General features: G+C 43.3%; 1 protein-coding gene and 1 non-coding gene across 2 annotated transcripts; both read right to left on the bottom strand.

Annotated features, from left to right (window-relative positions):
- Nucleotides 1-8,638: 8,638 nt before the first annotated feature.
- RRAGD (Ras related GTP binding D) lies at nucleotides 8,639-43,448 on the bottom strand. The gene is made up of 7 exons (XM_068985411.1): nucleotides 43,310-43,448; nucleotides 29,675-29,970; nucleotides 22,706-22,905; nucleotides 21,694-21,808; nucleotides 20,860-21,002; nucleotides 16,959-17,107; nucleotides 8,639-8,790 (listed from the first exon to the last, which is right to left on the bottom strand). Exons 1-7 carry the CDS (start codon nucleotides 43,446-43,448, stop codon nucleotides 8,639-8,641), a joined length of 1,194 nt encoding a protein of 397 aa, XP_068841512.1.
- On the bottom strand, nucleotides 35,440-35,511 carry TRNAS-GGA (transfer RNA serine (anticodon GGA)). The gene has a single exon. It is a non-coding gene; the product is annotated as a tRNA-Ser (tRNA).
- Nucleotides 43,449-62,488: the final 19,040 nt, after the last annotated feature.

Here is a 62,488-nt window from a genome sequence, read left to right as displayed (position 1 = left end):
TTCCCCAAAATATCATTCTTCAGAAGAGAGTTGCCTGATATTTTGTCTTTGTCCTTTTTGAAAAAAATACTCCAGGAAGACACTATCTCTTGAAAGGACCTCAAGCAATGAGACAAATTTCTTATACATTTTTATAAAATTTCTTATAAAGGCCACCTAGCAGAATCAGGGGAAAATGGTGAAGACATATTTATTAATTATTCCTGAGGCTATGACCTCAGAGAACAAGCACTGGAAATCATTAGTAGTAAGCTTCTTACAAAGGTATTAGAAATACAAGAGTATCTATTTGTGGAGATTGTGAATATGCAAGGGAACAAAACACCTGTCCTTTGTTTAACAAATGGCTCCTGAGATGCAGTAAAATCTCCACTGACAGCAAAAGGGAAGTTTTTCTGATCCACACAGCGGAAGGCCTGGATCAAATGAAAGAAAAATTAAAGAACTTCCTCAGAATTTCCCTACATTTGTTAAGATCTTAAAAGAGAGAAGGAAAATATTTTAGGTAAGAAAGAAAATCCTCAGGTATCTTTGATCTTCTCAGTGGGTCTCTTCTAGCAGTGCTTACAAATGGCAGGCCATGACCAGAGAGTGGATGGTGAGATCTTTTTTTGTATAAAGGAAAGAGAAAAACACTATAATGCCTTGGACAGTACTTAATGAGAGATTTTTAAAAAGTGATATTTGCAAGTATGAGGGCATGATAGTTTGCAATGTGAAATTGTATTTATTGTAAAAATGAATTTCATAAAGGGTTAACTCCTACAGTTCTGTCCTATGGCAGTTTTAAGCATCTCATTCAAACATTGCTTTGGGTATGAATTCACAAGGTCATTCTGCTTTTTAAAATAGTTTCTTTTCAAGATTGAACACTGAGGACCAAACTCCATCTCAGCTTTAACTATAAATCATTTATTGAAACTAAAAAGCATAATATTCTATAAAGACTGCTGAGGGTGCAGGTTCAATCCCTGGTTGGGGAGCTAAGATCTCACAAGCCACACAGTGCGGCCAAATAAATAAATAAAAAGCTCTCTGTTAGCCTTATTTCCTACATCAGCGTTGCCTCACATCTTCCACTGTAACTCGTATCAACATATTAGGAGGATATAAACATCACCTTGGCCAGCACTCACAGTTCCTGGTACAACAGATTGAAAAGCTCTGTATTATAAACGTTTTATTAAAATAAAAGTTTTGTTTTAATAAATAAAAAAATTTATTAAAGTAAAAAATTTAAGTTTATCTGTAAGATAAACTTTATTAAATCTAATTCGGAAATCATATTGACTTTCCATGTGGATTAAGTTAGAAAAGTGTGAACATTAAAGTAACACAACACAGTTTTAAGATAATGTACCTCTTTTCTCAGTTACAAGGGAAGGTACTACTTTAGTAAACATTTTTACTTTCACATTCTATTTCTTATATTTACTGGGTTGGCTAAAGTTTGTTCAGGAACCTGAATGAAGTTTTTGGCCAACATAATAGTTACAGTAGATTAATGATGTATTATGTTAATAATATATTAAGTATCGCTATTGGTCTGCTCTTAGAAGAACAACTCAACTTCTCAGATGCTGTTAATGGCCCTCTATGGTCTTTGCTGGAGAATGTAAGATTCAATACAACTGTGGTTGCAAATACTGACATCTGCAGGGCCTAAAAGTGGCTTATTTTCTATTATTTTCAGATATCAAAATCCTTGCATCATGAGTGTCTGTCTTTGAGCTATTTTACTAAGCACAAGGTCTGGCATATAATAAATATCCTATCAATTATCATTGAATGAAAGAAAATTATATCTCAGAAAATGACTGATAAAGGAATGAGCCACCAGAGCAGCTCTGTTGAGGGAGAAGGAACCAAGGCTGGAGAAGGGGTCTGGACTGGGCAGACAGGGTCTTGCAAATGTCATTGAGGAGTTTGACTGCTATTTGTAGTAGAAATCTACAAAGGGTGTTAATAAGCAAGCAGTGATGTGGTCAGAAGTGTGGTTAGGTGGTCAGTCCAGGTCTGGTGTGGAGAATGGAATGGATGGATGGCTGAGGCAGAGGGACAGTGGGAGAGGGCGCTGAGATTTAAATATGAGGAGAAGGTGGTCTCGACCAGGGTAGTGGAGGGAGATGGAGAGGAGAGATTTGGGAGACCTTTGTAAGGCTGAGCTGAAGGGACTGGGGGATTGCCTGGAGGTGAGTCAGAGGCAAGAGTCAAGAATGAGGTTCCAGCAGTGTGCTTGGTGGTCCCTCAGATCTCTCTTCAATAATATTTGGACAGAACAGACCCAGGGATGCCCTTCGCTCCAGCCTCCAACCTCTTTTCCAGTCACAACCTTTGGAATCAGCCAGTTACCCTGGGCCTCCAGGGCCTGCCAACACCATTTTCTGAGCTTAGTTCTTTATTACCAACTAGCTGTGAGCTCCCAGATTCATCAGAGCTGTTATACCAAGATGGAGAACATGGTCAACGTGCCTTTGCGGGCCTCCCACACCTCCTTCTCTCTGGGCTTCTATTTTGAATGGTGACGATGCGGCTCTGGTGGGCGAGGGTCGTTTTTCCACAAACTGTTCAAGAAGAGGCACCAAGTACCTCTTAAAAGGCAAAACAGGTACAATGGCTGGACCCTCTTCCGGGAGGTGCAAAAGCCTCCCCAGGATGAGGGCGGGTAAAACCCAGGAGCCTAGATAGCTGCCATTCTCATGGAAAAGAAACTACCTCAAGTGCTTTTGGGTCTGCATGCCCTGGGTTCTGCCCCTATTTCCAGATAAGCGGGTGAAACGCATCAAGAAGATGGCAACCATGTTACTGATCTCCCCAGACTGGCTGGTCCCCAGGCTGGGCTGATGAGCATCTCGTGGAAAGACTCACCCTCCAAGCAGAACTAGGAGCCTCGAGTCCATCTGCCTTTGAGGAGGCCCTCTGGTGTTAGGGGTTCTTCCTGCAGCTATTTGGCAGCTTTGTAACCACCCTGGAGCAATCTCCCAAGCCTCAGACCAAATGGAAACAACAAAGCTTTTTGTGAAAAAAATAAAAAAAAGAGAGAGAGAGACCCAAGTATCTGGCAGGGAAGGGAGGAGGATGGTCACATCATCACAGGGAGACAAGATTTAGTAAAGAAACAAGCCAGTTCATTTTGGACATGTTAGATTAGAGGTTCCTCTTATAGAAGAGTCCAACAAAGGTTAGTGGCAATTTTAAATATAGGTCTGAAGGATTAGGGTTGAAATGTATCTTTTAGAATTTTCATCCAGATCAGTGTTTTGTTATAACATATACTACAAAATCAAGGTAAAGATTGAATACAACTAAGATCAAAGGCTTATTCTCTCTTGATTTTCTTAAAGCTTGATATACTATTGCTTCTTAAAAAATCAAAAGGCTTGTGGATTCCCTGGTGGTCCAGTAGTTAGACTTAGTGCTTTTATTAACGTGGACCAGGTTCAATCCCTGCTCAGGGATCCCACAAGCCTTGCACACAGCTCCCCTCACTGCAAAAAAAGAAAAAAAAATCGAATGGCTATAAAAAGTATTTACATTTTCTGATATTTAAATTCTGTTAATATTACTTTGGGCATTAGAATTATTTAATGGATTAGGAAGAAAAAAAGCATCTTTGTTGAGCTTCTCCTTCAAGTGAAGCACACTAGAAGACTGTACCTATTATTCCTGTGTATATAAACCCCTCAGCATGTCAGTCTTCATAAGCCCATGCAGCAGAAACCCTGAACTTCAAGTCCCTCTCTCTATCCATAAAAGCAGGGAATTTTTTTTTTTTGGCCTCTTGGCATGTAAGTGTAAGTAAGTGTTAGTCGCTCAGTCATGCCCGACTCTTTGCAACCCCATGGACTGCAGCCCACCAGGCTCCTCGGTCCATGAGATCTTCCAGGAAAGGATACTGGAGTGGCTAGCCATTTCCTTCTCCAGATCTTCCCAACCCAGGGAATGAACCCGGGTCTCCTGCACTGCAGGCAGATTCTTTACCAACTGAGCTACAAGGGAAGCCTTTAATTCACTGACAAGGGATGGAAACTGTCCACTGCACCGGAAGCACAGAGTCCTAACCACTGGACCATCAGGGAATTCCCAAAATGAGGGCATTTTAAGGGACATTTGGTGAGGTACTTAGAGCAGTAGTTGACAGAGTGGATTCCTAGGTCAGACTCCAGGCCTCGAGCCTTCCTAGCAGTATCTTAACCAAGTCATTTAATCTCTTTGGCCCCAGTTGCCTCAACTGTAAAATAGAATAACAGTACCCACTTCTTGGGTTTATGAGGGTAATTATGTACAAGCACTTAAGGGCAGAGCACGGCATATTGTGTGCACTCATTATCTATTTGTATTTCATAATGTTGTTAAAGACAACATTTTCTTTCCCCTATACTCAATATCAGTTCAGTTCAATTGCTCAGTTGTGTCCAACTCTTTGTGACCCCATGAATCGCAGCACACCAGGCCTCCCTGTCCATCACCAACTCCCGGAGTTCACTCAGATTCACGTCCATCGAGTCAGTGATGCCATCCAGCCATCTCATCCTCTGTCATCCCCTTCTCCTCCTGCCCCCAATCCCTCCCAGCATCAGTCTTTTCCAATGAGTCAACTCGTCACATGAGGTGGCCAAAGTACTGGAGTTTCAGCTTTAGCATCATTCCTTCCAAAGAAATCCCAGGACTGATTAAAAATCTTGGAAGTAGTTATTTCAGATTAGATTTTCCAATCAGAAACAGGATTTCATATATAACATCTTATGCTAGCCTATTTGGGGAACTCTGAGTGGACTTGTAAAGTCATTATACAGTGGAATCTTACTAAGAATCAAAAGGTACACTGTTAGGTAAATAATTTTTAGATGGCTGGGGATTAGGGCCAGAGCAGCAAGGATCAAAATCTTTAAGTTTACGAATTAAGTTCTATAGCCAAAACAAGCACATCCCCATCAAAAGTATGGAGAGATAAAAGTGAAGTCACTCAGTCATGTCCAGCTCTTTGCGACCCCATGGACTGGAGCCTACCAGGCTCCTCCGTCCATGGAATTTTCCAGGCAAGAGTACTGGAGTGGGTTGCCATTTCCTTCTCCAGGGGATCTTCCCGACCCAGGGATCAAACCTATACCTAAGTCTCCCGCATTGCAGGCAAACACTTTACCATCTGAGCCACCTGGGCAGCCCCATGGAGAGATGAGTTAAAAAAAAAAAAGTAAATCCAACTTAAAAAGAGAAATTCATCCTCATTTCCCTAACATGAGAGCTGGTTAATTAGGACAAACACATTGATCTAAAGAAACCAACAGGTCTGATGAGGCAGTGATACACATGCACAGTATACACAACCTCACAAACGTGAAAGACATGCTCCCTTTTCAGGAAAGAAGCCATTCTGATCCCAGAAAGATAGTTATGAATATGCCTGAAATAAAATGAGATCCTTACCAAGTCATGAGCACGTGACATGTGCTTTTAAACTGGCAGCTAATATTCTTGAAAGCAATGGTTTAACAATGGTTATAAATAACATGCTGCTCAAGTAAAACATAATACTGAGTATTATTGTTATTTAGTCACTAAGTCATGTCTGACTCTTCTAATGCTATGGACTGTAGCTAGCCAGGCTCCTCTGTCCATGGGATTTCCCAGGAAAGAATACTGGAGTGGATTGCCATTTCCTTCTCCAGGGGATCTTCCCGACCCAAGGATCAAACCCGAGTCTCCTGTGTTGGCAGGCAGATTCTTTACCACTGAGCCACCAGGGAAGCCCAATGAATATTATACTTGATTACAAATTACATCCAGTCTGCATGAATTGAATGCATACCATACTTTAATAATCAAGACAATTCAGCTGTTTTTCTTGAATATATTTTAAACAGAGTTCGCATATAACCCGTACATAACAATATTGCTGTTTTTTTATTCATTTTATATTTAAGGGTCCAAAATATATTATATTCACAAAATAGTACTGTCTGTGACTGTCAACCAGTTTTTAACGTCTATTCCATCAGAAATACGCCACTCTGAAAAAAAAAAAGAAATATGCCACTCTGGCCATATATGCTAATCTATATTACTGAAACTAAACAAAGATGGTAATTCAGAGTCTCACCCCCACATATAAGTTCTAATTGCCCGGAAAACCTCTAGGTCAAGTTCTCAACCTTTGAAAATGAGCAGAAATATTCCAGAGCAGTCACCATAGCCATGTATTTGAGCTTCATATTTACACATTATTTTGTATACTTATATGTATTTATAGCAGTGGATTTGAGACATGAAAGTGATCACACACAAGAAAGCTAAGTCCCATATCAAAAACAAGTGAAAAAGGAATTGAAGAGATTTTGTGATTCCAATAGCACAGACTTCAGAAATTGAATGCTTAGACGTAACTCCTACATTTTCTTTAACTAAGAGGTCATCGTCATGCTGACAGCTTTGAGGCAGTAGTCTATATATCAGTGTCATTAATCAAAGAGTGCACTTACCATGAACTTGGGTCTGATGCCATAGCATTAACTTTGCCTTTCCTCAAAGAATCATTTGCTCTTGAAGTAGTAGGCATTTAAGGCACATTTTAACAAAATCCATCATATACCCAGCTTAAAAATGGAAGCTCCACCTAGCTACAATAATATATATATACCTAAGTAATGTGTGATTTACCAGTTAGGCAAATGTCTCTCTATCTTGAGGATAAAGTTGTTTTAGAAAAGTGATTCTGTATTTGCGTATTCAGAAAGAAACACTGTGTAAAAAATATTAAAGAATTAGATTTGTAAGAATAGCCTCCAGGTACCATGCTGACAAAGGTCCAACAGGTTATAGGTTTGGAAAGTAGGAAAAAGACTTCCCTGGAGCCCTGGGATCCTACACAGTGCTTCTGAGCAGGAATCATAAGGAAGGGAGTTAGGGCACCTTCATGATTTTTACAAATTTCCTTCCAAAATGCACAGATCCTTGGGAGGGCGCAAACTTTAAATCAGCTACCACCTTAAATTGCAGTTTCCAGCTTCAAAGGAATAGGACTTGGGAAGAATGGACAAGGAGAGGATAGAAAGAAGCCACGGACAGTCTCACAGAAAAGTTGCTTTAGGAACTATCCATTTTTGCTAGGCTCAGCATTGCTATCCCTACGAGGCTCTGCTAAAAATATATGCATATGAATATTTTCTAATACCCGCCAACATGCTTTAGGGCACTGAGCCTTGGGATAGACCTAGAATTATCTAGTTGGAATGGTTTGGGATGGGGGTAGATTTGAATCTCTTCACTTGCTGTTGGTCTAAAGTAAACTTAAGAGGAAGAATTTCATAGAAACAGACACACAGCTAACTATAATGCCTCCTCTGGTCACCCTCGCCTACTGCCCTTTAGCAGTTTTCAGGACGGCTTTTTTAGCCATGCAGAGCATGCTGCTGGCGAGCTGAGCCCTAGTTCAGTCGTAAGGGGGGACAAGCAGAGTCCATGAGGCACACTGTCACAGCTGAGCAGATTCAGAGGTGACAATGTGCCCACCAAGATTCAGTTCTGTGGCAGAGAACTGAAATATTGCCTGTGGTTGTGGAGCAACGTGAAAAAAAAAAAAAAAAGAAACTGGTCCTAAATAAACATTTGGATTCTTGCATGGCAAGAGGCCCATTCCAGAGGTGAAAAATTGTATAGGATACATTTTTAAATCTGCAGTTGCCAGTCACCTCCATTTGGGAAACCATGTAGCTTCTGATATTACTTTAGCCTGGGTGGCAGGTACAGAAAAGCCTTCAGAAACCCTGCAATTCAGCGACATTCCAATTTCTCTCCAGTGATCGGCACCATTTTGGAAATATGGTCCCAAAGGACAACAATAACACAGCAGAAAGAAATAACCTCTCTATATAAAATGATTTTAGAGATGTCTGTTGAGGTAAAGAGTTTTATAAAAACTGTCAGGTAGGGAAGTACTCTCACAGCTATAGAAATGTTTAGGTAAGTTTGGTGCTAATATTATTCTATAAAACTTCTATTTATATCCGTTATAAACAGGGGACAGGTCTTATTGCTCCTGGAGCTTGCTGCTCCAAGCTGTTCCTCCATGGAAAAATGATTTTTCTCAACAATTGGTAGCAAAGATTCCCATGCTTAAAAAAGTCATTGCTAATCCATCACTTTTTGATTAATTTCCATTTGCCCCATAGATACGGACTCAGTATGCATGTCCTAGACACCAAGGACAGAACAAAGCTTAGAAAAGTTGTTTTATCAAAGTTTAGTTTCATGAGAAAAAGAAAACATGAAAAAGTGCAAAATATATACAGTTCCTGGCAGTACGCACACAGGATTTTTTTCTGACTACAGACCATAAAAGTTTACATTTGTGTAATGAAGTTACAGTAGATTTCACTTCATTGTTAATATACAAGTTTTTGCTTCAAAGTGCTTACTTTATTTAAAAAAGAGAAGATTAAAAGAAAGGGTGGCAGGATTTTTTTTTTTTTTTTACAACAAACATGTCATATGTCCCAATCTCCTCCTTCCTCTTCCTTGAGTTTTTTACAACAAACGTATGTCTTGCGTCCCAATCTCCTTCCTCCTCTTCCCTTAGTGCAACACATAGCAGCAGCTTCATTGAAACGTCTGATTTCAAAAGATGTTCCTGAAACCTCACCTACAGCAGCACCCTAGGCGTCCCGTTGGGGGTGGCTCCTTTTTTCTTCTGCAGCCGATTCTGAACCTTTCGAGATTTCACCACTTTCATTCTCACCTCAAAAACTTCATGGATGGCCTTCCGGAAGCAATGAAAATTATAGTCAATCAGCCCTGGAGAAGAAGAAAAAAATATTTCTCAGTGCCACCTAGAAGCCTTTTCCAGTCAGCCATAGTGAGGAAATGCCAGTAGGGGGCGGTAGAGGAGAAAACATAAGGTCCATAGACTTCCCTAGAAGGTTTGCAGCTGAGCTTCAGGAATTGCAGGCAAAGTCTTGTGAATATATATTTTTACAAAGGAAAGGTTCCAGAGTATATACCACATTTTCAAAAGTGTCTATGACCCCAAAGTTTTGAAGAAACAACTCAACTGCCGCTTTAAAAAATCTTTCAGAATTAAAAATTGTAAGAACAATAAAGATATACCTTCAGTGAAATATTTATTAGTATCTTTTCCCCAAAAAGCATTATTAAATTGACTCTGAATGGAGGCAGACCTTGACTTGGAGATTAGCTGACATCTCCAGGTTGTCACAATACCCATCAATCAATATTTACTGAAAAGATATTCAGGAAATATTTAAGCTACTGTCATAATCCCTAGGGAAAACAAAGTCCCTGATTTCAGAGGGGTTATCATCGCCTCAGGTCAACACTGAGCTAAGAAATTCAACAACCAATGACAATCTCAGTGTTTCAATACTAAGTAAATTTTAAACGGCGAATAGTAAGGGAGAATTTTCTTGCGTCTTCAGAAATTAATGATACAAAAATAGAATAAGATATAATCCAAGTCCTGAGCACATTTCAGGTCATCAGGACTAATATGTAAAAGTATTGAGAGCAGTATTATGTATATACCAGTTAGGATAAGGCAGTGGGTTCCCTTTACTACCTTTGAAAGTGGAAGTGATAGTCGCTCAGTTGTGTCTAACTCTTTGCGACCCATGGACTATAGGCTGCTAGGCTCCTCTGTCCATGGGATTCTCCAGGCAAGAATACTGGAATAGGTTGCCATTCCCCTTTTCCAGGGGTTTTCCTGACCCAGGGATCAGGAAGTTTAAAGTTTACTACCTTTAAACTTATTAAAATAACTAGTCCCCAGAATATTTCCATCCACTCAGGTGATGTTTCCAGAGCTCCGACCTCCCCCCCCCGACACACAAAAATAAATAAATACATAAAAATGGGATTGGGATTCCAGCCAAGGCAAGGAATGCTTCAAAACAGTCATATAAGCTAACCGCAAGTGCACTGTAAGAAACACCATCTCAACTTCCAGGAGCAGGAAACCCTCTGAGTGGCGCCCTCTGCTGCTTCTGCAGTGACAGTGACCACCGTGGAACAAAACGAAGAGACCATTTCCTCCAGAACAGACCGAGAAAGAGCCAGAAAGAACGAAGTAAGCCCAGGTATGGGCATTTCTTTTCTGCTGGAGGCTTTCTTTGGCACACAGACAGATACTAGGGCTATAAGAATAAAAGCCTCTGAGGGTACCCCTCGTGATGGGGTATGAGAGCTGGTGGACAAAGTTGCCGTCTTGCATATCCAAAGGGGGTGATTCTAAGCTTTTTGCACACATAGCTTCTCCGAGATTCCCTCAGCAGAAGTGAGCATAAGGGAACTCCCTGGTGCACCAGTGGTTATGATCCTGCATGCCTCACAGTGTACGAAAGAAATAAAAGAAAAAAAATTTAAATAATAAAAAGCATTTTAAAAGTATTTTTAAAAAGAAGTGAGGATAAAGCTGCCATTGATGATAGTGGTCAGGGCAGCGGCCGAGAGGAGTTACCTCACGTCCAAGGTAAGGAGTGGCGGCTGTGCTTTTCTGGAACAGCCATGAAGAGATACTCCACGTCCAAGGTAAGAGAAACCCAAGCAAGACGGCAGGCGCTGAGAGAGGGCATCAGAGGGCAGACAGACTGAAACCACAGTCACAGACAACTAGGCAATCTGATCACACGGACCACAGCCTTGTCTACCCTGAATGAAACTAAGCCATGCCATGTAGGGCCACCCAAGACGGACGGTCATGGTGGAGAGGTCTAACAGAATGTGGTCCACTGGAGAAGGGAATGGCAAAGCACTTCAGTATTCTTTCCTTGAGAACCCCATGAACAGTACGAAAAAGCAAAAAGATAGGATACTGAAAGAGGAACTCCCCAGGTCAATAGGTGCCCAATATGCTACTGGAGATCAGTGGAGAAATAACTCCAGAAAGAATGAAGGGACGGAGCAAAAGCAATACCCAGCTGTGGATGGGACTGGCGATAGAAGCAAGGTCTGATGCTATAAAGAGCAATATTGCAAACGAACCGTGGAAAAGGCAATGGCAACCCACTCCAGTACTCTTGCCTGGAAAATACCATGGATGGAGGAGCCTGGTAGGCTGCAGTCCACGGGGTCGCTAAGAGTCGGGCACGACTCAGCAACTTCACTTTGACTTTTCACTTTCATGCATTGGAGAAGGAAATGGCAACACACTCCAGTATTCTTGCCTGGAGAATCCCAGGGACAGAAGAGCCTAGTGGGCTGCCATCTATGGGGTCGCACAGAGTCGGACATGACTGAAGCGATGCAGCAGCAGCATAGGAACCTGGAATGTTAGGTCCATGAATCAAGGCAAATTGGAAGTGGTCAAACAGGAGATGGCAAGAGTGAACATCGACATTCTAGGAATCAGCGAACTAAAATGGACTGGACTGGGTGAATTTAACTCAGATGACCATTATATCTACTACTGTGGGGAGGAATCCCTTAGAAGAAATGGAGTAGCAATCACAGTCAACAAGAGTCCGAAATGCAGTACTTGGATGCAATCTCAAAAATGACAGAATGATCTTTGTTCGTTTCCAAGGCAAACCATTCAATATCACGGTAATTCAAGTCTATGCCCTGATCAGTAACGCTGAAGAAGCTGAACGGTTCTATGAAGACCTACAAGATCTGCTAGAACTAACACCCCAAAAAGATGCCCTTTTCACTATAGGGGACTGGAATGCAAAAGTAGGAAGTCAAGAAACACCTGAGTAATAGACAAATTTGGTCGTGAATGAAGCAGGGCAAAGGCTAATAGAGTTCTGCCAAGAGAACGAACTGGTCATAGCAAACACCCTCTTCCAACAACACAAGAGAAGACTCTACACATGGACATCACCAGATGGTCAACACCGAAATCACACTGATTATATCCTTTGCAGGCAAAGATGGAGAAGCTCTATACAGTCAGCAAAAACAAGACCGGGAGCGGACTGTGGCTCAGATCATTACTCCTTATTGCCAAATTCAGACCTAAATTGAAGAAAGTGGGGAAAACCACTAGACCATTCAGGTATGACCTAAATCAAATCCCTTATGACTATACAGTGGAAGTGAGAAACAGATTTAAGGGACTAGATCTGATAGACAAAGTGCCTGATGAACTATGGATGGAGGTTTGTGACATTGTACAGGAGACAGGGAGCAAGACCATCTCCAAGAAAAAGAAATGCAAAGCAGCAAAATGGCTGTCTGGGGAGGCCTTACAAATAGCTGTGAAAAGAGAAGCGCAAAGCAAAGGAGAAAAGGAAAGATATACCCATGTGAATGCAGAGTTCCAAAGAATAGCAAGGAGAGATAAGAAAGCCTTCCTCAGTGATCAATGCAAAGAAATAGAGGAAAACAATAGAATGGGAAAGACTAGAGATCTCTTCAAGAAAATTAGAGATACCAAGGGAACATTTCATGCAAAGATGGGCTCAATAAAGGACAGAAATGGTATGGACCTAACAGAAGCAGAAGATATTAAGAGGTGGCAAGAATACACAGAAGAACTGTACAAAAAAGATCTTCACGACCCATATAATCACGATGGTGGGATCACTAATCTAGAGCCAGACATCCTGGAATGTGAAGTCAAGTGGGCTTTAGAAAGCATCACTACGAACAAAGCTAGTGGAGGTGATGGAATTCCAGTTGAGCTATTTCAAATCCTAAAAGATGATGCTATGAAAGTGCTGCACTCAATATGTCAGCAAATTTGGAAAACTCAGCAGTGGCCACAGGACTGGAAAAGGTCAGTTTTCATTCCAATCCCAAAGAAAGGCAATGCCAAAGAATGCTCAAACTACTGCACAATTGCACTCATCTCACACGCTAGTAAAGTAATGCTCAAAATTCTCCAAGCCAGGCTTCAGCAATATGTGAACTATGAACTTCCAGATGTTCAAGCTGGTTTTAGAAAAGGCAGAAGAACCAGAGATCAAATTGCCAACATCCGCTGGATCATCAAAAAAGCAAGAGAGTTCCAGAAAAACATCTATTTCTGCTTTATTGACTACGCCAAAACTTTTGTGTGGATCACAATAAACTGGAAAATTCTGAAAGACATGGGAATACCAGACCACCTGACCTGCCTCTTGAGAAACCTGTATGCAGGTCAGGAAGCAACAGTTAGAACTGGACATGGAACAACAGACTGGTTCCAAATAGGAAAAGGAGTACGTCAAGGCTGTATATTGTCACCCTGCTTATTTAACTTCTATGCAGAGTACATCATGAGAATTGCTGGGCTGGAAGAAGCACAAGCTGGAATCAAGATTGCCAGGAGAAATATCAATAACCTCAGATATGCAGATGACACCACCATTATGGCAGAAAGTGAAGAACTAAAGAGCCTCTTGATGAAAGTCAAAGGAGTGAAAAAGTTGGCTTAAAGCTCAACATTCAGAAAATGAAGATCACGGCATCCGGTCCCATCACTTCATGGCAAATAGATGGGGAAAAAGTGGAAACAGTGGCTGACTTTATTTTTCTCGGATCCAAAATCACTGTGGATGGTGATTGCAGCCATGAAATTAAAAGATGCTTGCTCCTTGGAAGGAAAGTTATGACCAACCTAGACAGCATATTCGAAAGCAGAGACGTTATTTTGCCAACAAAGGTCCATCTAGTCAAGGCTATGGTTTTTCCAGTAGTCATGTATGGATGTGAGAGTTGGACTATAAAGAAAGCTGAGTGTGGAAGAATTGATGCTTTTGAACTGTGGTATTGGAGAAGACTCTTGAGAGTCCCTTGGACTGCAAGGAGATCCAACCAGTCCATCCTAAAGCAGATTAGTCCTGGGTGTTCACTGGAGGGACTGATGTTGAAGCTGAAACTCCAATACTTTGGCCACCTGATGCAAAGAGCTGACTCATTTGAAAAGACCCTGATGCTGGGAAAGATTGAGGGCAGGAGGAGAAGGGGACAACAGAAGATGAAATGGTTGGGTGGCATCACTGACACAATGGACGTGGGTTTGGGTGGACTTCGGGAGTTGGTGATCGACAGGGAGGCCTGGCGTGCTGCGGTTCATGGGGTCGCAAAGAGTTGGACACAACTGAGCGACTGAACTGAAACTGAAGATAGTTTTTCTCCCTCCCTTCTCTATTTCCCCACTTCTTCACTTTTATTTCTTGGAACCATTTTCCAAATAAAACATGAACTTCAAAAAAAGAAAGAAACATGGACCAAAGACATGATTTTATTTAGTGAGAGTTTGAGTAAGATATGTGAAAGCCACCTCAAAACTCTCTACCTATGTGTGCAACTAACTGCCTTGGGCAGAAAGCTTAGCTAAAGGGCTTTGGCTCAGTGAGAACTCAACTCTAGGAAATTTCGGAGAGAGACTACTGATGATTCCTGACACATGTCAACTTATTCATCTGTGTATGTTTAGAACTAACAGGAAACCTGCTGCATTTGGAATTTTAAAAGTGAAAATTCACAACTGAGGTTTTTAAAGGAACTGTATACAATGAGTGCTGTTTATTTCACTCTTTCATAAAAGGCAGTTGAAAAATATAGGAACAGAGACATGAACAGAATAAGCACCATCTTCAGCCCCATACAAAGTTAAGGGATGGTCCCATATCCTTCTATAGGTTCAGTGATTTTCTGTCATAGCTGCACATTAAAAGCATCCTGGAAATTTTTATAAAATGAGCAAACTCCAGGCTCTTCTCCCAGGAACTCTATTCTAGTTGTTCAGTGGTGGGCCCAGATGGCTGTATTTTTTAACCACCTTCCTTTCCAAGAATCCCACTTCTGCTTTCCATCCTCCCCTTTCTGCCAGAGCAGTCAAAGATGATCCGAGAAAATGCAGACAGACACCAACACGAGGACAAATCAATCAGTAAGCGTCGACCGTCAGCAACACTAGCAGGACTCACCACTGAGATTAAGGCAGCAAAAACCAAGCGAACCACTTCCTGCATATGCAAAGCATCAAGCTCTTTATAAAGCCAGGGTGATTGATTCATCGCATTTGCCTGGAACTTTTCAAGTTTCAGCCCTGAAAGTCCCTTTTCTCAGGAACCCCACTCCCTGTCCCAGGCAAATGGAGATGGTTCAGTTCAGTTCAGTCGCTCAGTCGTGTCCAACTATTTGCGACCCCATGAATCGCAGCACGCCAGGCCTCTCTGTCCATCACCAACTCCCGGAGTTCACTCAGACTCATGTCCATCGAGTCAGTGATGCCATCCAGCCACCTCATCCTCTGTCGTCCCCTTCTTCTCCCGCCCCCAATCCCTCCCAGCATCAGGGTCTTTTCCAATGAGTCAACTCTTCGCATGAGGTGCCCAAAGTACTGGAGTTGCAGCTTCAGCATCATTCCTTCCAAAGATATCCCAGGGCTGATCTCCTTCAGAATGGACTGGTTGGATCTCCTTGCAGTCCAAGGGACTCTCCAGAGTCTTCTCCAACACCACAGTTCAAAAGCATCAATTCTTTGGCGCTCAGCCTTCTTCACAGTCCAACTCTCACATCCATACATGACCACTGGAAAAACCATAGCCTTGACTAGACGGACCTTAGTCAGCAAAGTAATGTCTCTGCTTTTCAATATGCTATCTAGGTTGGTTGTAACTTTCCTTCCAAGGAGTAAGTGTCTTTTAATTTTATGGCTGCAGTCACCATGTGCAGTGATTTTGGAGCCCCCCAAAATAAAGTCTGACACTGTTTCCCCATCTATTTCCCATGAAGTGATGGACTGTTAGCCACCCTAAAAAGCAAACAAGTTTAATGTGATATGAGTGGGAAACTTACCAATAATTATTTCCTTTTTGCTCATTATTTCTAAATTTTCTAAATGAATCTACTACTTTTTAACAGAAAAGTAATATAAACCTTAATTATGCTTTTATGTTCCAAAGAATTAAGAAAATTTTCAGGGTACAAATAAGTGAAAACAAAAGGATAAAAAACTATATAGACAAAATGGCACCAGTTTTGTTGGAAGAAAAGGAGGAAAGAGGGGATAACAGAAGAAAAGGTGACAGGAAGGGAGAAAAGGAGTAAGAAAACTCCAGAAATTTAACACAGGGTTCAGCTCTAAGATGGTGAAATTCAGTGATTTTATTTTGCTCTGTATACTTTAAGTTTTCAAAGCATTTTTAAATAATGAACATGTATTGCTTATAAGAAAAAAAGGCTATTGGGAGTTTAGAGTAATGGTTTAGTCACCAAGTCGTGTCCGACTCTTGCAACCCTGTGGACTGCAGCCTGCCAGGCTCCTCTGTCCATGGGATTCTCCAGGCAAGAATACTGGAGTGGGTTGCCATTTCCTTTTCCATTTGGGTAAATCATCTCCTGATTACTAGCAAAAATCCTTAACTACATCAGTAAGCTGATATTTCCCAGTTTAGACAGGGGCAGGGAATATGAGTATCTTTAAGAGGTTAATTGCTTTTATTTCAATTTGGTCCTAAAAAAATATTCGGTGATGTTATTAAGTATACTCGTATCTTCCCTTTTTTGGAATCACGATGCCACCCCTGTATTTTAGGACTAAAGAATGGACAAGGGCTGAACAGAAGTTTAAAAAAGTCTAGCTTTAAGACTGTATGAGTTTCATCCTTTACATAGGGAGGACAAGTGGTCACAACATCTCTAAAACCTTCTAGAGGTGTGGACCAAGAGGGAGGCGTTGGCCCTCCCTGTAGGCTGTGGGCCCTCCCTGGGGTAAGGGACTCTATAGCCAGGCAGTAACATCCCAGCTAGCCTCACTCCCAGAAAACCTAAGGCCCCTCCCTGGGAGGGGGTCTAGTTCCACTATCACCTCACGGCAGGGGCATCACTAGAGGGCAGGCTGGTTCACAGATCCCAAAACCCCACTGATGGGGGCAGGAACCAGGCGAGCCTGTGACTGAAGTCTGGAAGCCTCCAGAGGCACGGCTGCTGTCCACCCACATTCAACAAGCAGGAAAGGCAGTATCCATCTGAACAGAAATGCTTCATTTAAATCACACACACACAAAAATTACCTTTTCTTTCAAAGCTTTCCTCTCTGACAAAGCACACAAGAGCCAGAAACTTTGTCACCTCTTTTAAATAAAGAACTGTTGTATTATTCAGCTTTATAATGGCTGTTGATTCCTTGTCATAGGGGGTTCCTGCTCCATCTTCTTTGAGGCTAAATGAGAACAGAAACCAAAACATATTTGACCATTAAGAACTACAATTTGTAACCCAGCAACAAGACTGGATTATCACAAAGAATGATAATCGTACCGATAGGGAGTCTACACTTACAGTGCTTTTCAGCTAAATATCTCAGAAACACCCAATCACAAGAATGTACACAGTGTATGATGGTCAATTTCCTACTGACACACCAGGTGGCTGAACTCTCCATGCACCTGAAGAACACAGGTGACAGACAGAGGTTAGTTCTTCTTCTCTCCGTGGCCCATGAGGGCTTCCTGCTTTTCGTGACAGAATAACCAGGCTATCCAAAGCACAGCCTGATGAAAGACCAAGAAGGGGTGAAGAATTTTTCCAAAATAAAGCAGCCTGAAGAGGCAGCCAAGTGCTGGGCTAGATTCCTCATCTGGGGAAAAAAACTGCAATAAAAGAGAGAATTGGGACTACTGATAAAATTTAACAAAGGATTCTATATTAGATCATAGAGTCATGAAGCCATGTTAAATAGGCTTAATTTGGTCCTGTAAGAAAACATCCTAGTTATTAAGAGACAGACGCTCAAGTATTAACAACTATAGTCTAAGGATCATGATCTATAACTTACTCCCAAATGGTTCAGCAAAAACAAATGTGTATGTACAGTCATCCCTATGGAGCAGGCTTAGGGCCTGGGGTTGGCTCTAAGACTCCCCTCAGCAGATATCAAAATCCAAAGATACTCAAGTTCCTTATGTATCTGCATATAACTTATACATGGGCATGCTAAATTGCATCATTATGTATCCGCATATAACCTACATATGTGCATGCGTGCATGCTAAGTTGTGTCATTCAGGTCCAACTCTTTGCAACCCTATGGACTGTAACCTACCAGGCTTCTCTGTCCAAGGGAGTCTCCAGGCAAGAAAACTGGAGTGGGTTGCCATGCCCTCCTCCAGAGAATCTTCCTGACCCAGGGATCGAACCTGTGTCTCTTACGTCTAACTGCCCTGGTAGGCGGGTTCTTTACCTGTAGTGCCACCTGGAGAGCCCAAACCTACACACACTCTCCCGTTTTTTACTTGCCTTTTGGCACGTGGGATCTTAGTTTCTTGACAAGGAATCGAACCGATGCCCTGTGCGGTGAAAGCCCAGAGTCTTAACTGCTGGACCATCAGGGAAATCCCACTCCTCCTCCCCACCATACACTTTTAATTATCTTTAGATGACATAAAATGTCTAATACAATGTAAATATTATGGAAATAGTTGTCAGCATGCAGCCAATTCAAGTTTTGCTTTTGGGAACTTCCTGGAATATTTTTCTGAATATTTTCAATTCACTGGTTGGTTGAATCTGTCAATATGGAACTCACATGGGGGGCCAACTGTATTAGAAAAAGAGTGAGCAAATATGGCTCACTAAAAACTGGTGAATCCCAGAGAAGGGTATATCGGAGTTCACTGTACTATTCTTGCATATTTTCTATAGATTTGCAATTTTTTTCAAAATAAAAGGATAAATAAATATATAAGAAAAGGTGTGGCCTGCAAACACAAATTACTTGGGTTTGAATCCCAGCTCTCTTATTTTACTGTATAAATTTGGGCAAATTGAGTCACTTCTTTGAGCCTCGATTTCTTCATTGTATATTAGCAGTGATTACTTCAAAGTTTCCTAATGCAATGAAATAATATATACATAACACTAAGCATAGTGCTAAGAGCATATAAAATGTATAATGAATGTTAACTGCTATTATCATTATTGATATGACCTTTGTGAACAAAACCGGGCCCTTTGAAGACACTGATATATCCAGTTATGTATCTTTTGTTTATAGACAAAGGAGGATGTCATATACCTTTTCCTTATCTGAAACTGTGTGTTTTCAGAATCCCAGCTGAGATTCCTGAGCAGACCAGCTCACCTGCCTCTAGGGTCTCCAATTACAAGGCTGACTGCTTCCTGGCTGTGGCATGCACCCTCAACCACCCTCTGCAGGTCACCTGGGCTGGCTCGTGGCCACTCTAGCAAACAGTCTCAAGAAAGCCCAGAACATAAGCCCCATTTGTGACCCAGACCCATACTGGTTCTTACTGAACAGGGCAGGTTCCCAGACACACTGCATTCTACCACAGGAAAACAATCTGCCAATAAAGCCCTGCTCTCTCCTCTGCCCAGCCCCTTCTTCCCGGTGTGTGTTTGAGCTGGATAAAAGTAACTCTGATTAACATTGTTTCCATGAACAACTTACCATTTATGTTTAATTACCATAAGGCAAAATAATGATTATGCATATCATTAAGTATGTGCCAGATTAATTGTGCTATTCATTGTTATTTGATTATGACAGTCATCTAAACTATAATCAGGATACTTTCATCCTCCATGACTATTTCAAGGTCATCCACTTAACAGTTTAAAAACAAGAGAATATTGCAAGGCAGCAGTCTTGGGAAATAAGGTCTATTTCTAAAGCCAGAAGGCAGTGTTTAATAATAATAATAAGGAATTCCCTGGTGGTTCAGTGGTTAGGACTCCACGCGTCCAGTGCAAGGGGCCCGGGTTCAATTCCTGGTCAGGCAACTAAGATCCTGCAACTCATGTAGCTTGGCTGAATAAATAAACTTTAAAAAAAAGTTTTAAATAATTAAAAAAAATAATAATGGCAGATACACTTGGGGTCCACCAGGGGAGACCTAATGATATTTCATCCTCACTACAGTCCTGAGAGGTATGGATCAGTTTCCCTGTTTCATAAGGGAAGGGACTGTGGGTGGGCATGTATGTGTAACAGTTAACAGAAAGAGTCTGAACTAAATGGAAGAAAAAAGTGGTGAGACCAAGGCTCCCTAGAAGCTGGCAGAGAAAGCTGCATAAAGCAGGCCACAGGCCAGTGAGTAAAGAGAAAGATGAAGAAATGCTTTACCCCATCAATGACTGTGAGATGATATCGGATGAGATCCGATATAAACAGGCAGCAACAACCTAATGCCTTAATAAGACAGTTCATACCCACTCACTCTGTACAAAATCCTGAATTCAACAAATTTACTATTATGGGGAATTATTTCTGTGTCCAGTAACAAAATCAATTTTCCTCATTCCTTATTTTGTATTCTTTTATATGTACAAGAAGTTCGGTTTTCTAAGAAGGTTAAGGCTGTAATACTAAGCAGGTAATGTTGTTTGCTTAGTTTTATAGTTCTCTGCTACACACAGCAAAAGACAATCAAAAGTATACTGGGAAAAAAAAAAAATCCAGCCATTATTTCCTATTATAAAGAAGGTAACAGAACTATGGTTAATATGAGATATTTATGTAGAAACCCAAGGATCCTAATACTTTCCCTCAAGTATACATGACATTATGATACGTGACAGATTTTTCAAGAGAGGAACTAGGAATCAGACGAGATCAAGTACTAATTTCATTCCTTAATGATAGTGTGAGCTGGGGTTAGAAACTTCACCACTCTGAACCTCAGTTTCCCTCTCTGTAAAATGGGAATAGTAATTCTCACCTCATGGAATAGTGAAGAATTCAATGGTATAATATAGGCAATGAAATTATCAGCATAATGCCCAGGCATTTACTCAACAATTTTTTATTATTATTATCACATACTAAATGGTGTATTTATAGATCTCAATCATTTCAAACAAAAGTATTAAGATCAAATAAGTAAATTCAAAATACCTCAAGGGTTACAAAAGAGAAATGTGCTTGATGGTAGCCTTTCAGAATGTTCTACTTACCCATAAATACACGAAATATCAATGACCACATCGATCATGTCACAGCAGAGCTCGTACGTTTGCATATCCACAGGGGTACTATCTGTTGCAATGTAAATCTTACTGACCACATCAAAGAGAAACGCCTTTTCAATTCCAGAATTCTGAAACAAGAAGGAGATGCTGCCTTAAAGGGATAGGTGGTTTTAGAGCATGACATGGTTACATAAAATGATATGACATCCTCAGTCTCAAATACAAACTAGCAAAAATTTCGGTCGTTCCATTTTATTACAATTTAAACCTCATTATCATGAACATCTTTATAATGGACTTAAGAAATGAAAACTGGAATTATCACACAAATTTTACTAATTTTAAATTAAAAAGTAGATTTTAAAAGTCTAAACAAACAAACTCAAAATTGTGCGGTGAGAATCAATGTGGATACAACTAAAGGTCTGTGGTAATTCTACTTTGAGCTGGTAGTTTTTAGGACTCAGCCAGCCACCATATCATTTATTCACAGTGTTAAACAGATTTTTAAAAATTCAACATCATGTATCTTATAGCCAAAATCAACTTTTATGCCCTCTACCTCTGACAGGACTCTATTAACACTGAATGATTGCCTACAACTTCAATAAACATTCCGACTATACCAGTGAAGTATAGGAACTGTTCTGGGAGTTAAATTTTAATGGACCTAAAACAGTATGTAGGCACAATCTTCAAATGTAATATTTCAGAGACCTTGAAGTACTGTCAGACCAAGTAGAAATAAGATCGTTTTCACTCTTGCAATGTTATTCTTAAATTCTGCGAATGACTAATGGGATAATATCATTTACTTACTGAGATAAAGATGTTTAGCAAATTCTCCAGGGTGGGAAGTTGTGGAATCAGTTTCTGAACTACTTTGCTAAAAGCTTCAAATATTGAATGGTCATATATGCTTGTCAGATAAAAGCTGAAAGACGAAACAGTATTCCATCACTTTTTACCTCTGACTGAGGAATAGGCTGTTCAGACTATGTCATAACACTAGTATCATGCCTTCTGTAATTACTACAGCTCTTATACACACATTCTAGCCCCTTCAGAAGTCAAAACCACCTAGGTAAAAAACGAACATGAGAATTCCCTGGCGGTCCAGGGGTTAGGACTCTGTACTTTTGCTGCCAAGAGCCAGGGTTCAATCCCTGCGTGGGGAGCTAAGTTCCCAGAACCCATGCAGTGCAGCCAAAAAAAGAACATATCTTAACAAGACATTTCTGTCCAGCTCCTCCAAAGCAAGAACTGTGCCTAGTCTCTGCTGACTGGCTGGACCAGAAGGCTTAAAAATGCAGATGCATGTGCCTCTATCAGCTTCCTTACATTCTCCAAGAGCATCTGCACTATCTTTATACACATCTCTCACAGCAGTTACATTATTGATACTGAAGTATCTAATCTTTTCATTTTTTTAATTTGCCAAATGAATGATGCATACTACCCCACAAAAATTACAGAGAAGTGGCTTTCCTCTGTGAATATTTATTTCTACTTGGTTTTTTTTTTTAGAGGATTCCTTATGATTATAGATACTACCTATAATAGTAAACCTCAGCATCGATTAACTTCCTGGATGCAGTATATGGGTTTTTCATATGAGGAAGGCTTAGCTTTGATCTTTGGTCAAAAAAATTTTTTATAACCCCAACACTTTTCTGAAAGATTGGAGTTAGCACACACAAAGCTCACTTTTCCCAAATACTATCCTGATGTCTACAGCACAAAACAGGGTACACAGGTCAATGACTGTCCGTGCCAACTACTCATGATGACTTTGGGACCCCAATGATCCCTGAGGCATTTCTGTTCTCACCTGAGATGAATTTTTTCTAGCCCAGCATCTGCAAGGTCATCATTTGCCCTCTGATGAATGTCTCTCTGGGTTTCAATTTTGTGGTCATCTGACAGACCATCCACTTTGTGAATAAACACCTCAAAGTTGATGTCGGTGTTGACTTTGTAGGCTCTGGTCACGGTGAGGTGGAGCCTGGCCAAGGCCTCCATGTAATCGTCCTGGGAAGAAAGCACAGGCATGTCAGGGAGGCCTCTCTGGGGCTTCTTGCCGAAGCCTTCTGGGCTGCCTTCCACAGTCTCCCACCTCACCCCACCCCCAGCTTTACTGAGGTATGATTGGCAAACACTGAATGTATTTAAGGACCACGACATGTTTTGATATACACACGGTCGATGGCTACTTTGGGAGCACAGGGAAGAGTTGAGTGGTTTTCCTCTGTAGAAACTCCTCAGAGATAGAACAGCCTGCAAAGCCTAAAATAATGACCGTCTGAGCCTTTTTAAAGTCTGCTGACCCCTGGTCTACAGTAATTGCCCCAAGTAACACGCTGTTTTTTTCTTGTTCTACAGATGATACCCAAAATAACACAATGAAGGCCTGTGTGTATGCATCTCTCTTTTTAAGAAATCAAATAGTCGCTATCAAAGCCCCATGTTTCTCCCCATCCTGCCAGCCGAGCCCATCACTCTACCCCACATCTTCCAGAGGTAACCAGTATCTTGACTTCTGCCTTTAGCATCACTCACCTGTTTATACATTACTATCAAGACATACCTACATATCCTTAAACAACATACAGAATTAATTTACATTATTTAAAAATTTACAACAATATCAACTTGCCTGTGGATTACAGTTCGCCTTCTTCGTGCCCATTATGTGAGATTCACCTTTGCTGAAGCACATAACTAATGCGTGATTCCTATGAATAGTTCTATAAAATTCCACTGTGGATGGTCTATAGTTTGTCACTGACTTGCCTGCTGATGGACATTCAGAATGTTTCCAGTTATGTGTTAGATCAGAAGATGACAATGTGGCCAGTCTCACACACAAATCTCTGTGCCTGTTTGTGAGTTTCTTAGGGCCTACCCTGAAGTCAGGCTTGTTGGGTCAGGGGATTGAGCACCTTGAACTTGACTAGATAACATGTAAGAACCCCTGCTCCTCCAGACTGTCACCAGCACCCAGGGTTGTCAGATCTCTTCATTACTGCCAACCTAAGGGTACAAATATGTCTCGGTTTTTTTGGGTTTTTTTCCCCTGGCTTCATTGCTTACAGGATCAAGTTCCCCAATCAGGGATCAAACCTGTGACCCAGTGGAAGCTCAGAGTCCTAACCACTGGACAACCAGGGAATCCCCCAATAGGTCTTGTTTTTATAGCAAAAAGGAAAGGGATCTTCAGAACAAAATTTAAAGGACTTTTCACCCCCTCATTCTGACTCCAAATCTGGACAAATGAAGAAAAGCCAATAAAACAGGGGATGTTTTGGGGCATTCTTGTATTCCTGAAACTAATTAATAAAAATGTACCCCTATGTATGTGTATGTATGGCTGAGTCCCTTTGCTGTCCACCTGGAACTATCACAACATTGTTAATTGGCTATAATATAAAATAAAAAGTTAAAAAAAAAAATAAAGTAGCTGTCCCATTCTGCATTCCTACCAGCAGTGTAGAAGCTTCAGCTGTTCTCCGTGTTTCCTAACACTTGGTATTACCAGTTGGTTGGTTTGTTTTTGTCTTTTTCAATTTTGGCCATTCTGATTGGCATGGGGTGGTATCTCATTGTAGTTTTGATTTGCATTTTCCTAATAACTAGTGATTTTGAGGATCTTTACCTGTGCTCACTTGCTAACTGTATCTCTGGTTTGGCCATGTGTCTATTAAAATATTTTGCCCATTAAAGAAAAAAAATGTATCCCCAGTCTTTAGATAAATCAAAATACTAAGATACTAACAGGAAACTATGAAGGGAGAAAAAGACCAGACAGTCATTTTCATCCTTCACACTCTCAAGAGTTGTTTAAAATGAAGAAGAAACATTGGACGCTGTGGAGTGGTTTAGTCATGTCCAACTCTCGCGACGCCATGGACTGTAGCCCACCAGGCTCCTCTGTCCATGGGATTCTCCAGGCAAGAATACTGGAGTGGACTGCCATTTCTTCCTCCAGGGATTGGATGCTGGGCTAAGCGTTTTGGAGAAATTCTAGTTTAATAATTTGGGGCACTTTCTTAATATAATATCTCAGATAAAAAACAAAGTTATGATTGTACAATTCCACATATAGAAATTCTAGACAAGGCAAACTATTCTATAGAGACAGAAAGCATATCATATCAGCCTGAGGCTGGAACCTGGGCAGGGGGTACATCTGAGAAAGGACACTAAGCTTTCAGCGTGGTGGAAACATTCTTCAAGTTAGAAGATGGTTAGAAGGTGTATAGTGGTTGAACTGTGCACTTAAAATGAATGTAATTTGGGACTTTCCTGGTGGTCCAGTGGTTAAGAATCTGCCTTGCAGTACAGGGCATGTGGGTCAGGGAACTAAGATCTCAATGTGTTGGAGCATCTAAACCTGTGTGCTGCAACTAGTGAGCCGCACGCCACAATTAGAGAGCCCGAGCGCCGCACACAATGCAAGATCCAACATGTTGCAACCAAGACCTGATGCAGCCAAATAAATATTTGGTTAAAAAATGAGTGCAATTCACTGTATGGAAGTTACACACTTCAACAAGTGTTCTTGGTTATGTCTTAACTGAAGAGAGGAGTTAAGGGCCAATGTGTCTGTAGCAGAAGCAGCCAAGGTCAAGAGTGTATCATGATCTCAAAAGATTAGAAATCATTCCTTTAACCTCCCTGCCAAGCACATGAAATAGTCTGATTACCAGCAGACTGATGAAGTGGCACAGATCTCTAAGAGCTAAAAAATGACATGACAAAGAAGAAAATATTTGATTACTAGAGCAGAGAGACAGAGAGTGATTTTTTCTCCTATTGTGCTTATTATCTTCTGCAACAAATTAAAAAAAAGGAAGAACACATTGCCTGGCTTCTATTCTAAAATTAGATCTAGGAATTACAGGCAGGTCACAACCACAATCACCCACATGAGTTAAGCCAGCACTCTAGTGTGGATCCCAAGCACCTGTGAAATTGCTCCCGGGGCAGGGTGGGGGCGCTTCCCCGGTGGCTCAATGGTAAAGAATCCACCTGCCAGTGTGGGAGACACAGGTTCAATCCCTCATCTGGGAAGATCCCACAGGCCACAGAGCAACTAAGCCAGTATACCACAACTACTGAGGCTGCGCTCTAGACCCCACGTTCCACTACAAGAGAAGCCACTGAAATGAGAAGCCCCCACCCCAATCTCTGCAACTAGAGAAAAGCCAGAGGGGCAGTGAAGCTCTGTTTGACACAACACAGCCAAATAATAAAATTATCAAGAAAAGAAAAAGAAATGGCTCCTGGGGTGGGGGCCAAGGGTGGCCCTGGAGACATGCTACATTCTGTGGGCTGCCCAGGGCGGGCAGTGTCACTTGGGTAGTTCATGGGCAATCACTCTTGATGCCTTCATTCTCTTCTATTTTACAACAAAATGTGAGGACACATTTTTCTCCTTGGTGATATATATATCTGGCAATCCGGTGATTGTGAGGAATTCACAAGCGAAAAATAAAACTAGGAGGTGTCAGACAAACAGAGTACTGCTTAGACTACTGCAGTGACCTTCAAGAGTTGCTGAGCCTTTCCTCAAGTTCGGTTTTGTTTAGTGTCTGCAATCACATCAAGTAAAGATTCCCACAAATGTGATTTTTAACAGTTTGCTTCCAACAGAAGAGTCTATTAGGCAGACTTGGAAACTGCTTCGTTGAAGAAGTTAAATATTCCTTATTTTTAGTAAATGACCACTTTTACCAATGCTTTTCCCTACCTTTTAAAAAGTGTAACTTAAAAAGATGTATTTCTTACACTTATGCATTTTGTTGCCCTGTGGCCAGAACAAAACCCAATGGCCCAAACAAAACCCAACAAGCCAAGAAACAAAACAAAGTACGCATTTACCAACCCCTATTGAAAGTCCACTTTTCATGCTCAGGTTAAATTAAAACCAAATTACAGCTACAATTTAAAAAATAGGCCCAAAAAATTAAAAATAGAAAATAAAAACTGCCAAGTGTGGGAGGGAGAGGCATTAATTTGGAATTTGGGATTAACATATACACACTAGTGTGTCTAGTGTGTGGGCTCAGTCCTGTCCGATTCTTTGTGACCCCATGGACTGGGGCCCACCAGGCTCCTCTGTCCATGGGACTCCCCAGGCAAGAATACTGGAATGGGCTGCCATTTTCTACTCCAAACTATCTTCCCAACCCAGGGATCGAACTGATGGCTCTTGCATCTCCTGCATTGGCAGGCACCACCTGGGAAGCCCAACATATACACACTAATGGCACCCCACTCCAGTACTCTTGCCTAGAAAATCCCATGGACGGAGGAGCCGGGTAGGCTGCAGTCCGTGGAGATGCAAGGAGTCGGACACGACTGAGCGACTTCCCTTTCACTTTTCACTTTCATGCACTGGAGAAGGAAATGGCAACCCACTCCGTTGTTCTTGCCTGCAGAATCCCAGGGACGGGGGAGCCTGGTGGGCTTCCGTAGATGGGGTCGCACAGAGTCGGACATGACTGAAGCGACTTAACCGTATATAAAATAGATAACCAACAAGAACCTACTGTATAGCACAAAGAACTATTCTCAAGTTTTTATAACAACCTATAAGGAAAAGAATCTGAAAAAGAATATATACATATATAGTCTTCAATATATATCACCTGAAACTAATACAATTTGTAAATCAACTATACTTCAATCAAACAAACCAAAAAAAGGGAGATTACTGAGGCAATAAAAACACCCTAAACAATGAAAAAACTGGCAAGTGTACCTATTTTATCACATTAAAGCTGTATTATCAACACCTGAGACAGAGTTGCACTGGCAATTCAAATTCCATAAATGTAAATTGTATGTGTACACAATCTGATACTGATGTTAAGTGCTTCCTGAGCCACAGTCCTGAAGTGATGAGTCAGGGCTGGAATCTACTTACCCACGGGCAGGGCCACTGCTGCTGCTACCCAGTGCTTAGAGGGAGCTTAGAGGAGACAGAGGGGCCTGACAGCCCGGAGCCTCCCCACAGTGAGTGGCCTGCCTGCCTGGGCTTCAAGCTTCCTGACTTATGGTGCTGGCCAGCCTGAGACAGGAAGAAGGGGATACTGCCAAAACCACAGATGGGCCGGGAAACAGGTCAGGATGAGCAGGACAGCCAGGAAAGTGTGGCCCCCAGCAGCGCCTGGACCCAGTGAAGGTGCTGGCGGCGTGCATCTCTGGATGGGCCCACAGGAAGAGAGGCATGGCTGTCCATGGAGCAGATATTGGAATGGACAGCCTCCCTAGTCCACTACCCCACACACAAAGGAGAAAAAGAACTTCAAACCATCTGGCCATGCTCCCACAGCTCCACAAGTTCACCGTGCAGTCACTTGGAACTAAAAGGCTGAGTTGCAAATTTCATTATTATATTAAACAGGCACCTCGATCCATGAGTGAGTTTACAATGCTCTCAGGCATGAGTAGTCTTGTCCGAGAATAGTTCTGCAAGCGTGGACTCAAAACCATTATGACCAATGGTCTTCATAGCCGTTCTTCCCCAACATGACTGGGCTCACAAGAGGCTCAGCCCCACCTGTCCATTTGCAGGCCTACAGTTTCAGGCAGACATTGAGACCTGAGCTTAGAGCTGGCTTAGGGCATTGCTGTAGGACTTTTAATTCCCTACAGCTGCAAAAGAGAGCCCTCAGGAGGGCCTTCTGGCTGGCCCACCATTGGGGACACTTTCTAAGAGCAACCGCACGTGGAATAGTTTGAAAAAATAACTGTCAATGTCCCAGTCTGCTACCTGTGCTTTTTTCTAAGACCACCTGCCTGAGATGCATTTTTAGTCTTGCTGTCTCCCTCTCCTCCTGCCCTTACACCATCAGCTCCATCCCCCACTTCACAGGAGAAAGGCCCAGGGAACCAAAGAGACCATTCAGAAGGCTGGTCTGAATACCAATAAAGTGAGTGACTTTCAAGCCTGGGTGATAAGGTTCTTTTCCAGCCAAGCAGCTCCCAATTCTTTGCTTTCAGCAAAGTTAAAATGAAAACACAATCAGGACTGTCTATCGGTAAACCACAAAAAAATATTTTTGTGTGTGATAGAAAATCAGGTAACCTAGCGGATACAACTTGAAAGGAATTTAAATAACTGAGTAAATGCTAGAGCAAAAATCACCCCATATCCACCTTATGTGAACAAGGTTTTCAGTACAAACAGAAACCAAAAATAGAATTGATGCTAAACCCTTAGTCAAGCACAGATACACAGATGGAGTAGAAAAAAATATATGTATCTCAAATTTCACATTTTGTATTTAGTTACCTCTAAAATACATACTAGTCATGCTGCCTTAACGGTATACTAGTAGGAACTGCAATAGTTTGATTCAGAAGAAAAATGTCCACACTCAGAGAACTTGATCTTCACAGGCCATAGTAAACACTTCAAAATGTAGATAATCATGTATTTTTGTTGCAGAGAACCTGTGATCTTTTAGAGATATCTGCCAAGAGAAGCAGAGGGGGAACACACAGCTGCTTTCATTGGCTATCACGGTGGTCCCCTCCCTCTGGGAGGTCCTCTTTAGGCTTGCTGAGAGCACACAGTTCCCAAACACTGCTTGTTGGTCAGGGTTGTGTGAAGGGAGATTTTTTCCTCCCCTTTCCAAAGCCAGACAGCCACAACCGAGAAATGCTAGTCTGGTAGAAATGCCCTATTCCTGACCCTAAGACCCAAACCCAAATGATCGCAAGGGAACTTGTGTCAACGTAGGGGAGGAGGGGCATTGCAGTCCCACCAGACACCAAGATGGAGCCTTACCTGGGAGTCTATGACAAATATCAGTGCTCCTGTTCCTCGGAAGATCATCTCATAGTCAAAGGTAGGGTCGAAAAAGTCAATCTGTCCTGGGAAGTCCCAAATCTGAAAATTAACAAAGGAGCTGTTGGAAACATCCTCCCGGCAGATCTTGTTCGTGCTCTCCAAGAACAGAGTTTCGTTGGGAGACATTTTATGAAAGACGACTTTCTGGATGGATGACTTGCCACTCCTTCTCAGGCCCATGAGCAGGATCCTCGGCTTTACCTCCGTGCTGAAGGGGTCGCTAAAGTCCAGAACTGGGAAAACCACAAAACAAGAAGGAAGGTGAGAGGCTGTCACAGTGGTTAGTGAGAGGAGTTTCACTTCCGCCTTACACATGATTTAGGATCCACAGACAATACTACCTTTTCAAATACAGAAAGCGCAAACTCCATCACTCCCTCATCAAGGGGCCAGCTTTTAGTAAGTGAAAAACCCTGAAAAGCGCTGCATCACCATCTCTCACACCATCTCAGAGGGCCAGAAAACCCGGGCAATTCCCCATCACAAGCAGGAGCTCTAGAGTGTAAAGACTAGAGGTTTCCTGGAACAGACTACACAGGGAAAGAATCCATCTTAGCATTCCAGAGTAAAGTCCTTCTTTGCCCAGATCATCAGTGTTTGCTAAAGAGATGCTTGTTTATTTGAATTATGCCTCAAAGAAACAATTCTGGACTTCATCAAAATTTAAAACCTTGTGGCTTCAAAGAACACATCAAAAAAGTGAAGACAATCCACTGAGTGGGAGAAAACATTTGCAAACCATACACATGAGAAGGGTCTAGTATCCAGAATACATAAAGAACTCTTACAATTCAACAATAAAAAGATAATCCAATTTTAAAATGTGTAAAGGATTTAAATAGACATTTCTCCAAAGATACACATATGGCTAATAAACACATGAAAAGATGTTCAACATCATTAGTCATAAAGGCAATGCATATGAAAAAAATGAGATGCCACATCATACCCCACTAGGATGGGTTAAAAAAGATTGACAATAACAAGTGTTGGTGAGAATGTCAGGAAATGGGATCTCTCATACACTGCTGGTGATAACATAAAATGGTGTGCTTTGAGAAAACAGTTTGGTAGGTCCTCAAAAGCTTAAACATTGAGTCACCATATGACCTAGCAATTCTACTCCTAGAAGAACTTACATATGTCCAAGCAAAAATCTGTACCTGAGTGTTCACAGAAGCACTACTCATAATAGCCAAAAAGTGGAAACAATCCAATGGCCATCAGCTGAAATATGAATTAACAAAATGTTGTATACCCATATAATGGAATATTATTCAGCCATTAAAAAGGAATGAAGTATTGATTCGTGCCACCACATGATGAATGTTGAAAATGTTATGCTAAATGAAAGAAGACACCAAAGGTCACAAATTGTTTGATTCTGTTTATATGAAAAGTCCACAACAGACAAATTCATAAAGACAGAAGGTACTTCGTGGTTGCCAGCGGCTGGAGAGCAGGGGAAACGGGAAGTGACCATTAATGGTTATGTGTTTTCTCTGGAGTGATGAAAATGTTCTGGAATTAAATAGCAGTGATGTTTGTATCCCTTTGTGAATATACTAAAACCACTGATCTATATACTTGAAAAGGCAAATATTATGGTATGTGAAATATATTCCAACTTAAAAAAAAAAAACAGCTTCATGACTGACAAAAATAAAAGACCAAGTATGAAACCCAGTGAAAGATCAAGAAAATAAACCAAACATTGTAAGAAAAATGCAGAAAACACACAAAGTTAGAAATATGGCAGTCACGAAACAAGGACAGTTCAGAAAAAGAGCAGTTATGGAAAAGGGTCTTAATGAATCTCAGAAATAGAAACATAATTGGCCGGAGGGGAGGATACATGCATTGAAAAACAGAATAAGCAGATGAACACAGCATTAGTGACTGGAAAGTCAGTCTCTCAGAACACAGTACAAAGGGACAGAACAATGGAAAGTCTGAAGTAAAGGTAAAAGTGACATCAAGAATGAAATTCGAAAGTTCCATTATTCTTCAAACAAGTTCCAAAAAGAAAAATTACAGAATATGGGGGAAAGCAATACTAAACTAAATAGATAATCCTTTTCCAACTAAAATGAACATGCCCACAAAGTAAAAAGGAGAAATTTAAACAAAAACATCCCCACACCAAGAATAATTATAGTAAAACTTCAAAACATCAAAGTGAAGTGAAGTCGCTCAGTCGTGTCTGACTCTTTGCGACCCCATGAACTGCAGCCCACCGAGCTCCTCTAGCCATGGGATTCTCCAGGCAAGAATACTGGAGTGGGTTGCCATTTCCTTCTCAAAACATCAAGAATAATAACAAAACTTAAAACTATGAAAAGACGAAAACTATTACCTACAAAGGACTCATAAAGACATTAGACTTCTTAACAACATGAATGAAAGAAGAGAACAGGAGAGTATCATATGTCAAGGACTGAAGGAAAATATCTTTCACCCCAGATTTATATACCCAGTCACAGTATGTCTCAAATGTAGGAGAGCAACAAGTGTAGCAAGATGTTTTCCAGGAATTCCCTGGCAGTCCAGTAGTAAAGACTGTAAATTTCCACTGCTGGGAGGCCCAGGGTTCAATCCCTGATTTGGGAATTAAGATCCTGCAAGGCTCCTGGTGCAGCCAAAAAAAAAAAAAAAAGGACATTTTCAGACATCAAAGGACTCTGAAAGCTCACTGCCTACTTAATCTCTTTGAAAGAATTACTCAAGGATATACTCCTAAAAGAAAATACACTCAAATATGGTGAAATGCAATAAGCAATGGAAGACAAATTTTATTGAAATCTATTAATTTGCAATAAGTATTGATTTTATATTTTGGAATAAAAAATTGGAAACTAAAATTCCAGACAAGGCAGACATGGGAGATTGGTGAGAGAGAGGTAGACAAAAAGTAACAGAATAGTATAGTTTTTCTTAGAAAAGCACAGTTGCATATTAATTTTTTTAAATAGAAGAATAAGTTTCTCAAAATATAAAACAGGTGCATCACATTAAATTATGTACAACCACAAAAATATTTCAGTGCTTATAAATGTCTTCATCTCTTCTCAGTTTATACTGCTGGATGTGGGTGCAGATTTTAACTTCTCTTCAGCAGGGTCTGCCAGACTCTATGTGGCATGATCACTGACAGCGCTGCCCTGCAGGTTGGCTCTCTTCCTCTTGGGAGAATGTGGAGGTGATAGATAGAGACCATTGTGGAAAGGGGAGGGAATGTGTATGAGTGTTTACATATACAGAGTGGCTGGGAAGTGAAATATACATATGGTTATAATATACACACACAGCTGGAAGTATTTCCTTTTCCTGGCCAAATTCAAGCATGCGCCGCCAACTATAAACAGCTGGGAAATGGTGAGTCAGATCAGCAAGAACACCATCAACTCTGTAGAGACCCCTACACTGACCCCCATGCAGATGTATTTTTTCATATTTAACTATTGTTGTTTAGTTGCTAAGTCGTGCCCAGCTCTTTGTGACCCCAAGGACTATAGCCCACCAGGCTTCTCTGTCCATGGGATTTCCCAGGCAAGAATACTGGAGTGGGTTGCCATCTCCTACTCCAGGGTAGGCTTCCAAGGTGGCGCTAGTGGTAAAGAATCCACCTGCCAATGCAGGAGACAGATGAGACGGGTTCAATCCCTGGGTCAGGAGGATCCTCTGGAGGAGGAAATGGCAACCCACTCCAAGTATTCTTGCCTGGAAAATGCCGTGGTCAAAGGAGCCTGGTGGGCGACAGCCCCTGGGGTCGCAAAGAGCTGGACATGACTGGGCACACACACACCGCAGAGGATCTTCCCAGTCCAGGGATCGAACCCAAGCCTCTGGCATTGACAGGTGGATTCTTTCTCACTGAGCCACCTTGGAAGTCCATATTTAATTGGCATGTACAGTAATACACCACGTGCCAGGGACCTCACTAGACATGTCTACAAACTTTACCCACCCAATGAGGAAAAGCAAGTCTGTTCTACCCTTGAGGAACTTGGGCTAATGAACCGGCCCAAGGTCACAGGACTGGTATGTACTAGCGCCCTCATCAGGGTCTTAGCCGCCAACCAGCTGGCATTCAACTAGAACTGCAACGAAAACAAAAGAAGACTAGAAAATACCAGAGTGTGTTACTCATGACACGAGTAAATGCTGCTAGGGAAACTCTTAAATTTACTTATACGTAGGTGGGTGCTGTTTCACAATATAAATGCATTTTTTTAAAATTGTGGACCCACAGTCAAAAGTTTCGTATGTCACTGCTGTTGTTCAGGGGAGGTTTCTTACATCAGAAAAGCCTGCTGACGAGACTACCCTGGTGGAGTAGTTAAGACTCCACATTTTAGGGGGAACAAGTTTGATCCCGGCTCAGGGAACTAAGATCCTACATGCTTCATGGCTCCGCCAAAAAAAGAAAAGCCTGCTGGCAAAAATTTTCCTTCTAATCCTCCCCCACTCTCTCAAATATCCCTGGCTTCTGAAATCCTATGGGGTTTCTCAGAGGCTCTTGTTCTACTCTGGGACTGGTAGTCAGGAGCTCACATCAGAAAAGGAAACACCCGGGGGTCTCCTGCAGAGGGCTGCCCTCCACCCATCACATTTCCCTGAGCTTCACCCACTTAAGTTTGAGAAGAATCACCTGAGGAAAGTGATCCATTAAAGAGAATGAAGGAGAGCTGCTTTGAAAAGAGCAGTGAGAGGGCCATTATGTATTTCCTTATGTATTTTAAGGAAAATCAGAAAGGAACTACAGAAAAAATCTGGGACTAGAGCTGGGACCCCAGAAAGGGCTCTTTAAAAATGCAGGTGGGGGTTTGCAGGAAGTTGCCAGAGTGAGGTGAAATTTACAAGAGGGCAGTTTGTTCCCGTTTCATAAAGGTTCCCTGAATGTCTGCCAAGTTTGACAGGGCTGAGCCAGGGGCTGCAGACACAAAGAAAAACTTCATTTCTTAGTGATTAGAGAGGAAAATAGACGAGAAAAACGGACAGCTTTACAATGCACTGCTATCTAGGAGTTATGGATTCAGCGAGAAGGCTCCCTGGAGAAATCACCTGAGTCTTCTGGGAGAGGAGGCATAAAAGAGATGAAAGGTCGTGCCAGGAAGAAATTTGGCCTTCCTGGAGATTAAGGAACATAGTTTAAAGACAAGAAAAGCCTGCCCACTCTCCAAAGGCCTCCCATAGAACTTAGAATAAAATTCAAATACCTTCTTTCCCTAAAAGGCCCTAGGTGGGCTCACCTCTCATCCCATTCCTGGTTCATCCTCCCTACCAGTTCCCCGTCCTGCAGGCACACTGGCCTTCTGCTTCCTCACCTTCAGGCTTCCACTCGATTGGCTTTCCCCAGGCCTCACCTGGCTCTTCCTCCCAACCAGCCCAGGGGCAATTTCACCTTCTCTTGCCTCAGTGGGCCCCAACCACTTCCTAATATCCCTGTGTCTTCTTCATAGTACTTCACTATACAAAAGTATCTTTTTACTTTATGTTTGTCTTGATTTGTTTATTGTTTGTCTTATATATGCACAGGCAAAAACTTGGTAGCACGTGGTATGAGCCCAATAAAGTGAAGTCGTTCAGTCTTGTCTGACTCTCTGCGACCCCATGGACCGTAGCTTACCAGGCTCCTCTGTCCATGGGATTTTCCAGGCAAGAGTACTGGAGTGGGTTGCCATTTCCTTCTCCAGGGGATCTTCCCAACCCAGGGATCGAACCCAGGTCTCCTGCATTCCAGGCAGACGCTTTACCATCTGAGCCACCAGGGAAGTCCATGAGCCCAATAAATACCATTAAATAAATGAGTTGACAGATTAGCAGGCTAAATTGTGAATGAAATGCAGGGAACTCTGGATTTTACTCTGAAAGCGATGAGGAAATCACTAAGGATTTTTAAGTAGAGACTAACAGGATCAGGGGCTTCCCTGGTGATTCAGTCAGTAACAAGTCTGCCTGTAACATAGGAGACCCGGGTTCATTCCTTGGGTCGGGAAAAGCCCCTGGAGAAGGAAATGGCAACCCACTCCAGCATCCTCGTCTGGAGAATCCCATGGACAGAGGAGCCTGGAAGACTACAGTCCACACAGTCGCAGAATCAGACACAACTGAGCAACAGACACACATGCACAACATGACCAGGACGCGCGTTCCAGAGACTCACTCCACTCAAGGGCGTCAGCGTGGGGGCTGTGAAGACTTCTAGAATAAGCCACTATGGCTTGAAAAGATTATTTTGAGCTAAAGGCACTGGAGTTCTTGAAATCCCTTTTTTGCGCAAAGCAGATCCTCCTCCAAAGAACTCAATTGTCAAAAATCTCCTCCCCAGGAGCAACTCTCAACTTTTTTTGGAGACAGAGACAAAAAGAAGTTGGCTACACCCAAACAATGTCACCAAACCCCTTTCCCCCATCCCCTTTGAAGTCATTTTTCTCAGAAGTGTCCCTCTACCTCTCCTCCTCCTCTCTTAAGATGGTACATAAGTCCCAAATTCTAACTGCCTCCTTGAGTTGAATTTTTTGTGAACTCGAATGCATCAGTACTTAACTAAACCTATTTTTCTCTTGTTCATATCTTTTGTCAGTTTAATTTGCAGGACTCCAGTTAAGAACCTAAGAGTTTTTCCTCCCTGACAATGAGAAGGAGGTTGTTCTAGAAACACAAATGAGACGAATTTGGAAATGGGCAGAAAGAATGGATCCACGAGAAGCTTAAATTCACTCAATAATACTCAGTGATCCTCTGAACACAGGGGACAAGGGAGAAAGAAATCCCAGGTTCCCAACTGGAAGATCACGTGAACAAGGGCCCACTTACCAAGTTGTAAAGGCAAAGAGGCTGAACAGGGATCTGAAGTCATTGAGTCCAGGGTGTCTACTGGCCTATGGCTCAGATGAGAAAAAGACTGGGGCTTCAGAAGGCATACAACTATGAAGATGCAGGAAGGTTTGAAATGGTAATGCAGGTTGCTGAGATGGTCTATGCTTTGTTGGTCCATTTTCCCCCTATCTTGTTGGCTGAGGGTGAGGGCACATTGGAGAGGTTTGAGCCTTGTTCACAGTGAAATGGCTCAAACCAACCTGTTTCAACCTCTTATCACTAAGAGTTAGCATTTACAGACCACCTACAAAGCACACAGTGTCATCTCTAATCCTTAAATTGATAACACTCATCCTTTGTCAGATGTGAAAACTCACCCCTCAGTGTTTACCATAATAAAACACTCAATAGACATTCACTGGTTGGGATGATGAAATGAAAGTGATTGATGGGACTTCCCTGGTGGTCCAGTGCTTAAGACTCCATGCGTCCACTGGGGTCTTGTTGCAGAACTAAGATCTTGCATGCTGTGCTGTGCAGCCAAAGATATTTTTTTAAAAAGAAAAGAAAGTGAGCAGAATGTGAACTGAAACTTTAAGAATAAACTCCACATCTGACTTTGGCACAGCCAGCACTTAGGTATCAAGAGGGTGAGTTTTATGACCAAGTAAAGCTTATCCACTGTGATCAGAGGCACTGAACATACCTATCTTCCACTGGGTCCTGATACCCAATTTCACAAACAGCAGACGGAGCTTTGTAACTAGACCACTGGGGATCCCAGGGAAACTCAGTCACCCAAGGGGTAGCATTATGAGGAGGAGTTATCTAACTGGGCCGTTGTCAGCATTTAACACCTTCAGGTTAATGACTTAACCCCGAAGTGGCAGAGCCCTGTCAAAAACTACAGAGAGAGAAAGATGGATCAGGGACTTGGGGGCTGGGCTTCGTGGGGGGCCACATCTGACCGATCCTGTGGGCTGGGAATGTTCACAACAAAGAAGGGACCAGAAATCAGGAAAATGGGAACTGAGGTTCTGACAGGGTTGACCCTGACTTCCTGGGGAGGACAAGGCATTGTATGAAACCCATTTCCTAAATTCTGATGTCTCTGACAACTAAGACCTATTATTATTAAGGAAAGTTCTTCAAGAGGTGACACCTTTGAACAGACTCAAAACTGGAAAATAAAACAAAGATTTAACAAAAGGATAGTGGTAGCAAATGGAATGGTTGAAAAAATACTGTTAGTGCCAGAGTGGAGTGGAGTTAGTCGCTCAGTCATGTCTGACTCCTTGTGACCCCATGGACTGTAGCCGACCAGGCTCTTCTGTGCAAGGGATTCTCCGGAAAGAATACTGGAGTGGGTTGTCATTCCTTTCTCCAGGGGATCTTCCCGACCCAGAGATCGAACCTGGGTCTCCTGCATTGCAGGCAGATTCTTTACCACTGAGCCATCAGGAAAGCCCGTTAGTGCCAGACTGGGATTCAGATCCAAGCTTGCCCACTTACTAGCTGTGTAAATGCCCATACATGTATCAGAGCCCATGAGCCTTTATCTCCTCTATCAGTTTCTACTAGAGTGTACACACACACACACACACAGCCCCATTGTTCTTTTTTTCTTTCTCCCTTAGCCCAAGCCTAGGTAACGAGAGGGTCTTTTGTGGAATGTGACCAGTGAGAGGCTCAATCACCCTTGAGGAAGTTAGAATGTCTTCGCTATTAGTATTCTGTGGGGTCCACAAGGGCTTAAGGTTCTACTGATACACACTTATGGTTTTATGAAGAGGCCTCGGGACTGCTTCTATTTGCATCATTATCTGTAGTCCTTTATATTTCTGATCAGTGGAACTATTTGCACATTCAAGACCCAGAAGTCCAGTAAGAAGTTCCAACCCAAGCAGGAATTAAATATATGAGTAGTATTGTTAATAAGAGAATATGCAAAAAATGATGAAGATTTACTCTGATTAACTACTTCGTAAGGAAAACTAAATTCAATCAGAATACATATTTTCAAAGGCAGAAAGGCTTTTGAAGGTGATTTTTATTTATATGTGAAGATCAAATTGTTCTCAAATCCTCTCACATCACACTGGCAGGTAACTAAAAAACATGATTCCACACATGAATATTTCCTTTACATATGTATTTAACAACATTCCTGGGAATTCCTGGTGCTTCAGTGGTTAGAACTCTGTGCTTTCACTGCCATGGCCCAGGTTCAATCCCTGGAGGGGGGACTAAGATCCCGAAAGCCATGTGACCCAGCCAAAATAAGAAAACAAACAACATATCTCTAATGTGTTCTGACCTACCCATGCTTCTGCAAGAAAGGAAAAGTATTCTTGTGAGCTTTTCTTTTTTCCCCCAAACTATCACTCTGAGAGTGACCAAGTTTATTTCACACACGGAGAAACAGAGCTGGAGTCTTCCCCAGAGGTCCCCAAGAGGAGAAAGTCCACCCACAATCTGGGTGCTTTAGGTCAGAAGTGAAAAACCCCCATTTGTCTTGCATGTCACAGCAGAACCAGGGAAAGTCACTGTCACAGGAGAGCTTTAAAGCCTTCTTTGAGAATTTAAAAGTTGTCTTTCTACATTTTTTAAAATTTCTTAAAAAAAATTTTTTTTGTAGCACCTTGTGGCATGTCAAATCTTAGTTCCCCAACCAGGGATCAAACCCACATCCCCAGCGTCAGAAGCATGGAGTCTTAAGTTCTGTACTGTCAGGAAATCCCAAGAGTTGCCTTAAAAAAAAAAAAAGAAAAGAAAAGAAAAAGGTAAGGAATACATGAATAAAAGAGGTAGAGAAGAAGAAAGAAAAATGAGCAGGGCAGACGTGACTGTGGAAGTGAAATTATGGGATGGGAGTTGTGAGACTGTATAAAGCTGAGTGAACTCTGAGACCCAGCACCCCAGACAGAAAAAGATAATCCTTCAAACTCTGAGCCACACCCCTTATCCAGAACTCCAGAACTCGCTGTTACTGCATCTTTTCCCCATTAGACTACCCCATATCTGTTTTAATATTAAAATGGGAGAGATTTCTGGTAAAAGTAGAGGATCAAGATTCTATGACACCAGGAATCACTGAGACATGTTCACAAATATCTGATATAAAAATACACCCTCTATGTGTATTTGAATAAGCTCTGGGCCTAAGGTGTGACCTTGGTCACATCATTTTCAATTATTCGAGGCTTCCATCTCTTCCAACTCTTACATATATCTGTATTTTCAGAACCAGAAGAGATTAGCTATAGCCAGGACTGTAGTCAACCCAAGTCGTTACGGACAAGAGAAGGGACTTAAATTTCCATGAATCTGACCCTATGCTAAATCTCGCTCAGTTCCAGACTTGTGGCTCCAAAAGAGTCCCCTGGCATCTCAGCCATGGATTCAGATCAGAACAATTCTACTTACTCTCAAGAAACAATGAGAAGAGATAACTCATTAATAGTTTAAAATATTATTTTAAGGAAAAAAAAGCTCACTAATGATTAGTAGAATTGCCAGATTCACCACTTTTATACCCATCAGGGAAGTATCACCTGCTGACCCTGGATTTTTGTGTCTCCTGTAACCACCTAAACTGTCACTTCCTCAGACCCTGAGAGAGTACACGGGCTGCTATGGAAACAAGACCACACTTAGCTGTACTGTGGGTGAGCAGTCGTCTTAGCCAAATTTTCCTTAAAAATTGGGAGAGACTTTGGGAAAGAATAACTTCACTTTCGGATTAAATATGATCATTTAATTGCCTTCCTTATTATTATAGTTTTTAAAGCACTGTAATTTACTTAAGACTTAAAGTCCATTTGTGTCTAAAAATAAAAGAATAAAATAAACCATTATTTTTAGTGCAGTTGTTTTAAATGGTTTAATTATTGCTTCCTCTCTCTGGAGTTTTATCTGAAGCATGGGGGTTGAAGGTGAGACTCATCTTATCTCTAATTAAGGACCCTGAAAGGCCGGTGGGGGGGGGGCGGGCGGGGAGGGTTCAGAAGCGGCCAAATCGATCCTTAACAGAACTAAAGTACCTAAGAACACTCCTGCTATTCATGAATAAAATGTGGAGTGTAAGCCAAAGTAGTTTAGTTTAAGGCTCACCTTAGCTGCACTAACATTTTTAAACTTAGCATAATGTAGTAAAATGTACGAGGCAACTCGGTTTAAAAATGAGATGGGAGGGTTTCTTTTAAGACCATGGGCAAATAAAAATCATACGACCCACCTTCAATCACATTCTTTTGCATAGCAATGCTGGTCAGACCTGCATCCCACACACCAGGGCAGAGTTCTAAACCTCATGGAAAAAGTCCCACGTCACTGTGAAGCTCAGGCACCAAACCAAGTCCATTAGGAAGGTTTGGAATTCATTAGAGAAATGATTTGCTCATGGTTCAAAGTGCACCATATTCATCTTTTCTCAGAGAAAATAAGTCCTCCTCTCCAACCCCCACTATCCACTACTGGAGTTTGTAAATGTAATATCTACCCCAAATACCAAATAACACAGGGTTATAAGGCAACACAGGGCCCAGGGCTCATTAGAAATCAGAACGACCACCTGGTGACACCTTGCTGCCTCAAGAAAGGAAGACCACAGGAGCAGAAGTCAGGACTCCCAGCCTCCACCCCCATCCCGACTCCCAAGGACCACATCAGCTGGCATAACAGTTGTCAGGGACAGTCCTTGCTAGAACTGCTGACTGAAAAAGCAAATGTTCTGATAGAGATTCTGCATTCAGGCCTAAACTCCCAAATCAAGCCAGCAACACTTGGAAAGAACAGGAGCCCTAGATAATGGAGGAAATCTTCAGAGAACAAACCATGGCACAGCAGAATCAGGTGGAGAGAGGCCAGGCTTCATTCAGGAATGTGTGCTTCTCTCACCACACAAATATACTCCGTGCTTTTATTAGCAAGATTCCAGTTTGATCCCAAGAACTCACAAGGGAAGATCCTGATACAGAAACATCAGTTACAGGTGGGTTTACCTTGGGTTAGGAGCAGTGGGGCGCATCCTACATCTGGCTCTGGGGTAGCCCTTCCTTCAGGAAATTCCTTCCCCTCAGCTAAAGTGTTAATGTCACTGCAAGTCCCCAAATCAAAAATGCAAAGTGCCTCTTTAAAGAACTGCAGGAAAAACAAACAGGCCCCAAGCATTTCCCGGATCCCAGTCTCTGGCCCTCAGGACAATATCAAATTACAGGGTTTTTCTTCCCCAGTATAGTCTCATTTCTTTTCCTTTTTTTCAGAGGATCACAATTGCACCCTATTGTGCGTCTACCCTTTCAAATACCTTACAAATACATTCCCATTCCGAATCTCTCCGGAGCCTCCTAAAAATCTAGGGGAGGAGCTGACAAATGCAATTTGAATAATAATGAAGCGACTGAACAATTTAATTACCAAAAGTAGCCCTAGAGACTCCAACAAAAGGGTGGAAAGCCTTTATCTACAAAAATGTGGCCACCTGCTAGACTGTGAGACCAATTATGGGGAATGCAGAAGAGAGAGGTGCACAGGTGTGCACAGAAGTTTAAGCAATTGAAGAATTAGCACAAAACATCTCTAGGGACCAGCACCCTGAAAAAGGGTGGCTTGGAAAGCTCCTTTCTCATCTATCAGGCTCAAGACTTAACTTTCTTCCCTTTCTGATTCATTGAAAGTAGCACCTACAGTAAGTAAAATACTGAAAACTGCCCTCCCACCCCCAAGAGAAAGGCTTTGTTTATGGAGAATTTAAAATAAGTTCAATGAATTTTCAAAACAGGTTCTACAAAATCAAGTCAAGAAAGTACTGTTTAATCCCTCCTACAATTTCTTCAAAGTGAACATTCTAAGTTCTTTCTTTAGGAAGCTGACAATTTCACCTAGATGTTGTGTTTATTCTACTGACATTTCCAAATGACCTTACAATAAAGGATTTTTTCCTCGCTTTGGAGGGAAACAAAAAAGATAAATCTTTCTGGAATCCTAAAAGGCTCTCAACTTCCTTAGGCTTTAAGAATAAAATGCAGGAAGCCCCCACAGGCTGGCCAATTGCTAAATCCCGCTTTTTGAAAAGGAAACAAGAGTTTGCTTCTAAGTGGCCCTGTATTTCCCCGCCCCGCGCTCACTCCAGGGCAGGCGCTGCCATGCCCAGGTGGTGACACCTAGCAGAGATAAGGTGTCCTAACAACCCTATTTGCCTGGATCTCCGGATACCCGCGGCCACTCGGCGACTCCCTTATCACCTGGGCGCATCCCCCAGCCGCTCCACCGGTGCCGCCACGCCAGCCCCTGGACCCCTCCCGCGGCGACACGGGGCAAGACTGACACCCGCAGCTGCCGACGACCTGCCAGTCACGCTGCCGCCGGCTGCCTTTTTTAGCCATGACATCTGACCCCGGCTTCGATAGCAGCATTCAGGGAGAGGTCCCAGGCGCGCCGGGCGGTCCCTCCCCTCCCCAACCCCCAGACCCTACGGAGAGCTCGGAACTGCCCGAGAGCGCGCGTTCCTCCAGTCCAAACGCCTCCTCTTTGCCCTCTCCACCGATCCCGGTCCCCCCGCCGCTGCCTGCACCCGGGCTCCCCCATTTTGCAGCTCGCGACAGCTCCTCCGGCGCCCCTCCCGACCTCAACCGCGAAACTCCGCTCTCCTGGATCCCCTCCAAGTCCGCGGCCCGCGCGCCCGGCACGGCGGGAGTGCCGGCGGAGGTCTTCCCGGCCGGGGGGCCGAGCCGGGGACCCGACGCTCACCTCCCTCCTCCGCCCCGCTGTCCGGCTCGGCGTCCGAGGAGTCGGGCCCGTCTCCGTAGTCCGCTAGCCCCACCAGCTCATCCTCCTCCTCCTCGTCCTCCTCCTCCTCCGGCTGCGGCTTCCCCAGCACCTGGCTCATCGCGCCCACGGCCGGCCGTCCCGGGGACGACGGGGGTCCCTGGTGGTGGGGGTTCGGCCAAACCTCCTGGCCTGCGGTTCGCAACCTATTTCTAAATTGAGGTTTTGTCCCGAGGTCCGTGGGCGGAGACGGAGACCGCGCTTTCCCCCGCGGCGGTCGGCGTCCAGGTCTGGGTCCCGCGGTTCCCAGCGCGCCCGGAGCCCCCTGCCCCGCCCCGCCTCGCCCCGCCCGCTCTCCCGCCCGCCGGCGGAGGAGTCAGCCGGAGCGCGGCAGTTCCTCCCCCGAGGAGGGAGAGAGAGACTGCGTGACCCAAGTCACCTGACACACAGTCACACACACACACACACACACACACACACACACTCACACCCCGCACGGGCGCGAGCGCTCTTTCCCGGGTGCAGGCACCGATCGTTGGAGCGCTGGGCCGAGGCCGCGCACACACACTCAAGGGGGAGCAAGGCAGCGCGGGGCCCTCCACCCGCCCAGAAGCGCACACACACACGCCGGGTACTCGGGGCCCCGGGACCCGGCGCAGTCACCCACCGCGGCTGCGCGCCCGGGGCCCCCAAGCGCCCCTCCTGCACGTGGTCCACGCACAGGCAGGGGAGCCGGCGGCCCGCACAGCCGGAGGACCTCTCCCCGCCCACCTCGACACGCACACCCCACCTTGGGCGGCCTTCTCCAGTCTTCACTCCTGGGCGAGGGTTCCAGTCCCAAGCGGGCTCCCCCCGCCCAAGGCTGCTGCGCCCGAGACACCTCTCAGAGCCGCATGCCTAGACCACCCCGCGGATGCTGAAGCGCCCCAAGAAGAAAACTCGGGAGAAATGCACCGCAGAGGAGGCGCTGTCTCCATGGCAATTGCCTTTTAGTGCGCATTTGCGGTTCAAAGTGCTTCCCGCAGAGAAAACGTACCTACTGTAGTCACTAAGCAGGCCTACCCAGCTATAAACGTTTCTGAAAAAATAACATGCCTCGTGGATGACTAGCCTGAATAATTCCTCTGCAGCGTTTGGGGGAAGGTCTCAGGTGTATGATACACTAAGAGGCTATTCATAGCCATCTCCTCCTACCTCGTTGTTGCATAGGGTGTAATTCCAAATCCAAAATAAAATGTTTCAAGGTTTTTTTTGAGGTGGGAGAGAGAAGGGGTTAAGTGGCGAGGGGAGACAATTCTCGCACAGGAATAGCAGCAGTGTGGGGCTAAGACTAAAACCTGCATTCCTCTGCAAGCTTTTCACCACAGGACAAACTGTACCCCCCCCCCCCTTTCTGGATACTGCAAAAAATCACGTGGATGAACTTCCTTCTGTCAAGCACAACGAGAAGGAAACCGGCTGGCCAGCAGGGTGACCCAGATCCCACAGGTGCCAGCAGTTCAGCAGGTGGTGTGAGAGAGAAGAGGAGGAAGAGAGCTGAGGCTGGAGGCTCTGAGGGCCTCCGGGTGCTGCCTCTGTAGGGAATTCGGATGGAGGACCTACTCTATGCTAGGGACCTGGGCTCAGCGGTGAGGGTGGGGGCCTCCATGCAGGCTCAGCACAGTGTTCCTGCCCTGGAAGAAATCCCAGTCTACCAATTCACGGCTCCTGTCCTGGATTTTGTAGTAACTATAGGTGGATGTGGTTACACCTTCTACGAGGTGGCTGCTTCTAATTGGGAAAGGTCCTGGGATTTTCCAGGTGGAGGCAGTATGTATGAAACATGTATGGCTGTTTCAAAGTCCTTCCCAGGGGAAAAATAGATGGCACAGGCAAATATTTTAATTTAAAAGGCTTTTTAAATTAAAAGGGACAATTTACTAGGATGTGGACAGAGTTTAGGAATCCACACAGGGATTAGTAACAGTGAGAAAAGATTATCACCCCTAAACTAGTAGGTGTAAAAGAAGAGTCCTGGACAAGAGACACCAAACAGGAGCTATAGCTGATGAGGAAGCAGCCCCTGCCGGAGCTACATTGTGTTAAGGGGACAGCAATGGGAAGAAGCCAGAGAAGGCAATGGCAGCCCACTCCAGTATTCTTGCCTAGAGAATCCCTTGGACAGAGGAGCCTGGTGGGCTGCTGTCCATGGGGTTGCACAGAGTCAGACACAACTGAAGCGACTCAGCATGCCTGCATGCATTGGAGAAGGAAATGGCAACCCACTCCAGTATTCTTGCCTAGAGAATCCCAGGGACAGAGGAGTCTGGTGGGCTGCTGTCCATGGGATCGCACAGAGTCAGACACAACTGAAGTGACTTAGCAGCAATGGGAAGGAGTACCCTGACCTCTCTCCCATCCCATTCTCCAATCTCCTCCAAGAGCTTTCCATTGGCCAAAGCCAACTGGATATCAGAGGGCTGGAGAGCCTGGAACCTAGTCCAGGACACAGAGATAGGGTAGGGAGGGCAGACAGTGGGTTCCAGTGGTGAGGTGAGGGCAAGAAGTATACCCAGCACAAGCAGGCTCTATTTTCTCTTATCAGAGAAAATTATTTAGGGGCAATTTTCCTAGTCTATTTTCATCCACTCTGTTTAATTCACATCTTCCTCTGTACCTGGGAGGAAGGCTTCTACAGACTGGGTTTAAGACTTCCAGTTATCCCAGAAAAAATCACCAGCCAGAGGAACTGTTAAGCTGGCCTGATTCAAACTGCAGAAGGCTCTACAAGTCCAGAAGCCAGTCCAAGGTCTGGCTTGGTCCAGACAGGTAGGACATCCTTTGGGCTGGTTGCTGAGTGTGTGTGCCCTGGGGACCCAGGGGTTCAGTCAGGACAATTCCTAAGCCAAAAGCCCTTCTTTGCCTGAGACCTAGAAAGAACAAGATACCTGAGGGTCCTCTCCCTTCCCTCAAGGGAGAGATCCTGCAAGGGGGGTTTACAGAACACTAGCAGTAGATTGGAGCACTATTCTCAATAGAACATTTGAGAATTAGAACTTTCTTGCTGCTGCTGCTGCTGCTGCTAAGTCGCTTCAGTCGTGTCCGACTCTGTGTGACCCCATAGACGGCAGCCCACCAGGCTCCCCCATCCCTGGGATTCTCCAGGCAAGAACACTGGAGTGGGTTGCCATTTCCTTCTCCAATGCATGAAAGTGAAAAGTGAAAAAAAAATCAAAAGTCAAATTCTCATTTATGCTCCACCCAAAGGTAGATAAGAGTCATATAAAGGTTTCAGTTCAGTTCAGTTCAGTCGCTCAGTCGTGTCTGACTCTTTGCAACCCCATGAATCGCAGCACGCCAGGCCTCCCTGTCCATCACCAACTCCAGGAGTTTATTCAAACTGATGTCCATATATAAAGGTTTAAGAGATTCAAATTCACTGTCCTGGAATTTCCCTGGTGGTCCAGTGATTAAGAATCCGCCTACCAATGTGGGGGGTGCAAGTTCAATCCCTGGTCGGGGAAGATCTACATGCCTTGGAGCAACTAAACCCGTGTGCCACAGCTACTGAGCCCTCATGCCTAATGGCAGAGTAGCCCCTGCTCCCTGAAACTAGAGAAAGCCTGCACGTGGCATCAAAGACCTGGCGCAGCCACAAATAAATAAACAAACAGATTCACTGTTGCTTCAGAAATGTACAGTATTGATGAAGTTTGAGCAAACAGAACAGGAAAAATCTTTATTGCTTTTCTTATTTCAGTACTGTCAGCTTTCAAATAAGAAACAGGTTGAGGAAAGAGTAACATGGAAACTTTTATTACCATATGTAAAATAGCTAGCAAATGGGAATTTGCTGTATGGCTCAGGAAACTCAAACAAGGGCTCTGTATCAACCTAGAGGGGTGGGATGGGGAAGGAGATGGGAGGGAGGTTCAGAAGGGAGGTGATATTGTATACCTATGGCTGATTCATGTTGAGGTTTGACAGAAAACAACAAAATTCTGAAAAGCAATTGTCCCTCAATAAAAAATTAATTAAAAAAAGAAATAGGTTGAAAAATATCTTAGAAGTTTTTAAATTGTAAAAGTAAGTATGTATGGTTTCTTTCAGAATTTAAATAAAAATGGAAAGACACTGGGACTTCCCGGTGGTCAAGTTGAGCTTCCGACCTTTCAATGCAGAGAGGAGTTTAGGTTCAGTCACTGGTCAGGGAATAAGATCCCACATGCTGCACAGCACCACCAAAAGATTTTTTTTTTTTTTAATGAAAGACACTAAACACTGAAAGCCTTTGAGACACTCCGTGTGGGATCTCCTCAGTGAATAGGCTACCGCCTTCATCACTCTGGCTGGGAGCTCAGGCTCCGTGCTGTCTCCCCGGGAGAGCATTCTCAGGAATGTGAGGATTTGTCTCTGAGGGTACTCATAGTTTTTGCTGCTGTATGTAACCATGGCAGGTTGCCATATACTTGATAGGTACTTAATAAATGTTTATGAAATGAATGAAAGAAAAGAAGGGAGGAAGTTACACAATAGTCTCTGCACAGACCTGGCGTGTTTTGGAGAGAAATTTCAGGAAGAAGCAGAAGTCACATTTTTCTACTTAATCTGAGCTCTGGGAAATGCCACAGTAAGGTAAAATATGACCTATGCACTCCAAGGGCGCAACGAGGCTGAGCGTGAGTGCATCACGCAAGAGATGATGCCCCTCAGGTCTTCATCCCTTCAGGACTGCCTGAAGATGTGAAGGAACTATAGTATAATGATTATTAAATGCTTATTCTATTTTTTCTAGGGCTTTCCAGGTGGCACCGGTGGTAAAGAACGCACCTGCCAATGCAGGAGATGCAAGAGACGCGGGCTTGATCCCTGGGATGGGAAGATCCCCTGGAAGAGGAAACGGCAGCCCACTCCAGTGTTCCTGGCTGGAGAATCCCATGGACAGAGGAGCCTGGTGGGCTACAGTCCATAGCATTGCAGAGAGTAGGACATGACTGAAGCAACTTAGCACACATTTTTGCTAACCTTTTCTAAAAAACTCTTTAACTTTATAGCATCATGAAAGAGGAGCTTTGTCTTTTGCCAAAATTTTCCAACTAATATTTATTGTTTTCCATGAATAAGAGGCACTCTTCCAAAATAACATGACCTTCAAAATATTCCCTTTAAGTAATATTATTGTTCTTAATTTACAGATAAGAAAAATTTTCCCAAGGTACCACATGAAGTAGATGGTGATACTATTTTGGAATGCAGCAGGCCACTAGATCTTATTCCTATTTAACAACCTAAAGCTAAAGTCAGTTACATTATGGCCTGAAACTGAAAAGGAGAAAGGGGAAGAGCTGGCTCCCAGTCTTCTAGGTAAAGAAGCAAGACACACATAGACACTCAAGAATGAGTCTGTCGTTTCAGGCCGTTAATTTACAGAATTCACTGAAAGGAAGGGAAAAAAGAAAAATTGAAAAGCTTCATTAGTAAATTACTTGTCATAATAAAATTGTTGACCATCATCAGACCTTTTATTAGGAACACCAACAGCAAATGATTTTGTTACCTATCTGGTTTATATGCTGAGTTAAAGTATAAACATCTAAATGTTATTTTTGTTTAAAATTTGAATTTTAAAGGCCAGAAGTTTGTGCCCTTATTTTAGTGAATTATTTTGCTGTTACCGGTTAGATGCCTTGTGACAAGGAACATAAGAGCTATTTAAAAGAGACCCGTACAATTTAGGCAGAATAATTGCAGTCCTGAATAGGGCAAGCAATTATATGCAACATGCAGCCTGCATCTTAGGGTATTCTGAGGCATCCGATGGCATTGCGCCTGGTTCCTGGGGTTTACAAGTTGAAAGCTTTACAGGCTTTCTTTTAAAATAGGTATTTAAAGCCATTAATTCCTCTCTTGAAGCAAAGGAAAGACCCATCTATAGAATCTTGCTGGACTCCTGCTTATCTATGAAAGCCAAAATTTTCAAGAGGATACCTCAGAGTCTCTGGTTCTCCTAAGACAGCTGATTCTCTGATGCAATTGTTATAAATCATTTCCACTGAGGCAAACCATTATTTTTTATTATATTTTATAAAATATATTATAAAATTATATTTTATTAAAGTAATGTTTTGATATTATATGAACATGCACATGGTAAATAGCCAAACAGCATAAAAGAATATCCAATGAAATGTTAGTCTCTCCTCCCACCCCACCCAGAGTCTCTTGGCTTTCCTCCACAGAGAGAAACACACTGCTTTAATGTGCAAACATATTTGTAGCCATTATAGAGATTTCTACTTGATAACTTCATCTCTTTTAATAGTCTACAAATATTTTTTTAATGAACATAAAGACAATTATACTTTTAGGGCTGTACTTTGAAGGAGGTAAACAGAGAGAGGCAAGAGAGGAACTGGGGATGAAAGCAGCAGCCTGATTTAGATGGGGTCACCAGAGAAGACTTTTCAGAGATGGTGACTTCCCTGGTGGTCCAGTAGCTAAGACTCTGAGTTCCCAATGCAGGGAGTCCAGGTTTGATCTTTGGTCAGGGAACTAGATCCCATGTGCCATAACTAAGAGTTTCCTACATGCAACATCAAAGATACCATGTGTGGCTAATAAGGCCAGGCAGAGCCAAATTAAAAAAAGAAAGAAAGAAAGAAAGAAAGAAGCTGACATTTGAGATGACCACGAAAAAGAGACAGAGAGCAAAGTGAAAGTCAGAGTGGAGCGTGTTCCCCTGGAAGGTATCTCCACGGTTGGAAAAACCAAGGAGAAGTGAAAGTGTTTGGTATTGGAGGGACAAAATGTCAATGTGATGAGAGAGGAGGAGGGCGGTAGGCTGAGAAACAGGTAGTCTTTTCCACCAGGATAAAGAGTTTAGATTTTATTCCGAGTGCCACAGAAGCACTGAAGAGTTTTCAGAAGGGAGGTGAAATGCATGGTTTACCTTTCCAAACGTTCACGCTGGTAGATTGTTTCCAAAGATGGCCACAATCATCATGTCATCCCACATGCTAAGCTACTGCTAAGTCGCTTCAGACCTGTCCGACTCTGTGTGAACCCATAGACAGACGGCAGCCCACCAGGCTCCCCTGTCCCTGGGGTTCTCCAGGCAAGAACACTGGAGTGGGTTGCCATTTCCTTCTCCAATGCATGAAAGTGAAAAGTGAAAGGGAAGTCGCTCAGTCGTGTCCGACTCTTAGCGACCCCATGGACTGCAGCCCACCAGGCTCCTCCGTCCATGGGATTTTCCAGGCAAGAGTACTGGAGTGGGGTGCCATCGCCTTCTCCTGTCATCCCACATACCCTCTGCAAATGTGACTCTGCCACCCCTCCCGCCTGTTTTCCCTCTTTTGAAGTGTGGGCAGGCTCTGTGGCTTGCCTTAACCAATAGAATGCAGCAAAAGTGAGAGTGACACTGTGCAACATCTGAGATGGGGCCATAAAGGACCATATTACTTCTCTTTTTCACTTGCTTGGTGCCTTGAGCCCCTTTGAAAAGAAGTCCCGGCTAGCTTCCTGGAGAGGCCCATGGCAGACAGGCCCTGAAAGATGCCAGAGCACAGGAGTAAAGAGGCCCCAGCATTCCAGCCATCCGTCTGAGGGGCCAGGCATGTGGTGACACCCTCCTAGATTCTCTAGCCCCAGTTGCAGCCACATGAGCAAGTTCAGCTCACTCTGCATGAAACACAGGCTTGTTATTCTGACTGAACCATGTCAGGCAACCCACATAATCATGAGCAAATATTGATAAAAATAATTGGTTTTTTAAAGCTATTAACACATGGGTTGGTTTGTTACACAGCAGCCAATAACTGATGTACATATTTTGGCTGATGTGGGAAAAATGGATTGTAGATTTCAGGATGGAAACATAAATAACAGATCACTTTAGCAGTTCATAAATGAAATGAATAGAGAAGTGGAAAATGAAAGAAGTAGATAAATTTTATATAAATTTGGAGGTAGAATAGATCAGAATTTATTGAAAGCTTAATTAACATGAATGTTCAGTGAAATGATTACTACCAGATATTTGATTTGAGTAACTAGATGTATGGTAGTGCCATTTATCAAAAAAGTTAAGACCCAGATAGGAGCAGGATTGAGGGATGGGAGGTGAATGAAGGTCCTTGATTTCTAACATTCTAGTTACCCTATATTGACACAGGGAAAGCTACCTTAATCTTGTAATTTTGGCCATTTTTTGGATGTTTATCATGTTGCCTTTGGTATAAACCATGAATTTTTCCAACTACAAGCCATGAATGAACTAAAGATGACATTTGTAAAAGTTCCAAACTAGTGAGACAGAATGGCTACATATCGACTTCCATAAAAAGTTAACTTTCTATTCATATGGACTTTTAAGGACAAGCTTCTGACATCAATGGTGCCATAACATGAGAGTAGAAAGCTCTGGACAGTAGAGTCAGCCAAACAGAGGTTCTAACAGCTCCATGTTTGTAGATCAGTTTGGATTTGACAACCCCTTCCTTGGCTGGGACAGTTACCCTAACTGCAATGATACACACAAGCAAATTCTCCAAGACAAATGACCTTATTTAAAATCCTCAAGAATGAAGGAGTCTCCAGGATGGTGGAGTAGGAAGACCCTGAGCTCACCTCCTCTTAGTTCAGTTCAGTTCAGTCGCTCAGTCATGTCTGACTCTTTGCGACTCCATGAACCACAGCACACCAGGCCTCCCTATCCATCACCAACTGCCAGAGTCTACCCAAACCCATGTCCATTGAGTTGGTGATGCCTTCCAACCATCTCATCCTCTGTCATCCTCTTTCCCTCCTGCCCTCAATCTTTCTCAGCATCAGGATCTTTTCAAATGAGTCAGCTCTTTGCATCAGGTGGCCAAAGTATTGGAGTTTCAGCTTCAAAATCAGTCCGTTCAATGAACACCCAGGACTGATCTTCTTTAGAATGGACTGGTTGGATGTCCTTGCAGTCCAAGGGATTCTCAAGAGTCTTCTCCAACACCACAGTTCAAAAGCATCAATTCTTCCACGCTCAGGTTTCTTTATAGTCCAACTCTCACATCCATACATTACCACTGGAAAAACCATAGCCTTGACTAGACAGACCTTTGTGGACAAAGTAATGTCTCTGCTTTTTAATATGTTGTCTAGGTTGGTCATAACTTTCCTTCCAAGGAGTAAGTGTCTTTTAACTTCATGGCTGCAATCACCATCTGCAGTGATTTTGGAGCCCCCCCAAAATAAAGTCTGACACTGTTTCCACTGTTTCCCATCTATTTCCCATGAAGTGATGGGACCGGATGCCATGATCTCAGTTTTCTGAATGTTGAGCTTTAAGCCAACTTTTTCACTCTCCTCTTTCACTTTGATCAAGAGGCTCTTTCATTCTTCTTCACTTTCTGCCATAAGGGTGGTGTCATCTGCATATCTGAGGTGATTGATATTTCTCCCAGCAATCTTGATTCCAGCTTGTATTTCTTCCAGCCCAGCATTTCTCGTGATGTCCTCTGCATATAAGTTAAATAAGCAGAGTGACCATATACAGCCTTGACGTACTCCTTTTCCTATTGGAACCAGTCTGTTGTTCCATGTCCAGTTCTAACTGTTGCTTCCTGACCTGTATACAGGTTTCTCAAGAGGCAGGTCAGGTGGTCTGGTATTCCCATCTCCTTCAGAATTTTCCACAGTTTATTGTGATCCACACAGTCAAAGGCTTTGGCATAGTTAATAAAGCAGAAATAGATGTTTTTCTGGAACTCTTTTGCTTTTTCCATGATCCAGCGGATGCTGGCAATTTGATCTCTGGTTCCTCTGCCTTTTCTAAAACCAGCTTGAACATCTGGAATTTCATAGTTCACATATTGCTGAAGCCTGGCTTGGAGAATTTTGAGCATTACTTTACTAGCGTGTATAAGATGAGTGCAATTGTGGAGTAGTTTGAGCATTCTTTGGCATTGCCTTTCTTTGGGATTGGAATGAAAACTGACCTTTTCCACTCACTGCTGAGTTTTCCAAATTTGCTGGCATATTGAGTGCAGCACTTTCACAGCATCATCTTTCAGGATTTGAAATAGCTCAACTGGAATTCCATCACCTCCACTAGCTTTGTTCATAGTAATGCTTCATAAGGCCCATTTGACTTCACATTCCAGGATGTCTGGCTCTAGGTGAATGTGAGTGATCACACCATTGTGTTTATCTGGGTTGTGAAGATCTGCTTTGTATAGTTCTTCCATGTATTCTTGCCACCTCTTCTTAATATCTTCTGCTTCTATTAGGTCCATACCATTTCTGTCCTTTATTGAGCACATCTTTGCAGTTAAAGCGTCTGCCTGCAATGCAGGAGACCTGGGTTCAATCCCTGGGTTGGGAAGATCCCCTGGAGAAGGAAATGGCAACCCACTCCAGTGTTCTTGCCTGGAGAATCCCATGGATGGAGGAGCCTGGAGGGCTACAGTCCACAGGGTCACAAAGAGTCGGACATGACTGAGCGACTTCACTTTGCATGAAATGTTCCCTTGGTATCTCTAATTTTCTTGAAAAGATCTCTAGTCTTTCCCATTCTATTGTTTTTCTCTATTTCTTTGCATTGATCACTGAGGAAGGCTTTCTTATCTCTACTTGCTATTCTTTGGAACTCTGCATTCAAATGAGTATATCTTTCCTTTTCTCCTTTGCTTTGCGCTTCTCTTCTTTTCACAGCTATTTGTAAGGCCTCCTCCTCTGAAGGACACACCAAAATTACAACTATTCAAAGAGACAATGTTGATGAGAAACACCAGAACCTGCCAGAAAAGACCTTCCATAAGATACAAAGGAGGAATCACAAGACAGGTAGGAGGGGTGGAGTTGCAGTACAGTGGAGACCCGTACCCTTGGGTGAGCAACCCACAGATGGGAGAGCAATTACAACTGCAGAGGGTCTCCTCAAGGGAAGAGGGAACTGAGCCGCATCAGTCTCCCCAGCCTGAGAGTCCTGCATGGGAAAGATGAGGCCCCAGAAAGTATGGCTTTGAAGGCCAGTGGTGTTTACTTTTGGGAGACCCAGAGGGCTCTGGAAAATACAGACTCCACTCTTAAAGCGCACACATAAAGTTTCACCTGCTCTGGGACCCAGCGCAGGAGCAGTAATCTTAAAGGAGGCAGGGTCAGACCCACTTGCCAGTGTTGGAGAGTCTCCCAGAGAGGCAGGAGGAAACTATAACTCATTCTGGGAACACAGACCCTGGTTGCAGGCGTTTTGGGGTGCTCATTCTACCATGTGGATGTTAGTGCTGGCAAGAAATTTTGGACTCCTCCCTCTAGTTTATTAGCCTCAGCACTCTACCAGTCCCCAGTCATTAGCCTGAGTCACCAGTACTGGGATGTTACGCCCAGCAACTACCTGAGGCTGTGTCCCTGGCCACCAGCGGTCAGGCTGCCTTAAGAGCCCCTGAACCCACAGCTTCCCTGGACATGGTCCTGTCCAACAGAGGACCCAGGTCCTGGCCCCATACACCAGTCACAGGAGCTCAACCTGGGACTCTCAGGGCCCTGCAGCCAGAGACTCCCAGTCCTGGCTGCACTCACTGGTGGGCGGACAAAGACCCAGGAACACCAGAGTCCTGCAGCCTGCCATGGCAGGACCCGGCCAACCTACCAGCAGTCCAATACTAGCTCTGGGACCCCTGAGCCCTGTAGCTAGAGACCCCAGGACCTGGATTGGCTCGCTGGTGGGCTGGCACTATCCCTGGGGCCCAGCTTCACCCCCTCAGTAGGTGAGAACCAGTCCTGGGATTTCCTAGACCCCAACCCCATCCACCAGAGTGTGGACATAAGGCCCAGGACCACAGTCCCACAGCCTGCCTCCTCAGGACATGGCCAACACACCAGCCCCAGGACACCTGGACTCCAGACTCTAGCCTTGCCCACCAGCAGGCCAGCTCCAGCTCTGGGACACCTTGGGTCCCCAATCCAGGGTCCTGGGATCCAGGACCATCTCCTGTGGGCTGACACCAGCTTTGGGACCTCCCAGGGCTCCACAGCCAGAGCATCTGGGAGCTGGTGCTACCCACCCAGGAGCTGGCACTAGCCCTGGGTGAGCTGGCACTAGCTCACTCACCATCAGGCTAGTATCAGCTCTGAGATACCCGACTCCTTAGCCAGCCACTCCAGGATTCAGCCCTACTTAACCAGGGGCCAGCACCAGCTTTGGGACGTGCTAGCACCCAGGTCAGGAACTGGCCCCTCCCACCAGCACTAAATTTGGGATTACTAGCCCCACAACCACCCATCCCAGAATCCAACTTTGCCATCGGTGTGCCTGCATTAGCTCCAAGACTTACTGGGGTTCTCCAGCCAGTTCACGAGCCAGACCCTATCTAAGGCAGGGCCTGACCATCAAGCAGACTGGAAGCCAGCCATGCCTACCAGACCGCCCCTAGTAATCAGCCCACCACAAAAGGGGGAATCCCTAGACCATGTAGCCTGGTGGCCAGAGGGGAGTGCACTGCTTGGACACATAAGACATCTCCTAAAAAGGCCAGTTCTCCAAGGTCAGGAAACAAAACCAACCTAGAAGGTACGTAGAAGTAAAACCAGCAAATTAGGCAGAATGAGGCAATAGAGAACATGTTCCAAATGAAGGAACAAGTTAAAACCCCAGAAGGAGAACATAAGTGAAGTGGAGATAGGCGATCTACCTGAGAAAGAGTTCAAGGTAATGATGTTAAAAATTATCAAAGAACTCGGGAGGAGAATGGATGGACAGAGTGAGAGGTCAGATTTTAACAAAGAGTTAGAAAATAAAAGAGAAGCACAAGAGATGAAAAATATAATAACTGAAATGAAAAATACATTAGAAGGGAGACTTCCCTGGCAGCCTAGTAGTTAAGACGCCCAGCTTCCACTGCAGGGGGGTGGGCTGGGTTCAGTCCCTGATCGAGGAACTAATATCCCACATGCTATGAGGCGAGGCCAGAAAAAAAAAATCGGAAGGAATCAGTAGTAGTATAGATAACACAGAGGAACATATTGGTGAGCTGGAAGATAGAGTAGTAGAAATCACTGAAGCTGAACCAAAAAAAAAAAGGATAAAAAGAAATGAAGACAGTTCAAGAGACTTCCGGGACAACATCAAGTATGTTAATACTCTCATTATAGGGGTCCCAGAAGGAGAGAGAAAGAGAAAAGGGAGAGAGCATATTTGAATAAAAAGAGCAAAAAACTTTCCTAAGCTGGGACAGGAAATAGATATCCAAGTCTGGGAATTAGAGAGTCCCAAACAGTAACAATCCAAAGACAAATATTGTATAACATCACTTATATGTGGAATCCAAAAAATAAATGAATGAGTATAACAAACCAGAAACAGACTCACAGATACAGAGAACAAACTAGTGGTTACTGGGGCGAGGAATGGGGGAGGGGCAAGATAGAGCACGGGATTAAGAGGTACAAACTATTAATACTACATATAAAATACATAAATTACAAGGATATATTATACAGCACAGGGAACGGAGCGAATGAATATTTTGTAATAACTTTACATGGCGTATAAACTATAAAAATTTTGAATCACAATGCTGTTCATAGTGTATTGGTGAATTCAGAAGTTATGCCATATTCAGAGGATCCCAGGAAACGTGTCTCAGGATATTTCAGGAGATAAAGCTTCGTTTGAAAGGGAACTTGGGTTTTACTTTCTGTCCTCACTTGTCTCTCTACATGAAAACTGGCTTTCTGTGCTTCTCCCACCAGATGGCAGGAGATGGCTGCCTCACCTTTCAGGCCCAGTGATAGTGGGCTCAGGTTCTGGAGCTAGACTATCCAGGTTTGAATCCTGGCTCCAACACTAACCAGCTGTGTGACTTGGATCAAGAAACTTAACCTCTCTGTGCCTTGATTTCCTCATCTCGCAACTGTTGTTAATGTTATATACCTCAATAGGATTGTGCTTAGTTGCTCAATCCTGTCTGACTCTTTGCAACCCCATGGACTTTAGCCCACCAGGCTCCTCTGTCCATGGGGATTCTCCAAGCAAGAATACTAGAGTGGGCTGCCATGCCCTGCTCCAGAGAATCTTTCCAACCCAGGGATCGAACCTAGGTCTCCCGTATTGCAGGAAGATTCTTTACTGTCTGAGCTACCAGGGAAGCCTTGCCTTTAAAGGTGAGCACTATATAAGTTTTAACTATTATTTTTGATTCCTAGGCAAGAAAATCTGGTTGGGGGACTTCCCCGCAGTCTAGTGGGTAAGACTTTGCCTTCCAATGCAGGGGTATGGGTTTGATCCCTGGTCAGGGAACTAAGGTCCTATATGCAGCAAGGTGTGCACAGAATTCAATGGAAATTTGCTGTATGGATCAGGAAACTCAAACAGGGGCTCTGTATCAACCTAGAGGGGTGGGATGGGGAAGGAGATGGGAGGGAGGTTCAAAAGGAAGGGGATATATGTATACCTATGGCTGATTCATGTTGAGTTTTGACAGAAAACAGCAAAACTCTGTAAAGCAATTATCCTTCAATAAAAAATAAATTAATTAAGACAAACAAACAAAAAAAGAGGCGCTTGACTGTCAAAGTTTTATAAGTTGGGAAATTGATTACATGATTTACCCATGGTCACACACTCATTTTTCTACTGGGTAGTTGATCTTTATCATAATGATTAATAGAATCTCCTTATACATATATATAAAAACATCTTATTGAGTTTGGGCCAGTGGTCCACTCCTAATGGCCCAATCATACTTTCAATTCAGTTCAGTTCAGTTCAGTTCAGTTGCTCAGTCGTGTCCGACTCTTTGTGACCCCATGAATCGCAGCACGCCAGGCCTCCCTGTCCATCACCATCTCTCAGAGCTCACTCAAACTCACGTCCATCAAGTTGGAGATGCCATCCAACCATCTCATCCTCTGTCGTCCCCTTCTCCTCCTGCCCCAAATCCCTCCCAGCATCACAGTCTTTTCCAATGAGTCAACTCTTCGCATGAGGTGGCCAAAATACTGGAGTTTCAGCTTTAGCATCATTCCTTCCAAAGAGTACTATATACTGCTACTCCTTCAGGGCACATATCTCAGCTATAATTTAGCATTTGATTGAGGACACTAGACCTCAGGACCACTGCTTGTGCTGTTTTGTTCTCAGCACCTAACACAGCAGTCAGAATCTCTAGGTACACCATTTACATTGTATTTTCTGTGCAATATGGTAGCCCGGTGATGGTCCAGTTTCAACAAATATGCTGAGTGAATGGTCCAACCCATTAGGGCGGAGGGTGTAGCTTGTGGCTGCAAAGGCCTACCTTCATGAGTGGGGAGGCAGTTCTGAGCAAAAGGAGATAAGATCAACAGAAACTTCCCAATACACCTACTATTTGCTTCACGTGGCCAGGCACAGGGAATACAAAGTCAAACAAATGTCAGGCAGAGATTGTGGGTGGCATAATCCCCTACCATTTTGTCCTTTAGTTTGATATCCCTAGGTGCTCTTGAGTATCAACACAGCCACTGAAAGAAGCCCAGGCACAGAGGCTGAATCATGATTGTTTACCCTGGGTATAATAATCACCTCCTCATTTCTGGGATCCAGTTGTGATCAATGACATGTAAGGAGAAATAAATTTAAGGCGCAGCTGAGAAGAGTTTGTTCCCAAATTAAAACACAATGGGAAGCGCTGTCCCTTTTTCCTGCTTAGATGTCAAGCCAAAAACAAAAGCCACTAATGAGGTGGTACAGTAGCATAATAAAGAATCTAGGCCCGGATACTTTATTATGTAAGTTTTTACATGTTTAAACTGCTCTAGACAAGCATGCTCTTTCTTGCAGCCAAACACTTTTAAACTGACAAACACAGTCCCTTTACCTTCATAACTGAAAGTGAGCGAGAGAGACAAATCAGATAATCAGTAGCTTAAGATCAGAAACTCAGAAGGATGCCCACTACCATCACTCCTCTTCCACAGGGTACTGTAAGTGTTTAATTGCCTCATAAGATAGGAAAAAAGACAACAGGATTGTGGCACTAAAAGCATGTACTATGTATAAAGGAAAAACTACAAAATTAAAAACTTTTTCTCAGCAAAGAGTCTGTTAAGAGAACCAGTGGAGTAAAATATTCATAAACCACATATCTGACATGGGACTTAACATCTAGGATATGTAAAGAATTTTCAAAACTCAACAGTAAAAAAAATTCCAATTAGGAATATGCAAAAGACATGAAGAGATGTTTCACCAAAGAGGCAGGGGTGCCAAAAAAGCACATGAAAAGATGTGCAGACCTTTCAGCTTCCAGTATTGACCAAAATGACCAATCCAAAGGGAAAGAGGTGAGGCATCTTTTTGTATACCTTTTAGAAGACGGAAGTCATTCCTTTGGCCATAGCCATGCGAATCTACAAGGAAGGTGATGTTGTAGACATCAAGAGAATGAACCTTGTTCAAAAAGGGAATGCCCCGCAAAGGTTCTCAATGGCAAAACTGGTATTGTAAACAAACAGGTTAATGGCAAGATTCTTGCCAATAGAATTAATGTATGTATTGAACATATTATGCAACCCACGAGTTGAGATAGCTTCTTGAAATATGTGAAGGAAAATGATCAGCAAAAGAAGGAAGCCAAAGAAAAGGGTATTTAGGTTCCACTGAAGTTTCAGCCTTCTCCACCCAGAGAGGCATACTTTGTGGGAAGCAATGGAAAGGGACCTGAGCTGCTGGAACCCGTTTGCTATGAATTCAAAACTCAGGGTCTGTTTGCAAACGTAAGATGAATAAAGAAGACGTGGTACATAGATACAACAGAATATTACTCAGCCACAGAAAGGAATGAAACTGGGTCATTTGTAGAGATATGGTTAGACCTAGAGTCTGTCATTAGCAGAGTGAAGTAAGTCACAAAAACAGATATCGTATATTAACACATATATAGGAAATCTAGAAAAATGGTTCATACCATTGGAGAGCAGGAATAGAAACAGAGACATAGGAACAGACATGTGGACACAAGGTGGAGAAGGGGAAGGTGGGACAAGCTAGGAGAGTGGCACTGACATATATTTACTACCCGCATAAAACAGATTGATAGTGGGAAGCTGCTGCATAACACAAGAAGCTCAGCTCGGGGCTCTGTGATGACCTAGAGGGGTGGGATGGAGGCTCGAGAGGGAGGGGATATGTGTGTACACATAGCTGATTCACTTCGTTGTACAGCAGAAAGTAACACAATATTGTAAAGCAATTATATTCCAATATAAAAAACACATAGGTTTTTCAGGATGTATGTGACCAGCATAGGGATAGGAAATGTAACAAAACAGAGCACCTAAAACTGACCCATAGATATTTGGAAACCATTATAAGATAGCTCTGGCACTGTGAATGAGAGGAGAAATTGAATTTCAGATGGAATGCGAAAGGCAAAACTTTACAACTTTCAGAAGAAAATATGGGAGAATGTTTTTATATCCTTGGAGCCAAGAAGGATTTCTCAACACCCATAAATTAGGGCAAAAGACATGAGAAATTAACAAAAGAGAAAACAAGAATAGTTAGCAAACATTAAAGATGAACAATTATACCTATAATTGGAGAAATGCAAATCACAGTATTTGATTTACAAATTTGTATTTGAAACAGAAATCACAGTAAGAAATCATTTCACACCTACAGGAAAAACAAGCACTGGCAGAGATGTAGAGTCAGGGGGCTTTCATACCTCACTGCATGAATTAAAATTGGTACAACTGAGTTAGAAAACCATTGGCATTACCTAGTATGTAAATTTGAACATACTCGTACCTTAAGACCCAACAATTCCACTTCCAAATATGTATTTTAAAAACTCTTGCACACATACCTCAGAAGAAATATTTAGGAATGTTCATAGCAACACTGTGTGCAAAAGTAAAAACTGGGACAATGTCCAACACACTGTCTGAAAGTAACCTGAGCAAATAAACTATGATATCTTCTCTCAATGAAATACCACATAACAGAGGAACTGAAGAGTTGAATCTCAGAAACAGAATGCTAAGTGAAAAAAAGCAAGCTGAACTGGAATGGTGAAGAATGATTCCACTTAGAAAAAAGTTCAAAAATAGGCACAACTGAATAGTGTAGTATTTAGTGCTACATATATTTGTGGTAAGAGAATTATTAACACAGAATTATGGATGGCCGTTTCCTGTGGAAGACAAAGAGAGTATGATTGTAGAGGGGGCATTTATAAATTTTCTTGAGTGGGAAGCCTTAGCAAGGGCAGTTTCAGGAATGGAAGGCAGAATAGTGGTCTGAAGGACCAATTGCAGCTAGCGACGCGAAAGAAAGCTAGTGTGGTCAGCTCGTTAAAGAAATGTTGCTGGTAATAGGAGCCAATTAGTTGGTTAGATGGCAATGGCACCCCACTCCAGTACTCTTGCCTGGAAAGTCCCATGGGTGGAGGGGCCTGGTAGGTTGCAGTCCATGGAGTGGCTAAGAATCAGACATGACTGAGCGACGTCACTTTCACTTTTCACTTTCATGCATTGGAGAAGGACATGGCAACCCACTCCAGTGTTCTTGCCTGGAGAATCTCAGGGACGGGGGAGCCTGGTGGGCTGCCGTCTCTGGGGTTGCACAGAATCGGACACGACTGAAGCGACTTAGCAGCAGCAGCAGTTGGTTAGATGGCATCACTGACTCAACAGACTTGAACTACAGCAAACTCCAGGAGATAGTAGAGAACAGGGAAGCCTGGCGTGCAGCAGTCCATGAGGTTGCAAAGAGTAGCACACGACTTAGCAACTGAACAAGAACAATATTCTAACAGAGTAGTAAAAGCTATCATTGGTAGAGCCAAACTTTGCCTCATGAAGCAGAAGGAGAAGGTAGTGAGGTGGATGTGTGAGGTTGGCTGTGATGGAACTGGACAGAGGGGCAGAACAAAGTTGCAGGCTGCTAGCCTTCCTCACACACAGGGAGCTTTAGGATTCTCCTTTCATGAGATGCCCAAAGACCGTGTGTCGACTTGGAAACAAGCAAGCATGATCTCCAAACAGCTCACCCACTGTCTGCTTTGGCTCTCATGAGGCCCCTCTGCCAAGGATTCCCATTAATTAAGTGAACTCCGGGAGTTGGTGATAGACAGGGAGGCCTGGCGCGCTGCGATTCATGGGGTCACAAAGATTTGGATCCGACTGAGTGACTGAACTGAACTGAAGGTCTGG

Source organism: Capricornis sumatraensis, chromosome 13 (genome assembly GCF_032405125.1).
Source record: "Capricornis sumatraensis isolate serow.1 chromosome 13, serow.2, whole genome shotgun sequence".
Lineage (NCBI taxonomy): Eukaryota > Metazoa > Chordata > Mammalia > Artiodactyla > Bovidae > Capricornis > Capricornis sumatraensis.
This window is presented reverse-complemented; position numbering and strand designations above follow the sequence as displayed.

Coding starts and splice junctions, on each gene's coding strand:
- RRAGD (XM_068985411.1), bottom strand. CDS start 43,448: ATGAGCCAGGTGCTGGGGAAGCCGCAGCCGGAGGAGGAGGAGGACGAG. Junction 22,906..29,674: donor TATTTGTCATAGACTCCCAG/GTAAGGCTCCAT, acceptor CTTTCTTCCCAG/GACGATTACATGGAGGCCTT. Junction 17,108..20,859: donor GATATTTCGTGTATTTATGG/GTAAGTAGAACA, acceptor GTTCTCATTTAG/CCTCAAAGAAGATGGAGCAG.